This window comes from Bidens hawaiensis, unplaced genomic scaffold (genome assembly GCF_021521415.1).
Source record: "Bidens hawaiensis isolate Kalapana, Puna unplaced genomic scaffold, B.hawaiensis_p1.1 tig00019187_1, whole genome shotgun sequence".
In the NCBI taxonomy this organism is placed as follows: Eukaryota; Viridiplantae; Streptophyta; class Magnoliopsida; order Asterales; family Asteraceae; genus Bidens; species Bidens hawaiensis.
The window spans coordinates 253,150-314,097 of record NW_027492906.1 but is presented as its reverse complement, the minus strand read 5'-3'; the positions used below and the strand labels follow the sequence as shown (position 1 = coordinate 314,097).

The following is a 60,948-nucleotide window of genomic DNA, read 5'->3' as shown; positions in this document are numbered from 1 at the left end:
GATAGCTCTTAAACGGGTTATAACATCTTATTAAATTAAAAATTAATCTTACCAATTATTTGATAGGAAATCCTATAAAATAGGAATATACTAAAATTTAATATCCAATTTAAAAAGAAAAGGATATTATTTATAATTAATAAACAATTTTATGATAAAAAAACATAAGCGGGTCATGGGTCACCAAATCCAGATAGCTTTTAAACGGGTTATAACATATCATTTATTTATGAAAGCCTTTCATCATAAAACCCTAAGTATATTATTAACTTTCTTACAATAAAGAAAATTAAAATCAAAAAAATAAATATTAAAAAACAAAAAATGCAAAATAACCCCCGTAATACGGGGGATAAAACCTAGTATATGTATAATATGTACACACATGTTTTTTCCTATACACATATGTATAATTTAAGGTAAATGATAATGTACATATGTGTACATTACGTAACTAGAGATTAAATAAAAGTATACATATGTGTATAGGTATAATACGAATTAAAAAGAAAAAAAATTTTGGTTTTTTTTAATAAAACTGGAATAAAATATAAGAATTTTGGTTTTTTACTTTTTTAAAATTTTAATTTTTTTTGTTTTATAATTTTTTAAATATTTTTTTAAAGGTTTTTTTTGTGATCCAAAATAGTTCTCAAAGTTCTCAATTTACCAATGGTTCTCTTAAGATCCATACCCTGTGTATATATATATATATAAATAGATACATAACAAACATACAAACACATATACAAACACAACCTATACAATATACATACATACATAGATTCACATAGCCTACATAAATAGATATACATGCATAATATACATACCAATATACATGCCTTAATAGATACATACATAACTTAGATAATATACAAAAATGCATGCCTATATACAGTGGCGAAATTTAGTATCCTTAAAGCATTCTCATCCCACCTCCTGTCTCTAAATTAAAAATTACATTAAAACTCATTATATTTCTCTCTTCATTTCAATTAAATAATACCTTTATACCTTTTATTATTACTTTTTTCTCTTTCCTTCACTCACAATCACTTTCAAAATATATTAAAAAATTATAGGGGATGAACAGTAACTTTTCAAATATACAGAAAAATCACTACTTTTTCAAAAATGTAAAACCTCTTCACTCACAACACCCTAAATCATTCTCTAAATTATAAAAACACCCCTCACACAAAATAAGGGGTTGGATGATAATGCTTTAAGCGAGAGAGAAAAGCGATACGAGGCGATGATGCTACCGGTGCGGCTGACGTGGCGGAGGCAAGGGCGGATATTCTTAAGGCTGCGTGCTATGATGGGGGGCTTCGAAGCCCCTCCACAGCGCCACGTGGGCACTGGGGGCATCGAAGCCCCAGGGCATAATGCCCCTCTATGGTGAGGGGGCTTCGAAGCCCAACCTTTTTTATTTTATTTGTTTTATAAAACAAATAAACCAATACAAATAAAAATAAAAATCCTACAAATAAAAATATAACTAATGCTCGTCGTCGTCCTCGTCCTCGTTTGTATATTTGGCCAATATCTTTGTTCTTCTTTTTTCCATCACCGCCCTCGACACAAGATCTAGATGCGATAGATCTTTTGTGATGAGCTCGAGTTAGGATTCATGATTTGGTGTGAAGATGGTTAAATTTGGTGTGAAGATGAATGTTGTGAAGATGGTTGTTTCACTAAAATTGAGAAAAAAGTTTGAATTTATATAGAAATATTTATTTTATTTTAGTTTTTTTAACGGCTAATTAAGTGACCGTTGATGGTGGGCCCTCCACCTCACCCCTTTCCGCGCCCATCTTCTCCTCCACCTTTCCCCCTTCCACGCCCCACCTATCAGCACCCCTCGGCGGTGTTTGGCGCCCACCGCGCCTGTCTCCCCCTCCTTTCCGCGCCATAGCGTGTGGTCTAAGGGCGAGCAGGGTTGTGACCCCCCCCCCCCTTTTTGTGCTTAGAAATAGTAAAAAACTGTATATAGATAGCTCTCAACTCTGGTTTATTTCGTTTTCCGGCCGACGAAATCTGGTTTTAGATGAAAAAGATGACTGTATATGAAAAATATTAAAAACAAATTATTAAAAGTCAAAAGTTAATATGTGGTATATATAGGCTGAATTTTTATCAAACTAGTATTGGTGGAAAAAGTATTTACCATTTAATGCTTCATGAAAACTAGTGTTTTTCATTTGTTTTATATTCATCTTTATTTTTAAATTCTTTTATTGGAGTCTTTTAATTTTTTTTATTTAGTTAATCGATTATTTATTTTTTTATAACATAATGCTTATGTATATTTTATCCATCAATCCAGTATCTTCTTTTTTTTTATATATTTTCTTATCAGTCAGCTTTTCTTTTCTTTTTTTTTTTTGTATTTTCACTAATTGTTATAATTCTTTTCTTTTTATTTTATTTTTTTATCTATTATTGTCAAATATAAAAACAAATAAATCATCTAAATAAATTCAAAATGAAATAAGAAACATAAAAAGATAACCAAATATTAAAACTTAACCTGCTACAAGCCACGAATCTCAATATCAAATATAAACAAAAATATGAAATTCAAAGAACACAAACAAAAAGGCAAAAATGCCAAATAAAGTTGAGTCGCTACCGATCTCTACAAAAAAATGTGTAAAATAAACTGATTATGCTACATTGAACATATTTAAAACGAAAAGAATCCAGAACATCAGTACCAGTTAGGTTTGTTACCGTACCGGAACTTAACCCGGCCAAAAATAAATTCGTAAATGAACATATTTAAAACAAAAAAATAACATAATTTGGTAAAACCCAAACGTTTCGGTGATTATTCGACGTGGATTTGATCGGTATCGGTTATGTTCGTCAAAGTCTCGAAACTAAATCTAAAATATAAAATTCGTAAAATGAATATATTTAAATAAAAACAAAAAATAAATACATTTGAAAACTATAAAAAAAAGAAATAAGAAGAATAGCAACGAGATAAAAAAAAAAAGATAAGAAAAGTTTTGTTGATAAAATATAAATAAAGGTTAACTAATATAAAAATAATAAAAAAGAAACTCTAATATGATGATTTAATAATAAAAGGTGAATAGAAAATAAAGAAAAACACTAATTTGATAAATAGTTTTTATAAAACATCAAAATGATAAATAACTTTTCCACCAACACTAGTTTATAAAAAATTCTATATTGGCTACAGACTACAGTGCACGCATCACTATGTACTTTCAACATTTCATATTTATTTATTTATTGATCAAATATTAATTTTATAATGAATGGTAATTAATTTTACCGATTAACTTTAACAAATAAAGCAATCAAACTTTTATTTATTAGTTGTTACTATACATTTTTATTTAGTTACTATTTTTTTGAGAATATATATTTTTAGCATGCCCTGTTTTTGAATATGGTATTTATTTGATGAAAATATTTGGTTTTTTAATTCGTAAAAACAAATATTTATTTTTATTTTTTTGGCCCCTCAAATATAAATGCTTAAGTTCCGTAACTGGGCCGTGGAGAGTTGCATATTCTGGTGACGGAGTGTTATTGTGTTTTAAAGGATACGAAGAGATTGTGATTGAGAGAGATGATGCAGCATACATACATTCATAGTAAGTACCTACATACAATACACTTGACTGTTTAGTTTTGTGTTTCATGGATAATAATAGGTTTGTGTCGTCGTGTCCTGCTCATGCCCACAAATTGTGGTTTCTATAATAATAATAATAATAATAAAAATAAAAGGAAAGGTAGGAAGGATGAGAATCTCCCAGGTCACCAACAACCTCTCGCTTATGATAAAACCAAAGTAAACAACACCACACCACTTGATTTCAATTTCATGAAACACAACACAACCAAACCAAAACAACCATATGCTTGAAAATGCTGCCCCTTTGCTCAACAATTGCTTACCAGCTTTATCCAAATTCCCAGGTATTTTATATTGTCAAGATTCTTTCTTTCTTTCTTTCAGTTTATAAAAAAAAGATTGCAGCAGCAGGTTTGTCTCTATGGACACCGTCACACAGCTGCAAAGTGCATCATGGAAAACAACAAACTTCATCATTTCTTGAAACTTTCAGACATCAGGAGTAGGCCAAACACATTTATTATTGCTACAAGTGAACCACCAGAATACCTCATGAAAACACAAGATAATGAAGATGTTTTTGCTGGAATTATTGAATCCCTGGTGTGTAACACAGACACTGCTATCAAAACAATCACCTCTGCGTCAAATGATTCGCTTGATGCTTCCCTTAACAACTTGAAGCTCTCTTTCAGCACTACACTCTCAGGGTTGTTTAATAGCTCCAAGAGGAAAGCAGGGGGGATTGCTGTCGACGGGTTGAGACAAGCGATCGTTGCGCTTGAGGAGCTGCTGGCACAAGGGGTGACGCTTGTGGTTTATGGTTATGCATCTCTCAAGGATACGCTCCCTCCAGAGATACAAAATGCCTTCAATTCTTCAGAAGATGTGCTGCGCCCTGTTGGGACCGCTTTCCAACAGCTTTATATCGTCTTTGAAGGATTTGAGAAAAGTTTAGGCCTTGATCCCACCGATCCGATTGTCCCATTTTTAATTTTGCTTGGAGCATCAGCCACATTATGGTACGTCTTTCTCTCTTTGTGTCGACGTTCTTAACTGTATCTAAGGTTCGCATGAGTTTTGAACAGGGTTTCGTACTGGAGGTTGACATATGCTGGATACGCTGGAGACTTGTCCCCAAAGATAACTTTGGACCTGCTCAACGGGAAAGAAGGCGCTGCACTGGTTGACGTCCGCCCTGAGGCAAGAGGCTGTAATCTTTTCTAGCCTTTTTATTTCTGAGTTATCATTTCTGACTTGTATCGGGATATTTGAAGGAATCCAAAGAAAGAGATGGAATTCCTGATCTACGAAGGGGAGCTCGGTTTCGATATGCTAGTGTGGCATTTCCTGAGGTTGGTGGTGTTGTTGTTGTCTTATTGATTAATTGACCAAACTCCAATTAGCATTTGATAATATGGATTTTCAGGTTGATACAAACGTCAAAAAGGTACTCAAGAGTGGTAAAGATCTTGATGATGCCTTGATTGCTGCTGTCATTTGGAACTTGAAAGTTGTTCAAGTATGTAACATTACTCTTTGACTTAAAAGCTCATAGATTTAGATTCCTCATGCTTTATCCTAGGGCCAGCATAGAAGTATGTGTTTCTTGTTCTATCACAAGTATCATAGATTTTGTATTTAAAGCTTACACAGAAGTATGCTTTATTCGTGCGAAACAATGATCTGTAGGATTGACTGACTGAGAGACAATTTCATGGATATTTTGATAAATTAAAACTTATTTACTACTGTATAGGGAGGGTCCAAGGTAATAGTAATGGATGCTGATGGTTCGCGCTCTAAAGGAATCGCAAGAGCACTGAGGAAAGTTGGTGTTAAGGTAAGTTGTATTGCTATCATTTTTATACCACTTTAATTATCTCTTTCATTGTTATACTCTATGTCAACCTTCACACACAACTGATTAGCAACAATTAGCTTTACATGCTGGCATGGTCAATTACACTCAGGCTGTTAAGATTCTGATTAGGGGTGTCCAAAATACCCGAACCTGATTAACCCGACCCGTCCCTAACCCGAAGAAGAAAATTCGGGTCGGGTTAAATAGGGTCAAAAAGTATTAATTGAGTGATTCGGGTTAACCCGAATTGTTAATAGGGTCGGGTTTCGGGTTCATTTTTGGAAAAAAGTCGGGTTTCGGGTTATCCCGAATAACCCGATTAGCTATGATACTTAACTTTAAATACAATGATTAAAATATGAAATAATCACTATAAAGGCAATAATGTAAGCTTTATAGAGGAGTTATTTATTTTGTTTGTTCATGAACCATTCAACGGAAATTTCATTTATGTTGTGTTCATTTAATTAAACGAACGAACATGAACACATGTTTCACTCGTTCATCTATGTTTGTGAACGTTCGTTCATGATCGTTCATTTAAGTTTGTTTACGTTTGTTCATGTTCGTTTACATATTAATAGAAAATTTAAATGTTATGCATTTAGTAATTATATCACCTAATATGTTTTTTGTTTATTTAAATGCGTTCATCTCTGTTCGTTAATGTATGTTTGCGTTGTTAATGTATGTACATATATGTTCCTTCATGCTCGTTTATCGTTGTTTAATTATGTTCATTTATGTTCATGAACTCTTCGTTTAGATTTTAAATGAACGAACATAAACGAACACGAACATGAGCACAAATATTTGTTCGATTAAGTGTTCGTGTTCGTTAAAAGTTAAATGAAAGAACACGGGCATGCCTTTGTTCATGTCCGTTTGATTCGTTTACAAGTCCATATATGCAATTATAAGATAATTACTTGTAAAAGAGAATGAAACGAAAATTTTGCAACCTACAAGTTACAAACACAAAAAATAACATAAAATTATAAAGTAACATGTTTAACCCGATTAACCCGACCCGACAAACCCGAAACCCAAATAACCCGAACCCGACTAACCCGAACCTTAATAGGGTCGGGCTGCAGGTTTGATATTTTTTAAGAAAAACCAGACTAACCCGACCTGATTAACCCGAAACCCGATCAGGTTGACCTGATGAACACTGCTAATTCTGATATGTTATACCCAACTGGCTTTCAACATCATGTAATGTAAGTTAACAGAAAGTGTTGCAAATATCTAACTTATATCCAAAATTCAGCATTCACATTCTTGGTTGCACTTTACTTAGATATTGATAGAATTCATGGTATCGATCTCATTAATGATTCAAGTGTTAGCACGTCAATTAAAAAAATATGGAGCTGTATAAGTTACAAAATAATGTCTAGAATATTTGAAATACAAAATTCTAGATAAATCACGAATACTAGACATTAACTGCATGCTAGTTGGTTACTGTAATTTAAATATTACTAATTTACTTTTTGAAATTGCAGAGACCATACTTACTCCAAGGTGGCTACCGATCTTGGGTGCAAGAGGGTTTGCGTGTTAAAGAGCCAAAACCTGAGACAGCATTTACCATACTCAACGAGGTCTTTTCTCTTTTCAAGTTCAACATGCTTCCTTTTCATCTATAATATTAATCGACAAGTCCTTGCATGAACAAATACAATAAAACTGTCACATACAATTTCTTTTGCTTATGAGGTAGGTAATCCATTCATTTTAGACATTAAGAGATACTAATAAGAATGCATCAACCATTCTTGTCTGGTATATGCTGCTATTGCTTCAGCAAGTGTGCTATGTGATTAGAAATATAAGATCTCATCATGCTTTACAAAAAAGTAACTGCTCAATGTCAGGAAGCCGAGGCTATTCTAGAGGATGTAACTCTCCAGCAAGTTCTCGGGTATGGTGTGGTAAGGCTATCTATTTTAAACTTTGAACTCTGTCCTTACCCAACTTCTTGTTAGATATTTGTGGATATTGTTATCATGGCATTAACTTTCCGTGACATAAACATGGAGATATGATGTCTGTACTTTCATGTCATGTTATTGTAGATTTCGGTTCGTTACCAAAAAACAATTGATTTGAATCTCCAACGGGTCAAACCGACAACTTAGCTAATAGAAAGTGGACAAATGGGTTAAACCTCCTAAATCACTTTATTAAAAAGAAGTTTAGTGACCCTAAGGGGGTGTTTGTTTTTTCTTCAAACATCTTCAAGGGAGCTAATGTCTGCACGCGCGCAGACATTACCCTTGAAGACTGTTTGTTTTTTTTCTTAAAACAGATCTTAAGTTATCTTCTTTCATCTTAAAAGAAAAGCAAAGAAATCTTGCTTAAAACATCTTCGCAAAAAAATCATACTCTTATCCCTTTGAAGCCACCCTCTCATCCACTCCTCCCACCACCGTCCGCCACCACCACCCACCGTACGCCACCACCACCATCCCCCACTGCCACCGTCCACCACCATCCACCGCCACTACCCACCGTCCGCCGCCACTACCAGCATCCACCACCACTACCCATCGTCCGCCACCACCACCACCACCACCATCCATCACAGCCACCACCAATCACCACCGTCCACCACCCACCACAACCGTTCATCACCACCACCACCCACTGTCGGACGCCATCACCGTCAACTACCACCGTCCACCACCCACCAAAACCGTCCATTACCACCACCCACTGTCCACCACCACCATCCATCGCCACTACCCACCGTCCGCCGCCACAATTTTATTATTATATTTTCTATGTAACTTGAATAAATGACTTCTATCTTGTGAGATAAGTTTGACAGTTATGCAGACAGTATCAGCTTATAAAAACAAACAGTCTTATATTTTCAGCTTGCAGATCTTCAGACCACATCTTCAGTTGCAGACATGAAAACAGATGAAATCAGCTTGCAGACAGTTTATGTCTGCAAAAACAAACAGCACCTAAATGTTGTAAATATTTATAAAGTTTGAAGAATAGACAAAAAACAAAAAAAAAACCCAACCATAGATGAATTGCATATTAAGTAGCAATTTTTAGCTTAAAGTTAAGCATTAGGAGGCATTTTAAGGCCACTTTTGGTCTAATTTGTGTGATTGTTATGTATGTCTACAGGGTTTCCTAGCGGCTGCTTATGCATTGTTAGGTACAAACGAATTATGCTTTTAAGCAGGAGATGTATAAATAAGTTACTGATTATTTCTTCACGGCCGTGCTTATTTTAGAGTGGGAGACGACGCTGCAACTCATTGCTATATTTGGTCTTAGTCAGGTGAACACCGGTTGATCATGATAAGTTATAAATTTTAAATAATCAAAAGCCAGGTCGTCTTCAGTGTTGTAGTAGTTTTATGTTATGAGTTTTGAATTTGTTTGTCATTCCAGACTATATATCGACGGGTGGCTTCTTACGAGGACTCTAAAGATTTCAACAGAGACGTGAGGTAACTTATGTATTTGCTAGCTTTGATTTTTAATAACTAACAACAGCTGGTGGTTGACTTGAAGGCAACTTCTTGTGCCTGTTAAACTGGGAGGGCAGGCACTTTCGTGGGCGGCTGGAAAGTTGGAAACGAATCGCAATGGATTACCGACTTTGCCTTCCTATGTAAATGTCCAGAGCAGGGTGTTGCAAGCTGCTGCCAAACATGGGTCTCAGCCAGCTGATCCAACTGAAGGTGAAGAACAAACGAAGTGTTAGTCCGAACCCAGATCTCTCTGAAGCATAGGCTGACACTCCAAGTTTATGTATACATACTACTGCACAGCCATTATTATTATTATGTTTTGTATAGCTGCATAATATTAATAATAATAAGGTATTTTTTGTTCATTTATGGAAATTTCACTTGATTATTTTGCACTATAAATATGTAATATGTGAATGACACCATACCAATGGTTGTTAATCTTCCAAAGGTTATTGAAGATGTAACTTGTTAATATATGGCACAGCCTGTTTGTTATGAAGTGACAGGGAGATGGGTATGGCAACTTGATGTTGGAAAATGTAAATTTATATTGAGCATAGTCAAAAGGACTTGCTGGCTTTGCTTGATTCTTTATTTTTATAGTATGTTTGGCAAAACTAGCCGGTGCATAGCTAGGGATGTTCTTCGGGTTTGTTTTTTCAGTTTCGGGTTTTTCGGGTCGGGTTCTTCGGGTTTCAAAGTTTTAAATCTTAACCCGAAACCTAACCCAAATCTCTCACGAGTTTTTCGGGTTCGGGTTTTTTTGGATTGAGTTAATCGTGTTTCGAGTATTCTAGAAAATGAAACAAAAAAACAAAAAAATTAAAAAAACTTCAATGCGAAAATTAAGATAACATATTCTTCTTTGCTCGTAACGCAAATAATAAAATAATAAATCAACATAACTTGATAAAGTCATAAAACAATTTAAAAGAAGAGTAAATCAAGTAACTAACTCGAACCATAATCGTTTTCAATCAAACGTGATTTGGTTGTTCAATTACAGTTGCTATTAGTAATAAACGGAAAACATAAATTAACAATAAATAACCGATCCATAATAGTTGGAATGAGAACAGTCGATTAGGCTCAGATTCTGATAACTTTAGTGACTAAGACTAAGCCTATTATATCTAAAAATATATTGAATTTCAAAACTAAAAGTTTAAAATCAACTTTAAATCAACTATTATGTAATCAACTTAAAATCAACTTTGTTTTTCTGTAAAAAAAAAAAAGTTTATTCGGGTTTTTCGGCTTGACTCAAAACTTATAAATCAAACCTGAGAACCAACCCGAGTTACTTCGGTTCGGGTTCGGGTTTTTCGGGTAGGGTTAGTTCGGGTTCGGGCGCGGGTTTTCTTGGGTTGGGTTTTGGGTTTCGGGTAAAAGTGGTAGCCCTACTGTTAGCTGTAGTTTTTTAGATAGATTTAGGTGTTTTAAAGAGTAACTGAAGCTTTTAATAAAGCTTTATAAAAATATTCCTTCAATCACTTTTATTTCCTTGGTTGTTATTTTTTTTTAGCAACATAAATCAAAACTAAAAGAAAGATAACTTATTGATGAGTTTAAAAGTTCATATATACGATGATCAATTTAACAATTTAAATAAAAACTAAAAACACACGAACCAACAAATTTCAATAAAAAAGTTAAAACAAGATCCAGTTGTACAAGTCGTTTCATGGTGACGGGTTAATGAAGATAGGTAATTCATATGTTTCTCTCCGGAGTAGAAAAAAGGCTACAGTTTTATGTTTTTCAAGTATAGAGTTAAGAGTTTGACCCAAATCAATAGAACATTTTATTTTAAAAAAATAGACACTAAATAAAGGTGTTTGAAAAAACGTAATACATAACGAATTTGACATGTTCAAAACCCGGTTAATCTAGACAAGATAAACTGAATTTACCAGATAATCTTTTAATTATGTTTCCAGTAGGAAAACACAAAATGATTATCTTTCAAAACATTAACATTTTCTAGCTTAGCCTAAAAATGATTTGACTAATGTGACTTTCAAGAAAAACCATAACCCATAATCAACCAATACAATTAAACATGTATCTACAAATAAATTTGCAAACAATGTGTACCTTGATTTTGTTCGTAAGTCATACAACACCACATAAATGTAAATTGTGTTAATTCCGAGTCCACCAATTCCAACATAAACTGACTTGCATTGGAACACATATGGCCGACCACCGATTCCAACATGCCCGCATGTGAAACTCCAGTCATGCTATAAATTGGAAACACGATATCATATCAGAAGGCAATACAATGACAGAATTAAAGTTATTTGTAGACGAACAAAACAACCATTTAACCTAGTCAATTGCAATTTTGTACCAACCGAACAACGTCGCTACCTCCATATCGGTACCGACATTCATTTTTCATATGGTAGTTTTTGTTATTATTAAAGGTGCCGCTACTGATTTGTACCAAATCAACAAAATCAGTTTTAATTTTACACTTTTTCGATAAATAACATGTTCAGTATGGATCCCCAATCTAACTTTATCCTAACCTGACAGTGTTTGTTTCTTTTAGCAAAATACTTGTAAATAGATATATAGATAAGTTGTAATATATCAAAGTTAACTATAAAACTAGTTTGTTTTTACTTTTTTTTATTACTTACTATAAAATTATAAAGTTAATTTTTTTTTAAATGCGACTTTTTTGTATTTAAGCTACAACGCTCCTTAAATTTCGGCTGACAACCTTACACGAGACCTATTATAACTATGAAGTTTAATTAACCTACATATTCATAAAAACAAAATTTTTTTAAACAAATTAAAAACCGGTGTGATATAAGTTATCTCGATCTATTACTGTAATATGTGAATCTAAATAAATAGACTTGGTAGATTTAGTATGAGACACAACCGACACCACTCGCCGTAAGACCAACCGCTGCCGTTAACTTCTACTCAACACCACTAATGGACTAAAATGGAGGTCGATTGCCTTCTATACTTGTTATGAAAGAAAAAATTTGAGAGAGTAAATAAAAGAGTACGGTTTTGGTGTTTTTATTGTAGGTGAAAACAATAATAATAAAACACACTATTTTTAATCACTAATTTGAATTTGTCTGATGATGACAATGACTACTCTTCTTGAGTTCTTGTAAAGTGAAAGTGAAACTAATGGGGTGTGTTTTTTAACTGTACCTGACCCGAAGAGACTAGAGATACGAATAAACCATAACTGAAAAACCCGACTGGGAATTTTAGAATGTTACGAATTTTTGTGCTTTTTCTTACCATCAATTCGTTCTTCTCCAAAGTGGGCTGCTTTCGAACCAACATTTAATATAACCAAAACCTTCACATTTCCTAGTTTACATATGGACAAGTGGTTTGAAAGAACACAAAGATGAGAATAGAGAGATGAAGGATATGGTGATGTTGGAGATAAGTTACGGCTAATACTTTTTGATACATTTATCATTACTATTTATATTTCCTGTACTCACAATCACTTTTAAAATATATTAAAAAATTATATGGTATGAACAATAGCTTTTCAAATATACAAAAAAAAACATTACATTTTTCTCTCATTCACTCACAACATTCTAAACAACTTCCTATATTATAAAAACGTTGCTCACAATTTAATGGATTGAATGTGAATGTTCTTAAAACCCTTGAAATATGAACATGAGTTTGTATTGGGCTTTTAACAAAAGTTGAGTGGTATAAATATGGGCTTTTTTTCATTTGTTGAATATATATAGATGTGCCATTTAGGATAAATAAGCTTTGAAATGAGTTTGTTTACTCTTTTAAATGTTTATATTTGAAATCAAAGGTTGTTTACTTAATTAATTAATTTATTTTTATTAAAAAGGCTGGGACCAAACGTTTTCTGCTTAGAAACTCAAGTTTTGTTTATTATTGAGTTCATGTGTTACAAGTTGGTATTAGAGCATCAGTTTAAGGGATTTAAGTATCGGATGGGTACTTAAACTTGAACCTTGTGTGCTCTTGATTTAAAAAAAATACATAAGAATTTTGGATCTGAGACTTGATCGATGAAATTCACAACCAAGAATAAACCAAAAATTCAGGCACAAACATGTCAGGATAAAAAATAAACCACAAACTAAAAAAATAGGTAAACACATAGCAAAACAAAAACCATGTGGGTACACGTACAATTATTATAGCAAGCTAGATTATCATTTGACCAAACTGAATATCACAACTAATAACCAAATACAAATAATATTTGGAAAAAAATGTGTGTGATGTAGGAATAGAGTAGAGACTCGTTTGTGTAAGAATTAAGAAGTGAGAAGGATGCTAAAATCGACTCATTTTTAAGTCTTTTGTTATGTGGTCTCTATACTAGTATACTAGGCATGAGATTGGTATTCTACCGGTACATAAATATCGATACCAATACCAACTAGCTACACTTGCTTAAATCGCGTGCTATGAACGCTGACTCAACGGCCCATTCGAGAATGGAGATATGTTTTCATGTTTATCTAATATGAAAGTTTGTGTCGATTTTCTATAAATTATGTTTTTTTCTCCCTAACATAATTCGTCTTTGATAAATAAGTTATATATAAAAATATATATTTATTTTTAGACAAAGCGCATAAAAAAGAATATTATAATTATATCTTCACATAATTATTCTTGAAACGTTATATTAGTTCGTTTAATGCTACAACATTTCAGATTCACCAATTTATATATATATATATATATATATATATATATATTATATTTTTGAAGTTTATGTCTAAGACAGAATTTCACTATTCATTGGTTTTAACGCCTAAATGTGTGTGGTACATATTGTATTGCCATCAGAGCTTTACACGTAGCTGCTCTACAGCTTTCCCTTTTGAGAATCCTTTTGGTGGTTCCAACCGTGTTCTCACCGCCGTAGCCATTGTATTTACCTCACTATACGACTACCGAGCCGTCTACGGCAACGGCAGAAGTAGGTGATGGTAAAGCGTCGTTGCCGGCGGCCATTTAAGGTACGATGCACATGAGGTGTTTGATGCAATGCTTTGACGATTGCGCTATGCCGGCGATGATGATGACAGACTCTTGGCGTGGCAACTGTAGTGCTTGGAAATAAGTAACCAGAATTGCAGCCATGAATATCTGAGCCTAAAGTTAGATTGTTAAGCCAAACTCTGCCTAGAAGGTGCTTGATGAAATGCTTATTTGATGCTTTATTGTTATTGTGCCACTTTGCTAAATTGTTAATGAACCAGCCGTGACAACTCTGCTTCTTTATCAGCTTTGAATCTGATTTCATGGACATGGTGAAACAATCATATTATGTTTTAAATTAATGTGATAATTAATATACTTTTTTAGTAGCTATAGTTTATATTGTTTAATTTTGGATAACCGCGGGGTTATTGCTTGGAGAATAGCAAACCGAATCTTAGTGTATCAGTATATAACTATGGGTTATTTGCTTGAGATATTTTATGGTAAACATCACAAACGTGCTTCTTCTATATCATATTTTTAACGTTGATGATAATAAACATGAATTTATATTAATTAGGGAGAAAGGGTGGTGGAATAGAGTTCTAAATTGGTCTCAAAAGTGTTAAAATTGCTTATGGTGTTGCAAGAGGTCTTGAATATTTACATGAAAAGGCTCAACCACCAATAAACTGCTATACGGGTATGCGGCTTCTAAATATTATTTTGTTTTGCTAATTTTTTGTTGTTCTAAACAGGGCTGGAAAACGAGTCAAAATGAGCTCTAGCGGTGATTATCGGTTCCTACCTGTCCATACACCACAAGTACATACATGTCACTATTGTTAAATCTTGAGGTAATTCTCTCTTTTTTCTCTCATTATTTTATATAATTAACAATCTTGGTTTCATATACATATTAGATTAATGTGTCTTGATACGAAACAGTGGTGAGGGAGTATTGTTGGTGTGGTACGTGTGCTGTTCAGCGCCAACTACAAAACAATATGCATATGCTCGAAGATACGTGTGCTGCTCAAAGCCAATTACAAAATGATAATGCAAATGCTTGAATATGACCAAATTATACATAGCGGAGATCTGAGCCTCGAGTAATTTTTCTAACATTACGACTTTTTTAAGTTTGGTTATATATATTTCTTCTTTACATTTTCACTTTGAGTAGCGTTACATTTATAGATGCTTACATGTTTCTTGCTTTGTCACAAGCCTGGCGCAACACACCGTTACTTTGGTGTGGTGTTTCCATTTACTTATATGCTAAGTAGATTGTGGGTAGTTTAGTTGTTTTGTGTTTGTTTGTAGTACGCAATAGGTTGTTTAAGCATTTCATATACGTATCACATACCCGCCACAATAGCGGCGGGTCTAGACACTAGTTATTTAAAAAAATACCAAAAAAACATATTTCAACATGGAAGACAGGTGACTACAATTAAATCTAGCTTATGAATAATATTAAGTACTGCCGGTATTTAAATCTAAACAGCACTTGACCGTCCATAAGCTGATAAGCACGGTATTCACTCCCAATTAACAAAACCACAAAACATATTAAAAAAAAAAGTATCTTTATATTTTGTCAAAATATAAAGTTTTAAAAGCCATCTTTATATAGGAAATGATATTATTAACAAAGTATATGATTTCTAAGTTTTACTAACAAAGTTACAAGAAAACTCTTGTGTTTAAACACCTTAACCAAGATTTCCGTTCACCATTTTATTAAACATATAAACGGTTGTAGGTGAGTTGTTGTTACTTACCACTCGTCCGTTTGTTTAATTTGACCATCCTCGGCTGTCCTTGGCCACAGTTGACTCATTTGACCGACCCGAAACATCTGCGCCATAACAACCAACCGTTTGAAATCTTGGTGGTCGGCCAAAGGTTATGTGAAGTGAAGAGACAAGAGGTGTTATACATCTTAATAATATATTAAAGCAAGATGATTCTCTCCACGTGTCCTTATTCTAGCCTATCCACATAAGATTTCATATAATCACATTTTCATATCAATAATTTTCACATATTCACAATTATTTTTAATCCACTAAATTAAAATAAGCATTCCAATTTAATTCAATTAATTCGACAATTAAATCTATTTATTTAAATTAATGCAATTAACTCCATAATTAAGTTTATTTATTCTGATTAATAACCACATTGTCAATGATTTAATTTACTCTTGAGGAAAGAAGAAGGTGCCGGTAAATGGTGATCAAACCGAATGTTCTTTAAGTTTTATTTATTTATTTATTAAAAAATGACATGAAAAGTGCTATAAAAATATAGATATATCTGAAAATTATTTATAAAAAAACACCCTAAAAGAAAAAAGAAAAAAACGTTCTTTAGAACAATTAGGAACACTAAAAAAAATTAAATAAAGCTATTGACAAAGAGATTTTCGGAAACTTAATGTGATACAGTTTAAAGCTAGTATGTATTTGTAAACTTAGTTTTCGATTAATATTACAAAATCTTTTACTAATATGTGTTTTTTATTTTTTTCAGGTTTAATGGTTTATTTATGTTATATTATTTCTTATTCATTGTATTGTTTATTTATAAAGTATTTTCTTTTTATGTTATAGATATAGTTTAACATCTTTTGTAACATCTAAGTGTAAAAAGCTTATGTCAAATATTTATGTTGACTGAATACGTAGTTTATATTTTATATTGTTTGTTGATATGTTTTTCACACGGGTTATTATCCTAGTTACATAAAGATTGATTTGAGTGGATGAGATGTAACTAATGATCATTGATTTGAAGCTAGATATTAGGTGGTTTGCTTTTATTTTGGTCATGATCATTTATTATGGTCTTAGCTTTTAATGAACGTTAGTTAAACCAGGCAGGGCCGTTTATGAGAGAACATGGACTCTTAAGGGCCTTGTGTGAATAAAAAATGGACCCCCTGATGAAACAACCATTGTAACTAGCGTATACAATTAAGCCATTAAGGTAAAGTCAAAACTGGCTTACATGTGTTCTCTAGATTTTGTGACTTTCCCTGGAACTTCTATCAAAATGCTTTGACATTTTTGACCAAAATACTTCGACAAAACGCAGAACTAATACTTTGCCCTTCATAACCAAAATGCAGATTTGTGCATAGCAAATTCATGCAAAATGGCACCGCACGGTTTTAACAATTTGAGCATCATTAACAGTTTTGGTCTGTTTGAGCCACTCGTCCCCATTTTAGATAACAATTTAAAGTTGACTCAAAAAGAAATAAAACCCGGAATTCTAAAGTAGACGTATTATAATTCTCACCTTTTAACGGTGCTTGCCAATTAAGCGAGTGCAGTCTTCAGGTGAATCGAGTTGACGTGGCGTTTGATTTGTCATTCGTCAATTGAACCTGTTATCAACATACAAATTCAGTTTTTTTTAGTTTTAGTTAGGTTTACAGTTTCAGTTTACTCTGTTTTTGGTTCGGTTTGGTTTACAATTTCAGCCAAAATGTTCAAAAAATTTACCGAGTATATAGACAGATTAATATATGAGTTATCCGCCTTTTTACCTTCACCGTCCTCATGACTTTCGTAACTTTGGATCATTGGGTTCAAACAAAATTAGTCACTCCAATATGTTTAAAAAAAGTACCATCCAAGCATTGAATACATTTTGTTCAAAAAAATTCTGTTAGAAAATACACAAATAATTAAATATATGGTTCGTGTTAGGGTTAAGCAAATGACCCCAATAAATACAACATTATGTAGTTAGATTGAACACTTTTGAGCACCTACTATGGATTTGAGTTGCTCTTAAAACTACTTAAACTTGAGATAACAAAACACCTTAAATCTACATCTACATATATATTAAAGCAACACGATTTTTTCATTTGTCATTCAATTAGATCCTACACATAGGCTCCAAGTGTACAAGTTTTCATTTTTACAAATTTTCCTTCATGAATGATAAAATAAAAAATATGTTGTTGGTGGAAATTGAACTCAATATTTTACGTTTAAAATGTTTATGCTTACCAACTTAACTAGAATTAATTGATGTTAGTCTTCTTTTTTTCTTAATTAGTATAAATTCACAACCTTTCATTTTATTATGCAAATACAATTATTATTAATAATCTATGTATTTTAGTAAATTATTTATATTATATGAATTAATCCATAAGATATGTTAATATGCATATTATTTTTTCATTTCACTTTTTAGCAACCCGTGTATTATTTTTTCACTTTAATATCCTAGTTTTGATATTAAAGCAAGACAAATAAGGCATTGTGATGAGATAAAAGTATGAAGCAATACGAAATTGTAATTACCTCCGATGTTTCTATTTATTGATTATAATAAAAAACTTTTTTGTTCAATCCTATTACAGGATGTGAAAAAACCACTGTTTTTCTTTCCTGAAGTTGCAACCTTAACAAATATTATGATGATTATTATTTATAAATTCAATATAACTATTTAACTAACTGTAACTTAAAAGGTTGACCTTTAAAAATGGAGAGAGGTGCATTGTATTGTAAGACTATGACCCAAACAACATTATCAATGTTGGTCGATTAAAAAACAAATCTTATAGAGTAACATACAAAGATTTTGGTGATAAAAAATAATAATAATAAATAAAATATTATAACAATTTTTTATTGTGTTCAACGCCAATGGATAGAATTATTAGACCAAGAATTATGAAAAATATTGCGCAATATAAAGTCCATAATCATTTGAGTAGTATTTTATTTTAATATGTTAATATGTAATTAATTTAGGATTAAACATAAGATATGTGTTTATACGTTTTAGTTGTAATTTATTGTTTGTTAGTTAATAATTTAAATGTTTCTTTTCAACGCGTTAAAATGAAATTATTGATTCATCATCATGTGACTAACTTATGAACACCACCTTATTGATATTAATATATAGAACTAGCTAAAAACTTTCGTACGTAGTATTTTAAAAGCAAATTATTCATATGTTGGTCGATGGTACATTAATCATTTGTATCATTGTGTATAACAATGAAACAAAATATTATATATACATACAATTTAATGGACGGTGATTGTAAGTTGACCAAGATAACCTTTGACGTTTTTATGTTGTAGGATGATTGTAAGTTGATACATTTTTGGCAATTTTTAAGAGAATGACTTCAACTTGACAATATTTTCATTTAACGTTTAAAACACTTCACACTTGAAATTGAACATTGCAAATGAAATGGGTATTAAAATCACATGAGGATTGTATTTGAGTCAGGGAAATGTTTTTCTTTATGATCATTTCTAGCGTACTGAGGTCAAATCGAGTATCCTGTGTCGTTACAGTATACTATGTTTATTAGACCATTAGTTACAATAGTGATAGTATAGTTGTCACACCCCAACCTAAGGCGGAAATGCCGGGGCGTGATCCGATTGCTTACAGCTCGAAGATACTATCATAAATATAATGACAATATCTAATTAATTATTTACAAATATTACACATATTATCCAAATATACAAAATAATTCAAATACACAAATATGAGTTCATATAACGATTATCTTGATTATATCCTAAGGTCTTGTCTACGTTTCCAACTTCAATATTCAGGCAACCTGCATATGCGTAGAAAATGGAGTTTTTGTCAACAAATATGTTGAGTGAGTTTACCACCAAGTTTTGACACCAAAATAATGTTAATATGATAAATAAGCAAAACGTAATAAATACGGTAATGAAATCAAACCATAAGCAGATAAGTTGTCGATTAAACCATTGCCAAGCGAATCGGGCGCCAGTAAGTTAACTATGAGCAAATAATGAGAATAAGACCGTTGCCAAGCGAATCGGTCGATGGTCAATGAGAATGAGAACCCTCTCCAAGGGGATATGTCAAGCGAATCAATACAATAACACATAAGCACATAACAAGTAGATTTGATTAATCACACACAATTACACGTTTGCTATTTTGATATGTATGTATATATAGATATGTATATATATTATTATATACGCATATGTCCCCAAAACATTTAGAAAATCGAGTAAAATAGGGGAATGATAAAACTCACCTTAGATGGAAGGCAAGTGAATATAATTAAGAATAAACGAGTAAACGGATAAGTGAGTCGTCCAATACGCGTCAAACGAGATAACTAATCAGAACCTGAAACTTTATGATATGAAAATATAAATAAAAACGAACTTAATGCCACTGAAATCAATCCAAACGGATGAGTAGAACTCTAGTTATGTTGATTTTAATGTTAAACGAGTCGAGTCTGACCAGAATCTGAACTTCGATTCGGGAGTCGGGTTTTGGTCAGAACCCTTAAAATTTAATTACGAGAAGAAAAGTCTTCTGGACCGAACATTGAATCCGACCAGAAGTATGAGAAAACGAGAAGTCAAAGTTGTTGACTGTTTTACCCTTTATCGAGTTTTGAAGCAATTGACTAGTCAACACCCTTCAATCACTGAAATTGATTGAAGGTTATTAACTAGGGAATATGTATGAACGATTTTACAGTTTACAACTTACCCGGAAAGTGAAAGAACAAGGAGAAACGATGAGTCAAAGATCCATACGTATGCAAAGTCAACCGGTTATGAACGTATCTTCAACCAATAAGCAAAAACCGAAGGTTTTGAGAATGAGCAGAGGTAGGTGACGTCTGGAGGATGTTCTTTAGGGTTTGATTAATGTTTACAACATATGTTTAATGGTTGTTTATATTGAAAAACATAAAACAAATTAATTAGGCCCGTTTAAGCAAGTAAATACGTTTTAAGGAAAGAATCACCAAAAGATTCATAAAGATCTGATGTTGGACAAAGGAAAACGAATTAAGAGTTGTGTGTTAGTTATATTATGATTACTTGGTCCTTAATTCTATGCCTAAAATAAACGATTTTATACCTAAACGAGTTAACGTACGAAGACGAACCAAGATTGGGTGCAGTGGGGCCACCGCACTACGAGGCCAGCAGGTAGGCTAGCCGTCGCGCGGCGCTCCCGAGGGTATGGGGGATAAGTTTCACATGTTGTCACATTTAGTCCCTGTATTTTGGTCTTTGAGCATTTTTATGAACTTTTGATAATATAAATAAGATTTAAACACTATTTAAAGTACAAGGGCTTCAAGTGAATTATTAAAAACTTAAATATTCATAATTATTTGGTTTTTGATTAATAATAGTGATCCAAAATATTTCCGGGTCGGGTTATACGCAACGAATACAATTTCGAAAAATCTGAGATGTTACGATAGTCCTATACTCCTATAGGGACTATACATGTAACTTTTTGGCACGTGTGAGTACCCGAGTGTTGTGGTTGTGCGAGTACTTGTATTCTTCTTCTACCGCGTCAGCAAGCTTCTTTAAGTAGGGTTTTATCACCGTGTTCTTCGTGTTGAATGTGTCATTAATCTTTCCATTCATAAATATACAATTCTTGTTAGCCTCTAATCATTTAGACATGAATACAAATAATTCTATTGTTATTAGATTTGACTATTTAAATTCCTTAATTTTAGTTTTTTCCAATTATGTCCTATGTCTTCGTTTACCAACTCTTTTAGTTGTTTGAAGTTTAAAGAAAGTGACAATACATATAACCAATTGAGCCCACAGATAAAATCACTTTCATTAACATCTATACCACTTGCATGAATGGTTTTGTATAGTTGCAATGGGCCACAAAGAGACGTTTATGTGTATGTGTAATGTGTATACAACACAAACTATTGAAACTGAGTTGACGTGACGATAAACTATGAATTAATTAGTAATGATGTTCCCCCCATGGTGCGTGTCATGTCTCGATCATAGTAGCGCGCTTGTATTGGTGTTCACTATATACGACCGGCGTTGTGGTGATAAAGTCAACTTTTGTTGTTGGTTTGCAATACTATGTTAAGCATGCTGAAAAGTTTTTAGCATGTTTAACACAATTCCTTAAACAAATGGTCGGTTATTTTAAAATTCATGGTTATGAAACTCCTTTAGGAAAGTGATCTTGAAATGGAACTAATGTTAGTGGAAGTCAATGAGGTATTGTTATCGAACAAGTATCCAATAACAAGAAAGATTGAAACGTATAAATTAAAACCTTGTGTAAGGATATATGAAATAGTAGCTTTTAAACCCGTGTATTACACGGGATTTGTCAAATGATAAAAATAAATAAGGTCGTTATTTCAATTGTTATTCTTAAAAACTACTTATGAATTAATTTAATGTACAAAGTAAAACTTATGAATTATATTTTTATTTCAATTCACGACTTATGAAATCCGTGTACAATGCGTTTAATAAAAAAATACGAATTCAATGTAATTTCTCGTGTAACAATATTTAAAAGATGATGATTAATGTGTGTAGACAATATTCTAGAGCATAATCTCCAAATATAAATGCAGACCTAAATATCTATTTTTTCTACAATGCTGAAAAACAATCACCAACCCAATAATTGATTCTATTTAGTATTAACTTTTTTTAAAGGCGAATATAAAGATGACATTTACAAACATTTAAATAATGAAGAGTTAAGTGCCATTGTTCGTTTATTTTTTTGTTAAAAAAGTGGTTTAGTTCGTTTATTTTTTATAAAAAAATGTGGTTCCGTTTGTATTTTTTTCAAGTAGCTCGGTTCGTTTATTCTTGTTAAAAATGTGGTTTGGTTCGTTTATTTTTCTTAAAAAAGTAGTCCTGTACGTTTATTATTTTGCTAAAAAGGTGGTTCGGTTCATGTATTTTTGTTAAAAAAAAGTGGTTCGGTTTGTTATTTTTAAGTAGTTCGGCTCATTTATTTTTGACCAAAGGGTTAAGTAAATGAGGAAAAAAAAAACTATTTTGTTCTTGAGTTAATGGAAAAAACAAAAGGTTAACGAAAAGTATTAAAATAGTATGATTTTGGAAACGTCGGGTGCTTATTTGCAAGAATTAAAAAATGTACTAAAATTGTATAGTTGGTCAAATCTCATGTATGAAAATGACACTTAACTCAATAATAAATCAAATTCACACTATGTTATAACCCAATTGACAAAATGGTTTTGATCCATGACCCATGGATAGTTAGAATGAATGAGATAAGAGATTAGGAATGAGAAGAAATGTAGGCTTGACATCTAAACTTCAACATTTTCTTTTATTAGTATAGTCAGATAAGATAATATGAATAAAAGCGTGTTTCCCTACTAAACAAAAGTGGACCGGTATACTATAAAATGGACTATATTACACTATAGCAAATTAACAATCAATCAAAATGGTAAACATGAGATCATAAATAAAACTAGACCATTTTATTTAAAAAAAACAAAAAAAGCATGTGATACAAACATTTGTTACAACTGATTATATGTCTTGTAATATACTCTCGCGATGTCAAAAACAAAATCTCATACGAAATAAAAAAATCTTATGGTCAATTATTAAGAAAGTTGTTCGGAGAACGTCCATAATGTTTCTGTTCCAACTTACATGTGAAGTTATTGATTTCTAATAACTTCAAGTACGAATATGACCCATATTTATATCCAACCATATAGCTTAAATAAACATTGGTTTCCTTGGTCATTAAATAAAATCATAGTATTCTTTATTTTAGTGATCTAATGTTTTAAATATAGATATAAACTTGTTTTGTTTAGTTCATTCGTTCTTATTTTGTTTTAGTCACATTTTTAAGATCATAAGTTGTATTCTGAGTAACATTTCTATCTCACGAGGTAAAAAGAAAATGTTACATTTATTCTACTCTCTATAAATTCTACTTAACCGGATACAATTATTTAATTTTATTAGCATCAATCAACGTTTATAAATAAATATTGTGTTACATAATATTTTTTTCACATGCCTCATGAGACAGGTTGACAAAAACTTTATTTATATTACCAAAGTCAAGCAAATATATATATATATATATATATATATATATATATATATATGTATATATATATATATATATATATTGCCAAATACCAAATAACATCGTATAAATCTTGATGTAAACAACGTTAAGTCATTTCTTTGGCAAATTATCAATCCTCTACTTATGACCTATTGACAGGAGACTTAAACTTATCAGTATAGACACAAGTTCGATCCGTTCAATTCTCACTAAAGTCACTTTTGATTGATTAAGACAATGAAGAATTTAAACTAGACCTTACGAGGTTATCAGTTTGAATCTCAAGCACACCCGAGTTTTCGTCTCACTATGTGTTACACTAGAAAGCTATGTTCTTGTGATGCCATAACGACCTGCAACTAGTAGTATGGTTTCTCGGTGAAAACCCAAGCCAAAATTTGAAACCAACGTGGATCCGGTTAAGACAGCATAGTTTGTCAAAAGCACGATGACATAACACACAAAGAAATTCGTCGTTTCAAAAACATATATAAAAGAGTAAACTGCGGATTTCATCCTTTTGGTTTGTCCAAATCTACGGTTTTAGTCCAATAGTTTCAAATTTACGATTTTCGCACCCGTGGTTTCATTTCACTAGCAATTATACCCAAATTCACTAATCTAGTTAAATTTGGTCGCTAAACCCATCAGCGTGTCCTTTATGTGAGAGGCAGTATGGTTTCCTGTGGGAAGCCTAAGCCAAACTTTAAAACCAACGTGGATCTGATTAAAACTAGGGGTGCAAATGAGCTGAGCTACTCACGAGCTACTCGAGATAGGCTCGTTAAAAAGCTCGATCGAGCCGAGCTTAATTGAGCCCGAGCCTGAACTCGAGCCTAAAAATAAGCTCGTTTAATAAACGAGCTCGAGCCCGAGCTTCACTTATCGAACTCGAGCCGGCTCCCGAGCCTAAATGTGCCTGTCATTTTTATAATTTTTTAAAATATATATATTTAATAATTATTAATTAATATATAAGTGTTATAAAAAAAATAAATAGAAATAACTAAATAATATATATTATTTTATACATAAAGTTATAATAGAAAAAAAACTATATAAAAATAATTATAATTATATAGTAAACGAGCCGAGCTCGAGCTTAAAAATCTACTCACGAGCCGAGCTCGAGCTTTGAAAATAGAGCTCGAATCGAGCCGAGCTCGAGCTCTGTGTAAGACAAATGAGCCGAGCTCGAGCTCGGCTCGACTCGACTCGTTTGCAACCCTAATTAAGACAACATAATTTGTCTTAAGTACGACAACATAACACACAAAGAAATCCGCCGTTACAAAATGATCTAAACCTGTACATAACCTTATATTACAAGGACCATTTCACAAACTTATTCAAAAAAATCAAGAGACTAGTGTGGGCCCCACTATGTACAGAGTAACTTTACCACTTTTTTATGTTGCACGCATCCATGGCACAAAATAGAAGTAACTCAACTCACCTTGCCATCACACACAACACAAACACAAATCAAAACAATATTTATTTTTATGTTTAATATTTTTTTCCCTTAAAAAAAAGATTATATTTGCTGAAATGGGTTTTCATTTTCACACCCAAAAACCCAATTTCTAGCATTTTTTTTCACATAAAAATCCAATCTTTAATGAGGGTTTTGTTTTCTTGAAACTCCGGTGTCAGCTTCCGGTGGCCGGAGTTAGATGAAAGGTGTACCTTGTGCTAATAAAGTTGTACATTTTCAAGATTTGGTGACTAATAATAATAATATTAATAAATACTTTGAAGAACCAAAGTCTGTGCTGGATAACGTCAGCATCATAAGCAGCCCAAGCCCACCAACTACCACGTCAACAGGCGGCGGCGGTGGTGCGGTGGCGCCGCCGCCGGAAAATGTTTTAAACATCTCCGGCGACGAAAAATGCGATGAGATGGAGGATTGGGAGACTGTGTTATCAGAACCCGGCCAAGAACAGTCCGTTCTCCGCTGGATTATGGGTGATGTTGAAGACCCATCAATGGGTTTAAATTTAAACAAACTCTTCCACGGCGGCGCTACGGCGGCGCACGACGGCGCCACCGGAGACCAAGGGTTTCTTGGGTTTGACCCCGCCGACAAAAATGGATTGTTTTCTGTTTCGCCGGCGGCTCCGCCGCCGTCCGCCGTCATGTTTTCCGACCACCGCCAGCTGGATGTAAAACCCCACTTGCTAATTAACCCGAACCCAGGTTTTTATGAACCAAACCCTAAAAGGTACAACTCGGGAAGCACACAGTACAACTTCCCAATGCAGAGCTATCAAGTGAAGAAAGTGGCAACATTTGATGAACAAGAACAAGGGGTTATTGATCAGCTTTTCAGGGCATCCGAGTCGATTTATTCAGGTGAGAATCCGAAACTCGCGCAGTCAATATTGGCGCGGCTCAATCATCAGCTTTCTCCGATCGGTAAGCCGTTCGAACGGGCTGCATTTTACTTCAAGGAAGGTTTACAGTTGTTGTTACATTCGGTTATTAATAATATGAACCCAATTGTGTCACCTTTTAATTTAATTTTCAAAATTGGTGCTTATAAGTCATTCTCAGAGGTGTCACCATTAGTTCAGTTTACTAATTTCACTTGTAATCAAGCTTTACTTGAAGTGTTAGACGGGTTCGAACGGGTTCATGTAGTTGACTTTGACATTAGGTTTGGTGATCAATGGGCTTCTTTTATGCAAGAACTTGCATTAAGAAGTAGTAATCATAATAATAATAGAATCCCATTTTTAAAAATCACTACTTTTGCCTCGCCCGGAAATGATCATGTCCAGCTCGGGTTGACCCGTGACAATTTGGTTCATTTCGCTACTGAATTGAACATCGGGTTTGACTTTGAGATAGTTAGCATTGATGTTCTCGCTTCGGTTTCGTGGTCTTTGCCCTTTCGTGGCTCTGATAATGAAGCCGTGGCTGTTAATCTCCCGATCAGCACGGTTTCCAACTACCAAATCCCGTTACCGTTGGTTCTCCGTTTTGTTAAGAATCTTTCGCCGAAGATTGTGGTTTCGGTTGATCGAGGGTGTGAAAGGACGGATTTGCCCTTCCCGAACCATCTAATTCACGCCCTTCAGTCTGTCTCGAACCTGCTTGAGTCACTTGATGCTGTGAACATGAACCCCGACTCGTCACAAAAGATTGAACGGTTCTTGATCCAACCGAGTGTCGAAAAGATAATAACTGGACGGTTTTCTTTCCCCGAAAAGACTCAGCATTGGCGGTCACAGTTTGTGTCAAGCGGTTTTTCACCGTTGACATTTAGCAATTTCACGGAAAGTCAAGCTTTGTGTGTGATTAAGAGGACGCCGATTCGGGGATTTCATATCGAAAGGAGGCAATCGGCGCTTGTGCTTTGCTGGCAACATCGGGAGCTCGTTTCGGCTTCGGCTTGGAGATGTTGAAAGATTGAAGGGAGGCTTGGAAGATGATTGTGGTGTAATAACACTTTGTTTTTAGGTGGTTTTTTTTTTGTCATTTGAGTACTTGTATTGTAATGTTTAGTTTTGTTTCTATGTAAACAAACAGAAGGAACCAAACATTTTAGGATGGTGGTGTTCTTAGTATATGAATATGCATTGTTGTTTAATGTTTATGGTGTTCTCTTTGCTGTTTTTAGCATTGTGTTGAAACTTGTCCTTTTGTTTTTTATTTCTTTTCTAGACTTTTTTTTGGCACAAACACTATTTTTTAGCACCTCCAACGCTCAACCGTGGAGGACGTTAGTGAGCCGCTTGAAAGTGGTTGCTCACTGTGGCTGACGCTAATGTGGAGGACGCTCATGAGCCGCTTGAAAGTGGTTGCTTATTGTGGTTGACGCTGATGTGAAGGAGAGATGAAAAACGTGTGATTTTCTACAAACATATATTTTACTCAATTATATAATGATTTTCTATATTAACATTATATTAAAATTTTAATCATTGTTAGGCCTAAGGGTGATGCATTGGTTTTTGTACTATCATTACTATATTCATTTGATTACAATACTTTATTATTATCTAAATATTTTAGTAGTTGTGACTAAAATTTATAACCCAAATCACATGGGACTTTTCCCTGTTGGACCCTACTCAAACAATAAGCCTTTTAGTTTCCTAGAAGCATTTCAATATTCCTTAAGTATTTTTCAGGCAAAATGCATATGTACCTATTTTATTAATAAATCTTTTTATGTGACATACCTTTTAAATATATAATAACATCTTACTTATAATCTTTTACTTGAAAGACAATTCACAAATACCTTAATATTGCCCTATTAAATTTAAAATAAATAATAATAATAATAATAATAATGGTTGTATAAATATAAATGATTCTGAAATGTTGTTTAATTGACTTATCTATCTTACCTAGAATGAAAATTGTACAAACATATGTCGTTATCTCATATTTAATTTTCCTTTTCAGTGGAGCCTCAATCATATTACACCAAATAATTTATGACATGTTGTGTCTCTAATTCAATGTAAGAAGAAGATAATTAAAGATCTATATACTTTTTTATTATATTTTTTTATTCAAATCATTACTAGTGGCAATAATAAATTCTCGGCTTTTTTTATTAGATTAAACAACACTATTATGATTTATATGATTATAAGTACCCCCACTTTTTACTTAACCAATTTTCATTCTAGCTTAAACATAGAATGGTATTTGCCTATTTAAATAATATTCTAATCATATACATCCTTAAACTTTGTTCATAAGTTTCCTGCCATCACATAACTGGTATATCATATATTTATATTTCTTTTAGCGAAACATCTCTGTTATTAAGAGACTTGCACCCAGGACAACTCAACGGGCCACCAACTCTATTGGTTACTGTTACATCATGTGGTCAACAAAAATAGATATAAAACTATAAAATAATAGTTTAAAGGATTTTGAGATTTATAATTTGGGTAAAGTTAAAATACAAAGTACAACAAAAATGAGAATGGTGAGAAGGAATCTAATCCATTGATCTTATATTTGAATGATGGAGATTAATTTAAAAAAATAATTGATGAGAAGGGCGTAAAGGTAATAACCCACTTTTGTTGACTTTCTCGTTCCACATGCAAGGCACATGTCAATTACTCCACCATTTTAAAACGTTCATAACTTTTTCATGCAACATTATTTAAAAAGAAAAATTCACCATAATAGCAAGCGTTTTTTTATCTTTAATATGAGTATCATATTGTTATATAAAAATAGAAAAAAAAAATTAGTGGACTTTTTATATTGTGTTATTGGTTGATGTTCATTATGGTTTAATTAGGGTTTTCTATGCATTGTGTTATAAATTTTCGTCATTGTTTTATCAATTGATACTCATATTAAAGATAGCAATTAAAACAAAGATTACGTCATTGTGTCTTTTTGTTTGTCATTGTGTCTTTGTGCTCATCATTTGTCTTACTACTAATTATTGTGTTTTAGTTATTGTCTATTACGTTCTTATCATTGTGTAATATGCAATTTCCATTGTGTTTTACGTTTCAGGTCATTGTGTTACATGTATTCACCATTGTGTTTTACGTTTCAGGTCATTGTGTTATATGTATTGGTCATTGTGTTATATGTATTCATCATTGTGCATTACGTTTCATGTAATTGTGTAACATGTATTCATCATTGTGTTTTATGTATTAGATAATTTGTTGTTATTTTATCATTATATTTACGTATTATTATTACACAACCATATTATTAGCATTACACAATGATGATTTGAAAGACACAATGACGAAACACAATAACAAATAGAAAGATACAATGACGTAAATTTTTTTGAAAATTTTTATATAACAAAGTCATACTCATATTAAAGATAAAAAAACGTTTGTTATTATAGTGATTTTTGTTCTGAAAACTAATATCATATGAGAAAGTTATAAACGTTTTAAAATGATGAAGTAATTGACATACAACTTGTATGTGGAGAGAAAAAAATGTACAATTACTTTTATACCATTTTACTTTTGGTCTCCACTTAACATGTCAATCAACTATTGTTTCTGATACTTCTCATAGTGTTTTAAAGATGACTATTATTTTTGAAATTTAGATAGTAAAATCCTACTTCCATAATTTTATTATGTAATTCACTTTAAAATTAAATGTGTTTTTATTATATTCTAGACGTTTCATTTGGTTAAAACATGGGAAGGCAAAGGCAATGTTTGAGACAGTGGGCCCTAGTGAAACATAAGAGAGTTGTCTCTATCCCTAGACCCGCACGTGTACGGCACTGATGGGCATTGTCTTCATAAAAGTGAGTCGACAATCCAGGGCTTCAAATAAAAAGAAAATTCTTAAAATAGTCTATTTTAAAGGGAGAAGTATCAAAATATTTTTTTTTTCTTAAAATCTTTTATAATTTAGACTGTCAAGAAGCATTGAGAAAATATAAAAATAAAGACGAGATTTTGAAAAAAAGTCAGGTAAAAGACGAGATTTGGGGAAATAATGTCGGTAAAGTCCAAATTATTTGTAATCTTGGAACAAAAGTTCAAATTTTTCAAAAACTTTTTTACTCAAAAAAACCGTCTTGAGAGACTGTATTATTATGTTTCCTACCTTTCACGTCCATATTTTTAAATTCTTAGAAAAATATATTTTTTACAATTATACCCCTAAACCACCATCACCCACTTGAATCACCACCACCACCTTGAACCACCACCACTACCGCCGCCACTACCGCACCCATCACCACCGTCGCCCCCACCCCATCACCACCACCGCTGCACCCACTCCGGAAAACAATAACCGTTCGCCACCATCATCTTTCCGGAGAGTACTTTTAATGCACACATCTATTGATTTTTCCAAGCACTTTTAATTCCACTTATACTTCATCTATGGGTGCAGTGGTGATGTGAAGTAGGTATGCATATGAGAACTTCATTCCACTTTTAATAACCGGTGGTGGTGATGGGGTGGGGGCGACGACGGTGATGGGTGCAGTAGTGGTGGCTTTTAATAACCAGTGGTGGTGATGGGGTGGGGGTGACGGCGGTGATGGGTGCGGTAGTGGTGGCGGTAGTGGTTCAAGTGGGTGATGGTGGTTTAGGGGTATAATTGTAAAAAATATATTTTTCCAAGAATTTAAAAATATGGACGTGAAAGGTAGGAAACATAATAATACAGTCTCTCAAGACGGTTTTTTTGAGTAAAAAAGTTTTTGAAAAATTTGAACTTTTGCTCCAAGATTACAAATAATTTGGACTTTACAGACATTATTTCCCCAAATCTCGTCTTTTACCCGACTTTCTTTCAAAATCTCGTCTTTATTTTATCTATTCCCAATGTGTCTTGACAGTCCAAATTATAAAAGATTTTGAGAAAAAAGGGCTATTTTGGGACTTCTTTCTTTAAAATGGGCTATTTTGGGAATTTTTCCCTCCAAATAAACCATAAAATCAACTAAACACTGGTTGGTCCATCGGTAGCCAGAAAATTTTTCCAGTTGTGGATTTCTTTTGGATTAATAAGTTAAGCAAAACAACGATTTATTTGTTAGTGTGATCTTATGTGTTTAAAATTTGCTGTTAAAAAAAAACGGTAAAATTAAGGATGTTATATAAAAAAATAATATAAACTATTATTAATGGGGTTGTAAACGAACAGAATATTTGATGAACTATTCATAAACTGTTCAACAGAAAGTTTGTTTATGTTTGCTCGTTTAATAAATGAACGAGCATACACAAAGAATTCCATCCGGTTAACTAAATAAACAAACACGAATAGATAAGTTCACATACTTAACCCATCAACCTGTAAACCCGAAATACTTCAACCTGTTAACTCATCAAACCGACACTATTAACACCTTAGATGATACTTTATTGGCACCTGGTATAAATCACTTCAACATTTTTGTTTTGATCAAAAATTAGCAAATGTGATTTTACAACCAAATTAGTGAATGAGACTTGGTGGTTGCTTGAAATGAATGTAAAACTGCTAGAACACATAGATTTGTTGCGAGGAAAAAACATGTTATCCTGAGGATAACAAGAAAAAAAACCCCGGGTGGTGAAAACTATCACCACCAGTTTATTACTAACAAAAATCGATTACAAGTGGTGGAGTTAATTGGATCGTGATTACAGAGAGTGAGTACTGCTAAGTCTCAAGTGCTAAGAGTGTGTGTGTTATGATCCAAATGAGCTCTATTTATACAAATAATTAGCTAACAATAATTCCTATTTTTCCGGAGATAATTGACTCCTTCCAATTAGCTGTCTGGTTTCCACGTTTTTTGAACACGTTCTATTTAAGGTAGCCGTTTGATTTCCACGTTTCCTTTTTGAACATGTTTTATTTAAGGTAGTCCAGCTGTAAGTGCGAGTCTTTAGGGAATCGTGGTAACGTCCCATGACCTGGTAAACAAGAAAGAACGGCGAACAATTTGTTAATTATATAATATATTTAGGGTACCCGTTATCTTGGAGAATTCCATATCTTGAACATATTGCTTGCTAAGGATACCGAAAATCCGAGCCCTAACAATTGTCTCCAAAATTAACGGCTGTAAAAGTGCTTTACAGCTGTTAATTTTTGAATTCTGCACATGGATAAGCTACACGTGTCGATCGTCCATAGAACCGTCAAAACCCTCTTGGTTAATATTTTAAATCTTCACTCGATCATTATCCAGGTAATCTTCTTTCTTTCTTTGCTCTTCATCTTCAAGCATCATGAATATGAAACTCAAATGGCTCAGGATGGCTCAGGAGGCTAAGGATGCTGTCTTGGATACTCCCTTTTGAGACGTGGCTGCTTGGGAGAAAATCGTGGCGGAGCTGAGCGGGGAGAATGTGGAAGTGCCGGGGCCGAGCACGGTGGATAAGGTGGCTGATGAGGCGGTGAAAGTTGGCAACTGGCGAGGCGGTGAAGGATCAACAGGGCAATGATGGCGATAAAGACAAGGCCTGAGCCCAGTTTTTATGAATGTTTGTTTGTGGTTTAAGATGGTTTGTGGTAGTGGGTTGGACAATTTTAATTTCTGTTTTGAACAATTATGCTTAGGATAATAGGGAAACATGGGTGGAGGGATCTTGGCTTTCAAGACGAAGCCCATATTATCCTGAACTTTACTTATCTGACAATGCCCGGGTGGAAGAGTCTTCCTGTTTGTTGAGAACGAAGCCTGGGCATTGTTCTTAATTTCCTGCAATTTCCGTTAGTAATGACACAATCTTTTGGCTTTTACGTTGTGTGTTATTTGTCTGGTTTTTTTAGAAAAATTACCTTGATATATTTCACTCGCAACAAGTCTATTCTCATCATGATATATCTTAAGGATAATGTATCCGGAAAATACGTTTTCATATTTTAAAAGTACAATATCTTAGGACAATGTATATGGAAAACATATCTTAAAACTGATTGTATGTAGCAAAATATCCTAAGTATAACATATCCAGAAAATATATGTTTAAAATTTCTATAAGTGAGACTTAACACAATTAAGCCAAAAAAGACCATATTTCAAATAAAATGTAAAGGCAAAGTTATGTATAAAAGTGTACATTTGCATCTGATATTAAGTTAACAAACTTACACATGATGTCCCCAATTGTTGATCTTTTTATGCATCATGCTTTTGGAATTTGCTAATTTAAAAACAACTTAGTAACATCCCTACACTTAGCGACTTGACCGATCCCCGATCTGTCAAAACTAAGTTAGATAATTCTAGCGATACAGCCCATTTACTAGCGATAAAGCCTTTTTACTGGCGACAAAGCCTTTTTACTGGCGGCAAAGCCTTTACTTGAGAAACATGACAATGTCTAAGCCTTAGATAAAACTGGGGAAAGTCCCAAACGTGAGTGACATGAAAATGCCGAAACCTTAGATAACATGAAAATGTTATAAACCTTAGATATCATGAAATGTTATAAACCATATGTGTTACACGTCTGCCACTTATCTTGAGGATCCGATCTATAGACAATAACAACCGAATAATCAGCTGGTCTGGTCCGGCTGCCTCGAACTATAGTCGAACAATGTGCGCTCCAGGCGGGGTGTTACCCAATTCGTGAGAAAGGTGAAGACCTTTAAACCTTAGAAGATATCAAGGATATTTTATTCGTGTGGGAGGTGATCAGCCTCTAACTGTTGTCAAGATAACGTATCCTTAGGATACCTGCAAAACACTAAACTCTTGATGAGGGGTGGGTGTTAGGCTGATGCTTAAGTCAGTAAACTTAATAAAGAGATAATAAAGTTCAAATATGTAAAAATTTAAAGATTGGTCAGGGAACATACCTTTATCCTAAAATGTTAAGGATATGAGCTTACTGGTTGAGGATACTAACAGAAATATGCCTTGAGATGAATAGCGTTCCAAGCTCTTGGTAAAGGAACACTTTCCATAGTGACCAATCTGTAGGCCCCTTTGCCTGCTTCTGAATCGATCAAATAAGGACCTTCCCACTTTGGAGCTAGCTTTCCATCTGCTGGGTTTGTGGTATTCTATAACGCCTTTCTTAACACCATATCTCCCACTTGGAATCTTTGAATTCGAATGTTCTTGTTGTAGGACTTGGCTATTCTTTGTTGATAGGCTGCCATTCTGATTTTAGCTAGATCTCTGAGCTCGTCAATAGTGTCTAGATCTTCAGAAAGACTTTGGTTGTTGGACTCAGTATCTTGGATGTTGGTTCTTGCTGTAGGGATCACCATTTCCGTAAGGATAACAGCTTCGGCCCCAAACACCAAAGAGAAAGGTGTTTGACCCGTTCCATTTTTTGAAGTGGTTCTATCAGCCCAAAGAACGAATGGTAGTTCTTCAGCCCATTTTCCCTTCTTGGATTCCAATTTCTTCTTTAAATTGTTGATGATGATCTTGTTACTAGACTCTGCTTGACCATTGGCTTGAGGGTGTACTGGAGTTGAAGTCACCATCTTGATTCCCCAACTTTCACAAAGTTGGTTGTTCTGCTACCTATGAACTGTGAACCGTTATCACAAATGATCTCTTTAGGGATACCGAATCTTGTCAAGATATTGCGTTTGATAAATGAGATCGCATCCTTCTATTTAACTTGGACAAATGACTCAGCTTCGATCCATTTGGAGAAATAATCTGTCATGGCAAGCATAAAGACTTTTCCACCAGGAGCCTTTGGCAGCTTTCCCACAATATTCATTCCCCATTTCATAAATGGCGACGGGGATATATTAGGATGTAGTGGTTCAGCTGGCTGATGCAAGATGTTGCTGTATCTTTGACAAGCATCACACTTTCTGGAGAAATTCATTACATCCTTCTTCATTGTTGGCCAGAAGTAACCTGTCCTCAGTACCTTGGATACTAAGGCTCTGCCCCCAGTGTGGTTTCCACAATCTCTTTCATGTATGTCTTTGAGAACTTCTTGTGCGTCATGGTGTTCCAAGCATCTCAAGTATGGACCTGCAAGTCACTTTCTATACAAAACATTATTTAGGATAATATACAGGGTTACCTTCATTCGAAAGGCTCTGGGTTTTCTCCTTCTGGGATCTCGTTATCTTGAAGATACTGTATTATGGGATGGGTCCAGGATACTGGATCGTCTTCAGGTTTTGAAGTCTCCATGACTTCGTGGTTCTCTTTTGTTGCTGGAGCCAGGATATGCAAGATGGGTATCTTGATATCATCTGGTATCTTGAGAGCTGATGCTAAATTTGCTAAGGCATCTGCTTCAGCGTTCTTTCTCTTGATACCTGTACTATATCAAATGTTTCGAAACACATAGCTAATTATTTAACTATTTCTAAATATTTTGCTAAGTTTTCTGCATGTATTGCATAAAAGCCATTAAAATGGTTAGCTAATAATAATAAATCAACATAAACTAGAAGATACCTGACCTTCATATCCTTAGCTAATTGTCAACCAGCTATTAAGGCCTCATACTCAGCCTCATTATTAGTAGTATGAAATTCTCAAGAAATGGATAGAGGTAAATGTCCCCCTGTTGTGATTTTAGCAGGATACCTAAACCTGTTCCTCTTATGTTGGAGGCACCTCAGTATGCAAGGTCAAACTCTCCTTGACTTCCAACTACTGAACTTTTTTTTCTACTTCTACAAGTATATCCTGGCTAAAATCAGTCACAAAGTCGGCAAGCGCCTGAGATTTGATGGCTGTCCTTGGTTCATACACAATATCGTATGCACTAAGTTTTACAGCCCACTTTGCCATCCTACCTGACATTTCTGGTTTTCACAAAACAGCTTTAATAGGATAGTTAGTTTTTACATGAATAATGTGAGTTTCAAAGTACTGTCTTAATTTAGTAGAAGCTATTATAAGTGAAAAAATTAACTTTTCAAGGTAAGAATACCTGGATTCAGCATTTAGTAGACTTTTACTTACATAATATATCGGATGTTGTTGACCTTTGTGACTTTGACTAGGACAACACTTATTGCACTTCCCGAAATGGCTAATTACAAAGATAGTGGTTCACCATCAACTGGTTTCATCAGGAGTGGTGCTGAGGATAAATATTCCTTCAAAAATACCAAAGCCCTTTCTTGTTTCTCTCCCCATTCAAATTTTTGGTTCTTCCTCAGGATATCATAGAAGTCTTTACACTTCTCTGAAGATCGTGAAATGAACATGTTCGGAGCTGCAATTCTTCCGGTCAATCTTTGGACATCTTTGACATTTCTTGGTGATTTTATATCCAGGATGGCCTTGATCTGCTCAGGGCTTGCCTCTATTCCTCTCTTGGTGACCATGTACCCAAGGAATTTTCTTGCTTTGACCTCAAAATGACAGTTGGCTGGATTCAACTTCATGTTATACACATCCAGGATGTCAAATGTTGTTGCCAAATCTCTGAGATAATCCTCAGCCTTCCTTGACTTTACCACCATGTCGCCTTTGTAGACTTCTATCATGTCTCCCAGTTGGTCTTTGAACATCATGTTAGCCTCTGGTATGTTGCACCTGCATTTTTAGTGCAAAAGACATTGCAATATAACAGTATATACCTGTGTGAGTCATGAAGGCCGTGTCTTCTTGATCTGAAGTCTCCATTTGAATTTGTTGAAATCCTGAGGATGCATCCATAAAGGTTAGTAGTTCGTAGCCAGCAGTTGCATCCACCATTGAATCAATATGTGGGGGTGGAAATGGGTCTTTTGGATAGGCCTTATTCAGGTCTGTGAAGTCCACACACTCTCCACTTTCCATTCTTCTTCTGGACCACAACTAGATTGGCCAACCATCTAGGATAGTGAACCTCTCTTATCATTTTGGTCTTGAGTAGCTTCTGCACTTCTTCTTGTATGATAATGTTTCTCTCAGGAGCAAACTTCCTTCGCTTTTGATGTACCGGCCTAAAAGATTTACCTATACCAAGTTTATGAGTAATTAAAGATTTAGAGATACCTGCCATATCCTCATGTTTCCAGGCGAATGTAGAAGCTCTTTTCTTTAAGAAGGATACCAATCCTTGTTCGATATCTTCAGACATACCCGATCCTAACAAAACTTTGATCTCGGTATCCTGAGGATCCAGGGATACTTCCTTCATATCTTGATCCTTAGCTTGCAGGATCTCCTCTGGTTGTTTCTGTAATTGCTATGCTTGAGTAGGCTTCTCAGCCAACTTCATTGACGATGCATAGCAATCTTTAGCGTTGGTAAACTCGTACTTCGGGATAATCAGATTTCCATGAGCCTTCTTTTCATCCTCTAGCCGGATGTATCTTAACGCCCTATTTCTGACTTCATCAAGATTCCTGCATGGAGTCATGACAAGATCGTCAAAGAAAGGAGAATCCTTCTTCAATCCCATCTGAAAGCTTCAACAGCAGCCGCCATATCGAGATTGGGGATATCCAAAGCTTCCCTGCTAAATCTAGTTATGTAATCCCTAATTATTATGCTGAACAATTCTATATAAATCACCGGTCATTTTCTCAAAAGATCTACTACAAAAAAATTGATTATTGAATAAGTTAATCAAATGAGCAAATGAAGTAATAGCATTTGAAGGAACACTTAATAACCATTTGAGGGCTGGTCCCGTCGGTGTTGAACTGAATCCCTTGCATAGGCAAGCTTCTTTTATGTCAATGGGGATGGGGTTGATCTCCATCCTTTCTCAATACTGAGCTACGTGTTCCTCAGGATCCGTAGTGCCATCATATAGCTTCATGCTGGGCGTCTGGAACTTCTTGGGGATCTCCATGTCGCATATAGGCCAAGTGAACCTAGATAACCTGTGGCTGCCTGCGGGAACTTCAGCTATGGGATGGATTATCCCGGGGATATTGGAAATCATATCTTTCATTTTTTGCAATTCCCTGGCTATCTCGGGGGATATCCCCTTATCCTGGCCAGATCAATGGTTAGAGTATAAATTAGCATTAAGTAAATTGTTACCGAGATCGTGGTTAGGCCTCTAGTATCATAAGCCTTGACGACTAGCATCTCCATTGAGGGTATCTTCAGGAAAAGGTGACGTCTACATAGGGATATCGTCCCCGACATGCACTTCAGAGGATACCATGGGGGATCCTGAAGAGAATATTCCGGCCGGCATGGTTGAACGAGGCTGCATATTGATGGAGTCTGGCCTCGTTGGTCTGGGTAACTCCGAGGATACAGGAGGGTAAATTCTCCAGTACCTTGACTGCTGCTGAGACAAAGTCCTTGTTAGTTGTGCCCCCAAGGATCGGGATTCTGAAGGATAGATGATCCTGGAGAATTAAAATCAAGAACCATGGGCATGATGGAGTAACCTCCAGCCCTAGCTTCTTTTTGATCCCTTCAATTTCCTTGAACAACCTTGAGTTGGTCTTCTCTTGCTGCTCCATGTGAGTTTTAACCTATTTCATCAAAGCAAAAATGCCACTATTAGAGATAACCGGGTCTACCCGTGTAGAGGATCCCGCGTATGGTGGAAGTTCTCCTCTGGGCTGAGTGTTCTTCTTCGGAACTGGTGGAGGTCCAGGGTTGGCACTTGAAGCAGTGGTGACCACCGGAGCAAAAATAAAACTGGTTTTCAGTTGTGAGGCCATAATGAAGGGAAGGTAAGTGATTGAGAACAAAGTAAACAATTTTAAAGGATTGAAGCATCGATTGCCCCACGGTGGGTGCCAAATTATTTTGGTAAAAAATTAACAAATGTGATTTTACAACCAAATTAGTGAATGGAACTTGGTGCTTGCTTGAAATGAATGTAAAACTGCTAGGATACAGAGATTTGTTGCGAGGAAAAAACCCGTTATCTTGAGGATAACAAGAAAAAAAAACCTCGGGTGGTGAAAACTATCACCACCAGTTTATTACTAACAAAAATCAATTACAAGTGGTGGAGCTAATTGGATCATGATTACAGAGAGTGAGTACTGCTAAGTCTCAAGTGCTAAGAGTGTGTGTGTGTTACGATCCAAATGAGCTCTATTTATACAATTAATTAGCTAACAATAATTCCTATTTTTCCGGAGATAATTGCCTCCTTCTAATTAGTTGTTTGATTTCCACGTTTCCTTTTTGAACACTTTCTATTTAAGGTAGCCGTTTGATTTCCACATTACCTTTTTGAACACGTTTTATTTAAGGTAGTCCATCTGTAAGTTAGAGTCTTTAGGGATCGTGGTAACGTCCCATAACCTGGTAAACAAGAAAGAACAGCGAACAATTTGTTAATTATACAATATATTTAGGATATCCGTTACCTTGGAGAATACCATATCCTGGAGTTATCCTGAACATATTGTTTGCCAAAGATACTGAAAATCCGAACCCTAACCATTTTAATGTGTAATCTGTTAAGAGCTACATGAAATCATGCCACATATCCACTTTGAATTGAGTATCCCACTTTATTGTATTATCAATTTATCATCAACCCAAAATCAAATTCTACATGAATAACTACCCTATCATGTGTCACCTTTTGTTCATGCATCGTCAACAAAAGTACAAAACAAACATTTAGATGTGGCAAGTTCAAGCACGTATCTAGCTATTAATATTAATATTAATATATATATATATATATTTATATATATATATATATATATATATATTTATATATATATATATATATATATATATATATAAATTAAATGCATAAATTTTAGACACGTATAAAACACTAATAGATAAATAATTGAAACACATACGTATATAGGTATTCACAAGCACATGTTGTATTTCATAAATGAAAAGAATCCACCAAGCATATTGATGGTTTTTTGATAATCAGATCAATCATTAATTCTATATTGTTAGTTTGTAAAATAGGACAATCGGAGTGTTGGTATCTGCCGTAGATGTGTGAAAGGGGCAATAGTCGACACGTAAGCGACATGTCGGTGATGGGAGCTTTCACATACATTCAAAAAGATATGTTATGGTATGATGAGATGTGAAATGTGGTAGCAAGGATAGGTAGAACGTTTGATTTAGTTATTAATAAATAATAGAAAAAAGATAATAATAATAATAATAATAATAATGATAATAATAATAATAATAATGTATGCTATTGTCTTCACAATGGTGCCCCGTGTCCCGTTTAACGCCATTTTCTTACGGTTTTTGGTGCGCCCGATGCCACTGTGGGTCTTGGCGCTTCCTTGTGGAGCTAAAACACATACCCTTCTCAAATTACCAAAAGATGAGTATACGAAAGTCATCCCATTTTAGAAAAAATAGGTCATGTGTACATATATACATATTGTTATATCGTTATATTTTAGTAAATGTAATTTTATAACAGAAATCAAATTTATTAAACAAAAACGTATAATAAATAAAGATGCATCTTAAAAAACAAAATATCGCATTTAATTTTTAACATTGCAAAATAAAAATAGAAATTTGGTTTTAAATAATCCCAACTATCACCTATTGGCAAATAACTGGCCCAACTTTGCACTTGGCTGGTGACGATCCTAACTAAAGGGGTATTTGTTTTTAACGGGCCGTGACTAACGGATGTTAACCCCGTTAGTGATTTGCTGACGTTGACCTTCTTCTCCGACCGGAAACCTGCCGGAAACCTGCAACTCTCCTCCATTCTCCCTAATATCGTTACACCGTCTCTCTCTCTATCTTTCCCCTTGTACGAAACCTAACCGGCGTCTCGCCGTTGTTGTCTCCGACGAAGTCCACCCTCGTTAATCGTGCGTCATTCGAGGTAATTGACACTTCATTCGACTCGTTTTGACCCCCTTACAAAAGCCCTATGCTTATTTTGTAGATTGTGTAATATTGATTTCGAATTTTTGAAAATAAGATTGGGTTTGGTATATAGGGATTGGTCACGGAAGAAGATGTAATGTACTTCATTTTCAAATTCCGATGTGTTTTGAAGAGGGAGGGAGACGGTGTGATGAAATTAGGGAGAATGGAGGCGAGTTGCAGGTTTCCGGCAGGAGAAGAAGGTCAACGTCAGCAAATCACTAACGGGGTTAACATCCATTAGTCGCGGCCTGTTAAAAACAAATACCCCTTTAATTAGGACCGCCATCCGCCAAGAGCAAAGTTGGGCTTGTTATTTGCAAATAGATGGTAGTTGGGATTATTTAAAACCAATTTTCCAATAAAAATTGGGTACTTTTGTTTTTGTTTTTATAAATCTAAGTGAATACGACGTTGAATGCCATTAGATCTTGAAAACATTGATCGACTAATAAAGGTCCCCACATGAACCGAACCAATGAACCCCACAAAGATTTTGTTTAGTGCTCATAAAATGTCTTTGAATTGATTACTCATCTGTTATCTCTACCTCTTTTAATTCACTCATGGGAATATAGGATGGTAACATGTAAAAGTTTAAACATATTATTCTAATGAAACTGATTTAAAATATCTATAAAAACAATGAAAAACTGTATAGAATACTAATCATGTTTCACTATTGTTCTAATTAGGCCGGTTTTGATTAAAGTGTTGTTTGTTTTGTTGAAAAAGTTCTGCGCGTGCTCTTTTGTCTGCGCCGTGCAGACCACGCGCAAGCATTGCCATCTGCAGGCTGTTTGTTTTCTCAAAGACGATTCACTAAAGAACGTATGCGCAAGCTTTTCTTGGTCCAGACTTAGCCAATCCACTCATAGGATCTTCTAAGGACTGTAGAGGGTTAAAACACCACACCATACCAACACCCACTGTCCACCACCACCACCCACCATTCACCACCACCATCACTGTTAGGGGTCGGATTTTCGATATCCTTAGCAAGCGATATGTTCAGGATAATCCCAAGATATGATATCCTCCAAGGTAACAGGTATCCTAAATATATTGTACAATTAATATTGTTCACTGTCTTTCCTTGTTTACCAGGTCAAGGGATGTTACCACGATTTCCTAAAGTCTTGGACTTGCAGCTGGATTACCTCAAATAGAACGTGTTCAAAAAGGAAACGTGGAAATTAACAGCTAATAGGAAAGAGTATATTATCTCCGGAATTATAGGGATTATTGTTAGCTTACTATTTGTATAAATAGAGCTCATTTGAATCATAACACACACACTCTTAGCACTTGAGACTAGGGCTGTTCAAAATCGGATATCCGAAGTTTCGGATATCCGAACTTCGGATATCCGGTCCTTTCGGATAGTATATTTTACTATCCGAATCCGAATCCGAAATTTCGGATATTCGATCGGATAGTAAATCGGATATCCAAAAATCCAAAAAAAACTTATTTTAATAATAAACCTTACACCATCTCAAGAATCCAAATTTTCAATCCAACAAACTAAACAAAAATTGTTCAAAATACAAACAAACAAGCAAATACCACACATTCCATTGTTCAAAATAATCAATCTTCTTAAATACACATCTTAAAAATTAAAAAAGAACAGAAATGAGGGTTGTGGTGACGATTGACGAAATGATGAGTGTTATGGTCCAGTGACGACTGACGAGGGCTATGGTGACGACGGTGAGACGAGGCGGTGAGTGATGAAGGACTGATGGCGAGACGATGGGGGAGGCGGAGCTGCTGTCTGTTGGTTCGTCTGGTCAAGATCTAATGGAATTAAAAGAAAAAAGAGAACAGATATGAGAACAGAGGTTGGGAGTGGTGTGGAATTGAAAAAAGAAAGGATAAGAATTAGGTTTTAGTAATAATAATTTGATATATAAAATTAAATTAAAAATATAAAACTTAATATCGGATAGTTCGGATATCCGAACTATCCGAAATATCTCAGAAATGCTATCCGAATCCGAATCCGAATTTTCGGATATCCGAAATTTCGGATATTTCGGATTCGGATTTTTTTTGAACACCCCTACTTGAGACTTAGCAGTACCCACTCTCTGTAATCACGATTCAATTAGCTCCACTACTTGTAATCGATTTTTGTTAGTAATAAACTGGTGGTGATAGTTTTCACCACCCGGGCTCAGGATAACAGGTTTTTTTTCCTTGCAACAAATCTTCGTGTTCTAGCATTTTTACGATTCACTTCAAGCAAGCACCAACTCCCATACTAATTTGGTTACGAAATCACCTTTGTTAATTTTTGACCAAAACAATTTGGCGCCCACCGTGGGGCTATCGATGCTTCAAGCCTTCAAATCCGTTTATTCCATTCTCAATCACTTACCTTCCCTTCATTATGGCCTCACAACCAAAAACCAGTTCTGTTTTTGTTCCTGTGGTCACCACTACTTCAAGTGCCAACCCTGGACCTCCACCGGTTCCGAAGAAGAACACTCAGCCTAGAGGATAACTTCCACCATACGCGGGATCCTCTACACGGGTAGATCCGGTTATCTCTAACAGTGACATTTTTGCTTTGATGAAACAAGTCAAAACTCAAATGGAGCAGCAAGAGAAGACCAACTCAAGGCTATTCAAGGAAATTGAAGGGATCAAAAAAAAGCCAGGGCAGGAAACTACTCCAATCATGCCCAGGGTGCTTGATTTTAAATCTCCAAGATCATCTATCCTTTTGACTCCAGGATCCTTGGGGGCACAACCAACAAGGACTCCGTCTCAGCAGCAGTCAGGATACTGGGGAACCTACCCTCCGGTATCCTCGGAGTTACCCAGACCAACGAGGCTGGAATCCATCAACATGCAACCTCGTTCAACCATGCTAGCCGGTATATTCTCGTAAGGATCTCCCATGACGTCCTCTGAAGTGCATGTTGGAGATGATATCCCTATGTAGGCGTCATCTTATCCTAAGGATACCCTCAATGGAGGAACTAGTCATAAAGGCTTAGGATACCCGAGGCCTAACCACGATCTCGGTAACAGTTTACTTAATGCTAATTTATACACTAACCGTGGATCTGTGCAGGATAAGGGGATATCCCCTGGGATAGCCAAGGAATTGCAGAAAATGAAGGATATGATTTTCAATATCCCCGGGATAATCCATCCCCTAGCTGAAGTTCCGGTAGGCAGTCACAGATTATCTAGGTTCACTTGGCCTATATATGATACGTAGAGATCCCCAAGAAATTCCAGACGCCCAGCATGAAGTTGTACGATGGCACTACGAATCCTGAGGAACACGTAGCTCAGTACAGAGAAAGAATGGAGATTAACCTCATCCCTATTGACATCAAAGAAGCTTGTCTATGCAAGGGATTCGGTTCAACACTAACGGGACCGGCCCTCAAATGGTTATTAAGTATTCCTTCCAATACTATTACTTCATTTGCTCATTTGATTAACCTATTTAATAATCAATTTTCTTATAGTAGATCTTTTGAGAAAATGACAGGTGATTTATATAGAATTGTTCAGCATAACAATGAATCCCTAAGGGATTACATAACTAGATTTAGCAGGGAAGCTTTAGATATCTCCAACCTCTACATGGCTGCTGTTGTTGAAGCCTTCAAGATGGGGTTGAAAAAAGATTCTCCTTTCTATGACGACCTTGTCATGACTCCATGCAGGAATCTTGATGAAGTCAGAAACAGGGCCTTAAGATACATTCGGCTAGAGGATGAAAAGAAGGCTCATGGAAGTTTGGTTATCCCGAAGTATGAGTCTACCAACAGGAAGTCAGACTCTCCACAGAAGTTCTCAAGGCCCAAGCCTTATTCCAAACAAGATACCTCCAGGATAAACGCCGTGGAAGAAGACGAAGATGACGAATAATATCCTAAAATCTCCGAATATTGTTTTAATATTGATATTGGTGGTGCAATATGTGCCATGCAGGATTTAGGTGACAAGGCTAGATGGCCCAAGAAAAATGAAAAGCCCGGATCCAGCAAAGACAGGTTCAAATGGTGTGCATTCCATGAAGACTTTGGCCATCGCACTGACGATTGTATAGCTCTTCGGAAGGAGATAAGATACCTTCTCAGCAAAGGATACCTGAAGGAACTATTTGGAAGAAACAAAACAAGAGTCAGGATCCTGTCAAGATACCTGAAAGGGCACCTTTTCCACCACCCGAAGCTAAGGTTGTATCCTTTATCTCGGGAGGATCTGACATTTGTGGAACCTCGTATTAAGCCGCTAAGAAGCGCTTCAAATAAACAAAGATGGACAACATATGAAGACCTCTCCGTACTTCCACGTTAACAACTCAAAGAATCATATCCTTCGATGAGGAGGATAGATGTGACCTTGTGGATCCTAATTATGACGGTTTGGTCATTACTATATGTATAGCTAACTGTTTTGTGCGCAGGATACCCGTTGATGGAGGAAGCTCTATGAACATTATACAGATCGATGCCTTGAAAAAGATGGATATCCCGTAGACGGAGATTAACCCAAAATCCTCAGTCCTTGTAGGGTTCAATGGCAAGACCAAAGATACGTTGGGAGAAATCAAACTTCCAATATATATTGAGGGAACTAAATCCTTGCAAAAATTTTGTGTTATTGACTCATTATCTTGTTGTAATAGATATTAGGCAGGCCTTGGATCCACAGCATGAAGGCAGTACCCTCAACTTATCATCAACGTGTGAAACTTCCAAGCCCATGGGGGGTCATCAAGATTGAAAGCGATCAGCAAGATGCCAAGGAGTGCTATGCTTCATCAATGAAGTGGACTACAAAGCCTACTCAAGCATAGCAATTACAGAAGCAACCAGGGGAGGTTCTGCAAGCCAGGAACCAGGATGTGAAGGAAGTATCCTTAGATCCTCAGGATACCAAGATCAAAGTCTTAATGGGATCGGGTATGTCTGAGGATATCGAACAAGGATTAGTATCCTTCTTAAAGAAAAGAGCTTCTACCTTCGCCTGGAAACATGAAGATATGACAGGTATCTCTAAATCCATAATTACTCATAAACTTGGTTTAGATAAATCTTTCAGGCCGGTGCATCAAAAGCAAAGGAAGTTTGCTCCTGAGAGAAACATTATCATACAAGAAGAGGTGCAGAAGCTGCTCAAAACCAAAATGATAAGAGAGGTATACTATCCTAGATGGTTAGCCAATCTAGTGGTAATCCAATAGAAGAATGGAAAGTGGAGAGTGTGTGTGGACTTCACAAACCTGAATAAGGCCTGTCCAAAAGACCCATTCCCACTCCCACACATTGACTTATTGGTGGATGCAACCGCTGGCCATGAACTGCTAGCCCTCATGGATGCATCCTCGGGATTTCAACAAATTCATATGGAGCCTTCAGATCAAGAAGACACCTCCTTCATGACCCCCCACAGGTATATACTGTTATATTGCAATGCCTTTCGAACTAAAAAATGCAGGTGCAACATACTAGAGGCTAGTCAACATGATGTTCAAAGAGAAAATGGGGAACACGATGGAAGTCTACATAGATGACATGGTGGTAAAGTCAAGGAAGGCTGAGGATCATCTCAAAGACTTGGCAACAACATTTGACATCTTAAATGAGTACAACATGAAGTTGAATCCTGCCAAGTGTCATTTTGGAGTCAAAGCAGGAAAGTTCCTTGGGTACATGGTCACCAAGAGAGGAATAGAAGCAAGCCCTGAGCAAATCAAGGCCATCCTGGATATCAAGTTGCCAAGAAATGTCAAAGATGTCCAAAGATTGACCGGAAGAATTGCAGCTCTCAACAGGTTCATCTCAAGATCTTCAGAGAAGTGTAAAGACTTCTATAATATCCTGAGGAAGAATCAGAAATTTGAATGGGGAGAGAAGCAAGAAAGGGCTTTGGTATCCTTAGCGCCGCTCCTGATGAAGCCAGTTGATGGTGAACCATTATCCTTGTACTTAGCCGTTTCTGGGAGTGCAATAAGTGCTGTCTTAGTCAAGGATCACGAAGGTCAACAACATCCGATATATTATGTAAGTAAAAGCCTACTAGATGCTGAATCCAGGTATTCTTATCTTGAAAAGTTAATTTTAGCACTTATAAAGGCTTCTACTAAGTTAAGACATTACTTTGAAACTCATGCTATTCATGTGAAAACTAATTATCCTATTAAAGCTGTTTTGAGAAAACCAGAAATGTCAGGTAGGATGGCAAAGTGGGCTGTAAAACTCAGTGCAAACGATATTGTGTATGAACCAAGGACAACCATCAAATCTCAGACACTTGCCGACTTTGTGGCTGATTTTAGCCAGGATATACTTGAAAAAGTAGAAAAAGAAGTTCAGCAGTTGGAGGTCAAGGAGAGTTGGACCTTGCATACTGATGGTGCCTGCAACATAAGAGGAACAGGTGTAGGTATCCTGCTAAAATCGCCACATGGGCACGTTATACCTCTATTTATATCTTGTGAATTTCAGGCTACTAATAATGAGGCTGAATATGAAGCCTTAATAGTTGGTTTACAGTTAGCCAAGGATATGAAGGTCAGGTATCTTCAAGTTTATGTTGATTCATTATTATTAGCTAACCATTTTAATGGCTCTTATGCAGTAAATGAAGAAAATTTAGCAAAATATTTAGAAATAGTTAAGCAATTAGCTATGTGTTTCAAAGCATTTGATATAGTACAAGTACAAAGAGAAGAAAATGATGAAGCTGACGCCTTAGCAAATCTATCATCAGCTCTCAAAAATATCGGGTGACATCAAGATACCCATCGTGCATATCTTAACTCCAGCAACAAAGGGGAACCACGAAGTCTTGGAAACTTCAAATCCTAAGGATAATCCAGTATCTTGGACTCATCTTATAATGCGGTATCTTCAGAATAACGAGATCCCAGAAGGAGAAAATCCCAAAGCTTTCCGCATGAAGGTAACCCAGTATATTATCCTAAATAATGTTTTGTATAGAAAATCTCTTGCAGGACCATACTTGAGGTGCTTGGAACATCATGAAGCACAAGAAGTCCTCAAAGACATACATGAAGGTGATTTTGGAAATCACACTGGCGCCAGAGCCTTAGTATCCAAGATACTGAGGACAGGCTACTTCTGGCCAACAATGAAGAAGGATGCAATGAATTTCTCCAGGTAATGTGACGCTTGCTAAAGACACAACAACATATTGCATCAACCAGCTGAACCACTACATCCAATCATATCCCCGTGGCCATTTATGAAATAAGGAATGGATATTATGGGAAAGCGACCCAAGGTTCTTGGTGGAAGAGTCTTTATGCTGGCCATGATGGATTACTTCTCCAAGTGGATCGACGCCAAAGAATTTGTACAAGTTAAAGAGAAGGATGTGATCTCTTTTATCAAGCGGAATATCCTGGCAAGATTCGGTATCCTGGCAGAGATCATTTGTGATAACGGTTCACAGTTCATTGGCAGCAGGACAACCAACTTTTGTGAAAGTTGGGGAATTAAGATGGTGACTTCAACACCAGTACATCCTCAAGCCAATGGTCAAGCCGAGTCAAGTAATAAAATCATCATCAACAATTTGAAGAAGAAGTTGGGGGCCAAGAAAGGAAAATGGGCTGAAGAGCTGCCATTTGTACTTTGGGCTGATCGGACCACTTCAAAAAATGCAACGGGTCAAACACCTTTCTCTTTGGTGTTTGGGGCCGAAGCTGTTATCCCTACAGAGATGGTTATCCCCACAGCAAGAACCAGCATCCAAGATACTGAGTCCAACAACCAAAGCCTTTCTGAAGATCTAGACACTATTGACGTGCTCAGAGATCTAGCTAAAGTTAGAATTGCAGCCTATCAACAAAGAATAGCCAATTCCTACAACAAAAACATCCGAATTCGAAGATTCCAAGTAGGAGATATGGTGTTGAGAAAGACAATCCATAATACCACTAACCTAGCAGATGGAAAACTAGCTCCAAAGTGGGAAGGTTTACTTGATTGACGTAGAAGCAGGTAAAGGGGCCTACAAGTTGGTTACTATGGAGGGTATTCCTTTACCAAGAGCTTGAAACGTTATTCATCTCAAGGCATATTTCTGTTAGTATCCTCAACCGGTATGCTCATATCCTTAACATTTTAGGATAAATGTATGTTCCCTAACCTATCTTTAAATTGTTACATGTTTGAACTTTATTATCTCTTTATCAAGTTTGCTGACTTAAGCATCGAAGGGGTGTTAACTAGGCTAACACCCACCCCTCATTAAGAGTTTAGTGTTTTGCAGTTATCCCAAGGATATGTTATCTTGACAACAGTTAAAGGCTGATCACCTCCCACACGAATAAGATATCCTTGATATCTTCAAAGGTTTAAAGGTCTTCACCTTTCTAACGAATTGGGTAACACCCCGCTTGGAGCGCACGATGTTCGAATATAGCTCGAGGCAGGCGGACTAAACCAGCTGATAATCCGTTTGTTGTTGGCTATATATCGGATCCTTAAGATAAGTGGCAGACGTGTCACACATACGTACTAAGGTTTATAACATTTTCATGTTATCTAAGGTTTCGGCATTTTCATGTCGCTCACATTTGGGAATTTCCCCAGTTTTATCTAATGTTTATACATTTTCATGTCTCTCAAGTAATGGTCTTGTCGCCAGAAAATAGGCTTTATCGCCAGTAAACAGGCTTTACCGCTAGTAAATGAGCTTTATCGCTAGAATTATCTAACTTTGTTTTAACATATTGGAGATCGGCCAGGTCGCTAAGTGTAAAGATTGTTACTAAGTTCTTTTTAACCTAGCAAATTCCAAAAGCATGGTGTATTAAAAGATCAGCAATTGGGGACATCATGTGTAAGTTTGTTAATTTAATATCATCTGCGAATGTACACTTTTATACCTAACTTCTCCTTTGCATTTTATTTGAAATATGATCTTTCGGCTTAATTTTGTCAAGTCTCACTTATAGAGGTTTTAAACATATATTTTCTGGATATGTTATCCTTGGGATATTTTTCTAAATATATTAAGGACATGTTTTCTACACGTACCATATTTTTAAATATGATAAGTTTAGGGGATATATTTCATGGATATATTATACTTAACATATCTTACTTTAAAAAGTTTAATACCTTTTAGGATGTGTTATGTTAAAAACATATCAAATTGATTTCTCTTAAAAATATATCAACACTCTAGATTTAAGAAGATATTATCCTTAAGATATTTTATCTCAATGCATAATAGGACTTAAAAACATATTTTTTTAGAGATATAATCCTTAGAATATTTTATGAAGAGTTTAAGAAATATGTTTAGGATATATTATCCTCAAGATATTATATTTCAAAAACTTAAAAATATTTCACAATTTATGTTCTAATTAAAGCATATTCAGATGAATTATCTAAAATGACATACAAATAAAACACAATGCTAAAGCCAAAAGATTATGTCCTTACTAACATATAGTGCAGGAAAATAAAAGGCAAAACATGGGCTTCGTCTTGGAAAGTAAAGATCTCTCCACCCAAGTAGTGCCAGATGTCCAAAAGCCAGGATGACACGGGCTTCGTCTTGAAAAACCAAGATCCCTCCACCCGTGCATTCTGTTACCCTAAGCATACCTGTTCTACACAAAATATAAATTGTTCAAAACAACCATTACTAACCAACACAAACAAACACATAAGCCATAAAAAATTGGGCTCAGGCCTTGTCTTTTTCGCCATCATCGCCCAGCTGTTCGCCACCTCCACAGCCTCCTCAGCTACCTTTTCCACTCCACTCGGACCCGCTTCCTTCATGCTTTCTCCATTCAACTCTACCAGCACCTTTTTCCAAGCAGTTACATCCCAAAAGGGAGTATCAAGGCCGGCATATTGGGCCTCCTTTGCCATGCGAAGACGGGATTGGAAAATGGAAATAGCTGCAGACCTCTTCGCCCATTCCGTGAGCTCTTGGATCCTAATCAAGCAATCCGTTTCTTGATGAACAAGTTCCTTTTTGGTCAGCGCGAGCTCCTGCTTCAGGTCCTCATTTTCCTTGGTTTTCTTGTCAAGAAGATTGGTCTTAGAAGTCCCAATCTTCAACATTTCGGCAATATGGCATCGAGGAGTTCGTGGTGAAGATCAGTCCCAGTTTTAGAATACATTATCTTCGAAATATGAGGATATGACATGAAGACGTACCTGATTGAATTCAAGGTCACATGTAGGAGAGGAGTCGGAGGTATCCTGGGTCTTTCTACTTTTGGAACCCTTGGCTCGGCTGCTATAGGGCTTTGGCTGGGTAGGGAGAGTGGCTTCCTTCTTTTTGGTAATGCGTGTGGACACCATACTGTCAATGTCTTCTAGAACGAAAACTGAAGCAGATTTACCTACGAAAACACAGGTTAGTATCTCTAATCCTTAAACTTTTCTACTAATATGTCGATATTTCTTACCAGACATAGCGGAGCCCGCCGACTGGGATGGTTCTTGAAAGACTGGCTGAAAGTAAAAGGTCCTCTCTTCTTCGTCTATGAGGAAGAAAGAGTTCAGCTTGCTCTCGGTCTCTTTGTTGGGAGGAGCAATCTCAAAGAACTTCAAAGCTGCAAGAAAATAAGACAAAGCATATCAGTTACAAACATATCAGCATACGGATTCAAGATAATGTATCCTACTTTTGGAAACCCAAAGATATGGAAGATTGTCAGGATGAGGAAGGGAATCTCTACTGACAAAATAAAATTGTTTCTTCCATTGGTCGTTGTTTTGGGTATTTCTCAAAACGAGTGGGGTTCGGTCAGATTTGATCTTGAGAAGGTATCTTGAGGAGCCGTGGCTACGGTGGTCATAAACGAAAGCGAGCTCAGAAAGGGTGAGATCTAAGGCATGGTCAGTGATTAGTCTCTCCAGTACGAATAGGGTCCTCCAAACCATGGGCATGGTTTGGGAAAAAGATAAGACCAGTTCTATTGAAGAACTCAGTGGTGAAAGGAGGAAAAGGGTAAGAACAGCCAATCTTGAAAGGCAAATACGGAAAGCAAATCCAGGTTTTCGAGACAAGGACGGACAAAACGGCTGGATCAAAAGGTCTGAAGACAGTTCCCGGAGGGAAACAGCCTCGAGACTGTAGATTCATGATGTCGGTGTTGTTAAAAGTGCATACTTCATTCGCGGGGCTTGCAAGAAGATTTTGTGACACAAAATCCTCAATGCCGGAAGTGTGAAGCTTTGGACTCATGATATAGAAGATGAAGATCAGAGAAGTCGAGAAAATTACCTATTAAGACGATCGGATGATATTTGAATTATTTATCCTGGATAAATATAGATATTCAAGGGTCTGACTTGATCACGGATGATTGACACGTGCCTCTAATCCACACAAGCGTCACAATTCAAAATTAAAAATTTAACAGCTGTTTCCCACTTTAACAGCCGTTAATTTTGGGGAAAATTGTTAGGGCTCGGATTTTTGATATCCTTAGCAAGCAATATGTTTAGGATAATCCCAAGATATGGTATCCTCCAAGGTAACATATATCCTAAATATATTGTGCAATAAACAAATTGTTCACTGTCTTTCCTTGTTTACCAGGTTAAGGGACGCTACCACGATTTCCTAAAGTCTTGGACTTGCAGCTGGATTACCTCAAATAGAACGTGTTCAAAAAGGAAACTTGGAAATTAACGGCTAATAGGAAAGAGTCTATTATCTCCGGAATTATAGGGATTATTGTTAGCTTACTATTTGTATAAATAGAGCTCATTTGGATCATAACACACACATGCCTAGCACTTGAGACTTAGCAGTATTGTAATCATGATCTAGTTTGAGCTCCACCACTTGTAACCGATTTTTGTTATTAATAAACTGGTGATGATAGTTTTCACCAACCGGGGTTTTTGTCTTGTTATCCTCAAGATAACGGGTTTTTTCCTCGCAACAAATCTTCGTTTTCTAGCATTTTTACGATTCATTTGAAGCAATCACCAAGTCCCATTTACTAATTTGCTTACGAAATCACCTTTGTTAATTTTTGACCAAAACAACTATTAGGGCTCGGATTTTCAGTATCCTCAGAAAACATTATATTCAGAACAATTCACAGATGCGGTATCCTCCAAGGTAACAGGTATCCTAATTATGTTATATACCTAACACGTCGTCCGCTACTTTCCTTGTTTACCAGGTCAAAGTAAGTATCAAAATTAGCTGAAGACTCGGACATTCCATTAATAGAACGTGACAAAAAAGGGAAACGTGTTTAATGGAGTGATTGGCGGCTGAATAAAGATTTAGTCTACTATTTCCTTATTTATAGGATTTATTGTTAGCTATTTACATATATAAATAGAGCTACAACCTTTGATCAAAACACACACTCTAGCACTCGAGACCTTACTAGTACTCGCATTCTCTGTAATCACGATCAAAGTTTAAGCTCCACACTTGTAATCACTTTTATTAGTAATAAACCGATGGTGATAGTTTTCACCGCCCGAGGTTTTTTTTCTTGTTATCCTCAGGATAACGATTTTTTTCCTCGCAACAAATCTCTGTGTTCAAGTCATCTTTACAAGCACCTAGTCCCGATTTACTAATTTGGTTACGAAATCACTGTTGTTAATTTTGACCAAAACAATTTGGCGCCCACCGTGGGGCAATCGGTGCTTTAATTCATCAAAACTGTTTGTTCCACTCTCAATTACTTTCATCCCTTCTTTATGGCCTCACAACCAAAAACCAGTTCAGTCTTTGCTTCAGTGGTCGCTGCTGCTTCAAATGTCAACCCAGGACCTCCACCACTGCCGAAGAAGAATACTCAGCCCAGAGGAGAACTTCTACCATTCGCGGTTTACCCGGTTATTTCTAACAATGATATTTTTGCTTTGATGAAACAGGTCAAAACACACATGTAGCAGCAAGAAAAGACCAACTCAAGACTATTTAAGGAGATTAAAAGAATAAAAAAGAAGCCAGAGCAGGAGGCTACTCCAATCATGCCCAGGGTTCTTGATTTTGGTTCTCCAGGATTAACCATCCTTCAGAATCCCGGATCTTAGGGACACAATCAACAAGGACTCCGTCTCAGCAGCAATCAGGATACAGAGGAACTTATCTTCCGGTATCCTCGGAATTACCTAGACCAACGAGGCTAGATTTCATCAACATGCAGCCTCATTCAACCATACCAGCCGGCATATTATTGTCAGGATCTCCCATGGTGCCCTCTGAAGTACATGTTGGAGATGACATCCCAATGCAGGCGTCACCTTATCCTGAGGATACCCTCAATGGAGGAACTAGCCGTCAAGGCTCAAGATACCAGAGACCTAACCATGACCTCGGTAACAGTTTATTTAATGCTAATTTATACACTAACCGTGGACATGTGAAGGATAAGGGGATATCCCCCGAGATAGCCAGGGAGCTGCAAAAAATGAAGGATATGATTTCTAGTATTCCAGGGATAATACGTCCCATAGCTGAAGTACCCACAGGTAGCCACAAGTTATCTAGGTTTGCTTGGCCTATATGCGACGTAGAAATCCCAAGAAGTTCCAAACTCCCAGCATGAAGCTCTACGATGGCACTACGGATCCTGAGGAACACGTAGCTCAGTATAGAGAAAGGATGGAGATCAACCCCATCCCCATTGACATCAAAGAAGCTTGCCTATGCAAGGGATTCGGCTCAACATTAACAGGGCCAGTCCTCAAATGGTTATTAAGTATTCCTTCCAACACTATTACATCATTTTCTCATTTGATATATTTGTTCAATAATCAATTTTCTTGTAGTAGATATTTTGAGAAAATGACAGGTGACTTATATAGAATTGTTCAGCGTAATAATGAATCCTTAAGGGATTACATAACCAGATTTAGCAGAGAAGCTTTGGAGATCCCCAACCTTGACATGGCAGCTGCTGTTGAAGCCTTCAAGATGGGACTAAGGAAGGATTCTCCTTTCTATGATGACCTTGTCATGACTCCATGCAGGAACCATGATGAAGTCAGAAACAGGGTATTAAGATATATTTGGCTAGAGGACGATAAGAAAGCTCATGGAAGCTCGGTTATCTCGAAGTATGAATCTACCAATAGAAAGTCAGACACTCCACAGAAGTACACTTGGCCCAAGCCTTATTCCAAGCAGGATAATCCTAGGATAAACGCTGTGGAAGAAGATGAGGATGATGAAGAGTATCCTAAAATCTCTGAATATTGTTTTAATATTGATATTAGTGGTGTGATTTGTGCAATGCGGGATCTAGGTGACAAGGCCAGATGGCCTAAGAAAAATGAAAAGCCCGAATCCATCAAAGACAAGTCCAAATGGTGTGCATTCCATGAAGACTTCGGCCATCGCACCGAAGATTGCACAACACTTCGGAAAGAAATAGGATATCTTCTCAGCATAGGATACCTGAAGGAGCTATTTGGAAAAAACAAGAACAAGAGTCAGGATCCTGTCAAAATACCCGAAAGGGCACCTTCTCCTCCACCCAGAGCTAAGATTGTATCCTTTATCTCGGGAGGATCCGACATCTGTGGAACCTCATATTCAGCAGCTAAGAAGCGTTCCAGAGAAACAAAGATGGACAACGGAGAAAGACCTCTCCGCACTTCCACTCTGACAACTCAAGGGATCATATCCTTCAACGAGGAGGACCGATGTGATCTTGTGGATCCCAACCATGATGGTTTGGTAATCACTTTATGTATAGCTAACTGTTTTGTGCGCAGTATACTCATCGATGGAGGAAGCTCTATGAACATTATACAAATGGATGCCTTAAAGAAGATGGATATCCGGGAAATGAAGATTATCCCAAAATCCTCAGTTCTAGTAGGATTCAGTGGCAAGACCAAGAACACTTTGGGAGAAATCAAACTTCCAATATATATTGAACGAACTAACTCTTTACAAAAATTTTGTGTTATTGACTCATTATCTTGTTGTAATGTGATATTAGGCAGGCCCTGGATCCACAGCATGAAGGCAGTACCCTCAACTTATCATCAATGTGTGAAACTACCAAGTCCATGGGGGGTCATCAAGATTGAAAGAGATCAGCAAGATGTCAAAGAATGTTATGCTTCATCAATGAAGTGGACTACAAAGCCTACTCAAGCATAGCAATTACAGAAACAACCGGGGAAGGTCCTGCAAGCAAGAGAGCATGATGTAAAGGAAGTATCTTTGGATCCTCATGATACTGAAATCAAAGTATTATTAGGATCAAGTATTCCTGAGGATATTGAGATGGAATTGATATCCTTCCTAAAGAAAAGAACTTCAACCTTCGCCTGGAAACATGAAGATATGACAGGTATCTCTAAGTCTATAATTACTCATAAACTTGGTATAGATAAATCTTTCAGGCCGGTACATCAAAAGCGAAGGAAGTTTGCTCCTAAGAGAAACACTATCATACAAGAAGAGGTGCAGAAGTTGCTCAAAACCAAGATGATAAGAGAGGTCCAATATCCTAGATGGTTGGCCAATCTAGTTGTTGTCCAGAAGAAAAATGGAAAATGGAGAGTGTGTGTGGACTTCATAGACCTGAATAAGGCCTGTCCAAAAGACCCATTCCCACTCCCACACATTGACTCAATGGTGGATGCAACTGCTGGCCACGAGCTGCTAACCTTCATGGATGCATCCTCAGGATTTCAACAAATTCAAATGGAGCCTTCAGATCAGGAAGATACATCCTTCATGACTCCTACAGGTATATACTGTTATACTGCAATGCCTTTTGGATTAAAAAATGCAGGTGCAACATACCAGAGGCTAGTTAACATGACGTTCAAAGACCAACTGGGGACACGATGGAAGTCTACATAGACGACATGGTGGTAAAGTCAAGAAAGGCTGAGGATCATCTCAAAGACTTGGCAACAGCATTTGACATCCTGGATGAGTATAACATGAAGCTGAACCCAGCCAAGTGTCATTTTGGTGTCAAAGCAGGAAAGTTTCTTGGATATATGGTTACCAAGAGAGGTTTAGAAGCAAGCCCTGAGCAGATCAAAGCTATCCTGGATATCAAATCACCAAGAAATGTCAAAGATGTCCAAAGGTTAATGGGTAGAATAGCAGCTCTCAACAGATTCATCTCAAGATCTTCAGAGAAGTGTAAAGACTTCTATGATATCCTGAGGAAGAATCAAAAATTCAAATGGGGAGAGAAACAAGAAAGGGCATTGGTATCACGCCACTCCTGATGAAGCCGGTTGATGGTGAACCGTTATCCTTGTACTTAGCTGTTTCTGGAAGTGCAATAAGTGCTGTCTTAGTCAAAAATCACGAAGGTCAACAGCATCCAATATATTATGTAAATAAAAGTCTACTAGATGCTGAATCCAGGTATTCTTATATTGAAAAGTTGATTTTAGCACTTATAATGGCTTCTACTAAATTAAGACATTATTTTGAAACTCATATTATTCATGTAAAAACTAACTATCCTATTAAAGCTGTTTTGAGAAAACCAGAAATGTCAGGTAGGATGGCAAAGTGGGCTGTGAAGCTTAGTGCATACGATATCTTGTATGAACCAAGGACAGCCATAAAATCTCAAGCACTTACCGACTTTGTGGCTGATTTTAGCCAGGATATACTAGAGTAAGTAGAAAAGGAAGTTCAACAACTGGAGATCAAGGAGAGTTGGACTTTGCATACCGATGGTGCCTCCAACATAAGAGGAACAGGTCTAGGTATCCTGCTAAAATCGTCACAGGGGGACATAATACCTCTATCTATATCTTGTGAGCTTCAGACTACTAATAATGAGGCTGAATATAAAGCCTTAATAGCTGGTTTGCAATTAGCTAAGGATACGAAGGTCAGGTATCTTCAAGTTTATGTTGATTCTTTGTTACTAGCTAACCATTTTAATGGCTCTTATGCAGTGAATGCAGAAAACTTAGTAAAATATTTAGAAATAGTTAAGAAATTAGCTATGTGTTTCGAAACATTTGATATAGTACAGGTACCAAGGGAAAAGAACACTGAAGCAGATGCCTTAGCAAATTTGGCATCAGCTCTTAAGATACCAGATGATGTCAAGATACTTATCATGCATATCTTGACTCCAGCAACGAAGGAGAACCAAGAAGTCCTGGAGACTTCGAATCCTGAAGATAATCCAATATCATGGACCATCCCATAATGCGGTATCTTCAGGATAACGAGAGTCCAGAAGGAGAAAATCCAAGAGCTTTCCGAATGAAGGTAACCCAGTATATTATCCTAAATAATACTTTGTATAGAAAATCACTTGCAGGTCCATACTTGAGATGCTTGGAATATCAAGAAGCACAAGAAGTTCTCAAGGATATACATGAAGGTGATTGTGGAAACCACACTGGGGGCAGAGCCTTAGTATCCAAGATACTGAGGACAGGTTACTTCTGGCCAACAATGAAAAAGGATGCAATGGATTTCTCCAAGAAGTGTGACGCTTGCCAAAGACATAGCAACATATTGCATCAACCAGCTGAACCATTATATCCTATCATATCCCCATGGCCATTTATGAAATGGGAAATAGATATTGTGGGAAAGCTACCCAAGGCTCCTAGTGGAAAGGTCTTTATGCTGACTATGACAGATTACTTCTCCAAGTGGATTAAAGCAGAGGCATTTGTCCAAGTTAAAGAAAAGGATGTGATCTCATTCATCAAACGCAATATCCTGACAAGATTTGGTATCCCGGCAGGGTAGTAGAACAACCAACTTTTGTGAAAGTTGGGGAATCAGGATGGTGACTTCAACTCCAGTACATCCTCAAGCCAATGGTCAAGCAGAGTTAAGTAACAAGATCATCATCAACAATTTAAAGAAGAAATTGGGATCCAAGAAGGGAAAATGGGCTGAAGAACTACCATTTGTTCTTTGGGCTGATAGAGCCACTTCAAAAAATGCAACGGGACAAACACCTTTCTCCTTGGTGTTTGGGGCCGAAGCTGTTATCCCTACAGAGATGGTGATCCCCACATCAAGAACTAGCATCCAAGATACTGAGTCCAACAACCAAAGCCTTACTGAAGACCTAGATACCATTGATGAACTTAGAGATCTCGCCAAGATCTGAATGGCAGCATACCAACAAAGGATAGCTAAGTCCTACAACAAGAATATTCGGATTCGAAGATTCCAAGTAAGAGATATGGTGTTAAGAAAGGCATTTCAGAATACCACTAACCTAGCAGATGGAAAGCTAGCTCCAAAGTGGGAAGGTCCTTACTTGATCGATTCAGAATCAGGAAAAGGGGCCTACAGGTTAATCACTATGGAAGGTGTTACTATACCAAGAACTTGGAATGCTATTCATCTTAAGGCATATTTTTACTAGTATCCTTGATTAGTATCTTCGTATCCTCAATAATTCAGGATAAAGGTATGTCCCCTCACCTATTATTACATATTTAAACTTTTTTATTATCAAGTTTACTGACTTAAGCATCGGAGGGGTGTTAGCCCACCCCTCATCAAGAGTTTAGTGTTTTGCAATTATCCCAAGGATACGTTATCTTCACAACAGTCAGAGGCTGATCACCTCACACACGAATAAGATATCCCTGATATCTTCTAAGGCTTAAAGGTCTTCACCTTTCCAACGAACGCCTGGAGCTCACGAATAAGATATCTTGGATATCTTCTAAGGTTTAAAGGTTTTCACCTTTCCAACGAACGCCTGGGGCGTACGATGATTCGAATATAGTTCAAGGCAGGCGAACCAGACCAGCTAATAATCCGTTTGTTGTTGGCTATGTATCGAATCCTTAAGATAAGTGGCAGACGTGTCACACATACGGTTTATAACGTTTTTATGTTATCTAAGGTTTATAGCTTTTTCATGTTATCTCAAGTTTTGGCATTTACATGCCTGTACGATTGGGACTTTCCCCAGTATTATCTAAATCTTAGACATTTTCATGTCTCTCAAGTAAAGGCCTAGTCGCCAATTCAAAGGCTTTGTCGCCAGTAAATAGGCTTTATCGCCAGGATTATCTAACTTTGTTTTGACAGATCGAAGATCGGACAATCACTAAATGAAGAGATGTTACAAGGTTGTTTTTGACTTCGCAAAATTCCAGAAACATGATACTTCAAGAAACTCAACAATTGGGGACATCATATGTAAGCTAACTAGATTTATAAATGATCTCTATGAAGGTACTCCTAACACTTAGTTCTATCACTCAATTTATATTTCAAGGTATGATCTTTTGGTTTGATTGTGATAACTCTCACGAGGCATAAGGATATATTATCCTTAAGATATTTTATATCAAATCCTAATAAGTCTTTTGATTATGTTTTCTAAAAACATAAAAGTATTTTTATGTTCAGGATATGTGATCCTCAGGATATCTTAATACAAGGTCTTAAAAGATACTTTTTCTGAAACTATAATTCTCAAAATACTCAAGAAACAGTAATTTATTTCAAAAGATATGTAACATTCCAACTAAAACTTATAAGTTACTGAACACAATGCTTAAAGCCAAAAGATTATATTATTACTAATCATAAGTGCAGGAAAGTAAAAAGGCAACACTGGGTTTCATCTTAAAAAGCCAAGATCCCTCCACCTAAGTATTGCCAGATGTTCAAAAGTCAAAATAACATGGGCTTCGTCTTGGAAAGTCATGATCCCTCCACCCATGTATCCTAATATCCTAAGCATAATATTGTTCAAGACAGAAAAAGTAAATTGTTCAAACAACCCAACATTAAACCAACAAACACAAACACATAAAAATTGGGCTCAAGCTTTTTCTTTACCGCCATCACTGCCCAATTG

At 35.9% G+C, this 60,948-nt stretch overlaps 1 protein-coding gene, 1 long non-coding RNA gene and 1 pseudogene across 2 annotated transcripts; all 3 read left to right on the top strand.

Moving 5' to 3' along the window:
* Positions 1-4,878: 4,878 nt before the first annotated feature.
* LOC143557790 (calcium sensing receptor, chloroplastic-like) lies at positions 4,879-5,546 on the top strand (the record flags this gene model as incomplete). Its single annotated transcript, XM_077046782.1, has 3 exons — positions 4,879-4,974; positions 5,049-5,141; positions 5,379-5,546. Coding segments are annotated over 3 exons (309 nt in total), but the record flags the coding sequence as incomplete, so codon positions are not given.
* A 3,089-nt stretch (positions 5,547-8,635) lies between these two features.
* On the top strand, positions 8,636-9,185 carry LOC143557799 (uncharacterized). The gene is made up of 4 exons (XR_013139632.1): positions 8,636-8,667; positions 8,747-8,793; positions 8,907-8,965; positions 9,030-9,185. It is a non-coding gene; the product is annotated as an uncharacterized LOC143557799 (long non-coding RNA).
* A 16,408-nt stretch (positions 9,186-25,593) lies between these two features.
* On the top strand, positions 25,594-27,451 carry LOC143557789 (scarecrow-like protein 6 pseudogene; annotated as a pseudogene).
* Positions 27,452-60,948: the final 33,497 nt, after the last annotated feature.